The sequence below is a fragment of the Ranitomeya imitator genome, chromosome 8 (genome assembly GCF_032444005.1).
Source record: "Ranitomeya imitator isolate aRanImi1 chromosome 8, aRanImi1.pri, whole genome shotgun sequence".
Classification (NCBI taxonomy): Eukaryota; Metazoa; Chordata; class Amphibia; order Anura; family Dendrobatidae; genus Ranitomeya; species Ranitomeya imitator.
In genome coordinates this window covers 205,859,172-205,929,902 of record NC_091289.1, presented here as the reverse complement: position 1 = coordinate 205,929,902, position 70,731 = coordinate 205,859,172, and the positions used below count along the sequence as shown (strand labels likewise).

The following is a 70,731-nucleotide window of genomic DNA, read 5'->3' as shown; positions in this document are numbered from 1 at the left end:
GATTCCACGCGGATGGCGAGTGCAGATGATGCACTAGTCAGCATGACTATCCCCCTTATCTGCCTGCTTGAAAAAGCACTGCAAGCGCTAAGGGATGAGGTTGCGGAAGAGGTTGAGGATGAGGAGTCAGAAATGCCATCGGCTTCTGGACAGTCAGCGCCACGTGGTTCCTCACAAAGGCCTAGGCAGGGGACACTTTGTGAGGAGGAGTCAATGGAGGAGGAAGACCTCCGTCCAGAGGAGGGAGTTACACAATTGTCCAGTAGTCAGTGTGTACAGTGAGGGTGGGGTGATGCAGAGCAGGCAGAGATCACGCCTCAAGCAAGCAGGGGACAGCGTTTCTTGGCCAGTTGTCAGTCTGCAACACATGGTTGATTTCATGCTGCAGTGCCTGAGAAACGACCGCCGCATCGCCCACATTCTCAACACAGCTGATTATTGGGTGTACACCCTCCTAGATCCTCGCTACCGGGACAACGTACAAAACCTCATAACACCGTTGAACCAGGAGCGTAAAATGTGGGAGTACCAAGACACACTTGTGCATTCCATCATGTTCTCCAGTCCAACTGAGAGGAGTGCTGCTAGTGCTTTACAAAGCAGCTCAGTGCGTCGAGGCAGTGGAGGAGGCTCTGCACAAAGAGGGAGCAGAAGCAGTGCCTCAGCACAAGGCAAGACCAGTATGGCCCAAATGTGGCAAAGTTTTGTGTCCTTGCCACAAATGTCTACACCATCACAGACGGCTCCAGTCAGCAGGAGGCCACGTTTCCGTCAGATGGTGACAGACTACATGTCTTGCCCTCTCAGTGTACTCCCACACGGCTCTTCCCCCAAGTTTTGGGTCTCTAAGCTGGATACATGGCCAGGGCATAGCCAGTATGCATTGGAGGTGCTGGCTTGCCCTGCTGTTAGTGTATTATCGGAATGCGTCTTTAGTGCCGCAGGTGGTGTACTAACAGATCGTCGCATACGACTATCCTCCGATAACCTTGACCGGCTTACTTTTTTGAAAATGAACAAGGCCTGGATCTCGCAGGATTTTGCCAGTCCTCTTCCAAATTAAATAAATGGTTGGCAACAGTATCCAGGTCTCCTGTTGTGTTCATGTTTCTTCCACCTGAACTGTAATCCCTGGGCTCCAACACCGCCAGTTGCTGCTCATAAGTGCCATCTGCACAGTCAACACATGGCCCAATGTTATTGGGTTTCAGTAACGTCAGCTGATCCCCAGCTGTGTATCCGGCAATTTCTCCTGCTCCGTCCACACTCACACTACAACAGATATGAAACTTGCTCCAATTAGGCCTCTGCCTACACTCTGTTTCTATCATTGACCCTGGGCTCCAACATCGCCGGTTGCTGCTCAGAAGTGCCATCTGCACAGTCAACACTTGCTGCTGGCTTATTGGGGTTCAGTAACGTCAGCTGATCCCCTGCTGTGTGTGCGGCGATTTCTCCTGCTCCCTCCACATTCACACTACTACAGATATTAAACTTGCTCCAATTAGGCCTCAGCCTACACTCTCTTTCTCCTGGATTCCCTGGGCTCCAACACTGCCAGTTGCTTCTCAGAAGTGCAGTCTGCACAGTCAACACATGCTCCAGTGTTATTGGGGTTCAGTAACATCAGCTGATCCCCTGCTGTGTGTGCGGCAATTTCTCCTGCTCCCTCCACATTCACACTACTACAGATTTTAAACTTGCTACAATTACGCCTCTGCCTCCACTCTGTTTCTAGTATTTACCCTGGGCTCCAACATCACCAGTTGCTGCTCAGAAGTGTCTTTGGCACGGGTACTCCCTCCTGCCCAGCCTGGTTCCAGCACACCAGCTGTTTCCGGGTAGTGTCAAGGTCACTTTGCCTCCAATACGTTGTCCTGTCGGGTTGCGGTCGGGTTAGCCGACTCTATGGTGCCTGCAGTTTAGTTGCTTCCTGTGTGGGCTGCGGGATCTGGCAATCAAGGCTGGTTTCGTAGTGCCAATAGGACAAGCTCCCCCTGTAGGACTTTGGGTTTTCGGTAACTCCGGCCGGCTCGCAACCTTGCAATTTTTTTTTCATGTGGACCTTCTCCTGCCTATCTGAGTTTCAGCACCATTAGCTGGTTCTTTGGAAGTCAATCTTGAATTGGTCCCCCTGGGTTCCAGTACCATCAGCTGGTTCCAGGCAGAGCCTTTGGCTTAGGTGCATCCTTCTCGGTATCCGAGTTCCACTAACGTCTGGTGGTCCTTGGTAGTGCATTCTGGCACGGGCACCTCCTGCCTAGTAACCGGGTTCCAGTACCATCAGCTGGTCCTCGGTAGTTCCATTGGCTCTTGTACCTTCTGCTACCCATCCTGGTTCCAGTACCATCAGCTGGTTCCAGGCAGAGCCTTTGGCTTAGGTGCCTCCTTCTCGGTATCCGAGTTCCACCAAAGTCTGGTGGTCCTTGGTAGTGCTTTCTGGCACGAGTACCTCCTGCTTAGTAACTGGGTTCCAGTACCATCAGCTGGTCCTCGGTAGTTCCATTGGCTCTTGTACCTTCGGCTACCCATCCGGGTTCCAGTACCGTCAGCTGGTTCTCAACAGTTTCTCAGCCTTCTTGTACCTTCTGCTACATTTCCAAGTTCAAGCTTTTTGAAATGGTTTTTGTTAATCACTCTGGATCTCTCTGACGACGACCCTGAAGACAACCCCGAAGAAGACAACGACCCTGGAGACCACCCCGAAGACGACGAACCTGGAGACGACGACCCTGAAGACCACTCCGAAGAAGACCAAGAAGATGACCCTGAAGAAGATGACCAAAAGGACAAAGAACAAGAAGACAACCACCAAGATACAGAAGAACAAGAGACAGAAGACCAAGAAGCAGAAGAACAAGAAGCTGCAGAACAAAAAGCAGAAGAACATTAAGCATAAGACTAAAAATCAGAGCAAAAGATATTATCTAAATTATAAGCAGAAGAAGACTAAGCAGTGTATGGGGGTGAGTCCGTTCCTCCTCGTGGTGCCCCTGGAAAAAACCTGCTGCTTCAGGCAAAACTGAATGCGGACAAATCCTGTTGTAAATCTTTTGTGACTGGCAGAACAGAAGGTGTAATCTTCAAACTTTTATAGATAACAACTACAGGAATGCCTGTCACAAATTAGAATATGATGAAGAATAAGAATATGAAGAATATGAAGAAGTAAAATATGAAGAAGAATATTAGTTGAATTAGAAGAATATGAAGAATGTAAAAAAAAAAAGAATAATAGGAAGAAGGTGAAAAAGAAGAAGAATAAAGTGAAGAAGAAGTTGATGAAAAAGATGCTGCTGCTGAGGATGATGGAGAAAGTGTGGGAGAAGTAAAAAAAGAAGGTGAAGAGCATGGAAGTAGTGAAACATAAATATCTGACAAAATATAAAAAAGCTTAACATAGTCAATATCTTTGTAACTCCGAACGTCTTTAAAAAAAATTAATTCCTGCTATTCCATTTGATTGGGCTAAACCTCTATGCCTTTAATTTATCCTCCACCTCCTCCGATACATTCTACATTATTCTTAGTTGTTTTCCTTCATGTACAATTAACCTACAAGGAAAGAAAGGGTTTATTTTAATTCTGATATTTGTGTCCCATTGACTTGCATTGGTTTCCGGTATCGGAATAGGCGATACCCGATATTTTTTGGGTATCGGTCCGATCCAATCCGATATTTCCCGATATTGGAAGGTATCGCTCAACACTACTTGTCACTACTATCCTAACTCTCACTTCCTGAACTTGGCAATAACTCAGTTCCCCCCTCTCTAATCTGGGCTGGCTGTTAACCCTCACGCTGCCTCTATGCCTGCTTTGTTACTGGGCAAATTTCACCTTTCACCTACATTCTAGACAGTTACACTTTGTGGCCGTTAGTTATTACTGCAGCCGACAGGGGAATTACAATTGTTATAGCAAGAAAACATATCAGGCACAAAACATTAGTCACATTCTACACCACAGTAGCATTGATGCCTTAAGGGGGAACATGGCAGCTGGTCCATCTCCCTACAATTGAATCCAAGACAAAAGTGAGACTCATCGCTGAAGAGGAGAAACCTCCAGTCCAGCATCCATTGTTCCATTCTGATTGCTATCTGAGACCTTCATGAAGGAATGTCTTAAGGTACCGTCACACTCAGCAACTTTGCAAAGAGAACGACAACGATCCGTGACGTTGCAGCGTCCTGGATAGCGATCTCGTTGTGTTTGACACGCAGCAGCGATCTGGATCCCGCTGTGCCATCGCTGGTCGGAGCTAGAAGGCCAGCACTTTATTTCGTCGTCAGGTCGGTGTGTATCGTCATGTTTGACATCAAAAGCAACGATGCCAGCAACGAGCATAGGGCCCCTAGATGTGTGTCGGATCGGTACCCTCCGGCTGTTTGACATGGAGCTAACAACCAGCGAGAACGATAAGTGAGTCGCCGTTACGTCACTGGATCGCTCCTGCATCGTTCTGCTGTTGCCGTGTTTGACGTCTCTACAGCGACCTAAATAGTGACGCTCCAGCGATCGGCTCATTGTCTATATCGCTGCAGCGTCGCTGAGTGTGATGGTACCTTTACACCCAGGAATGTGGTGAGGGGTGGCATAATGTACAGTAGCTGAGAACGAACACCTAAGCTTCCCTCCACCAAAGAAACAGACAGTAAGGAGAAGTACAGCAGAATGCAATCTGTTCTGCTCCATAGGTTACACTCCACAGCTTCTGGCTCTCTGTATGGCCTCTACCTCGCTCTACAAGTTCTGCCCCACTTTACAGGTCCCACCTCGATCTACAAGTTCTGCCCCACTTTACAGGTCCCACCTCGCTCTACAACTTCTGCCCCACTTTACAGGTCCCAAAAGTTCTGTCCAGCTCTGCAGTTCCGCCTCAATCTACAGGTTCTACCTCCCTCTTCAAGTTCCCCTGCCCCTGCTCTATGGGTTCTGCCCCCACTCTGCAGGTTCTTCCCACGCTCTACAGCAGAGGTCCCCAACATTTCTGACCTTGAGAGCCACATTCAGTTCTGAGAGAGAGTCGGGAGCCACATTCAGTTCCCACCCCCCTCACAATAGTGGCAACCAAAGCCCCCATTACAGGCATAATGGTAACCAAAGCCTTTCCACAAAAATCACCCCAAAGCAGTATACTAAGATCCATGGATTCCCACAATACCCCCATTCAGTATTCTCTATAAAGCACTCCCAAGACACTGTCACATCCAGCTTCCAACATCTCCTCTGACAGGTGGTATCATCTTGTCTCCAGCGTACCATACTTAAATCATCTCAAAACCCCATAAGACCCCTAAGTATATGTGCATCCAGATCTGCTCTTCTGCGCAGGGCTGCTCACAAAATTCACCATTTTCAGATTTGCTCTTCATACCTGTTTGCTAGAACTGGAGCTAATTCACCAAGCTGACAGACAGCCGCGAGCCACAATTCATGGGACCGCGAGTCACATGTGGCTCCCGAGCTACAGGTTGGGGACCCCTGCTCTACAGGTTCTGCCCATGCTCTAAGGATCCACCCCCACTCTACAGGTCTCGCCCCCACTCTACAGGTTCTGCCCCTGCTCTACAGGTTCCGCCCCCACTTTACAGGCTCCGCCCCTGCTCTACAGGTATTGCTCCCGCTCCAATGCTCCGCCCCACTCTACAGGTCTTGCCCCCACTCTACAGGTCTTGCCCCCGCTCTATGGCTCCGCCCCACTCTACATGTCTTGCCCCCACTCAACAGGTTCCACCCCTGCTCCAAGGCTCCGCCCCTGCTCTACAGGTTCTGCCACTGCTCCAAGGCTCCGCCCCCACTCTACAGGTCTCGCCCCCACTCTACAGGTTTCGCTCCTGCTCTACAGGTTCTGCCCCGGCTCTACAGGTTCTGCCCCCACTCTACAGGTTTTGCTCCTGCTCTACAGGTTCTGCCACTGCTCCAAGGCTCTGCCCCGGCTCTACAGGTTCTGCCCCCACTCTACAGGTTCCGCCCCTGCTCCAAGGCTCCGCCCCCACTCTACAGGTCTCGCCCCCACTCTACAGGTTTCGCTCCTGCTCTACAGGTTCTGCCACTGCTCCAAGGCTCTGCCCTGGCTCTACAGGTTCTGCCCCCACTCTACAGGTTCCGCCCCTGCTCTAAGGCTCTGCCCCTGCTCTACAGGTTCTGCCCCCACTCTACAGGTTCCGCCCCTGCTCTAAGGCTCTGCCCCTGCTCTACAGGTTCTGCCCCCACTCTACAGGTTCCGCCCCTGCTCTAAGGCTCTGCCCCTGCTCTACAGGTTCTGCCCCTATTCTACAGGTTCCGCCCCTGCTCTAAGGCTCTGCCCTGCTCTACAGGTTCTGCCCCCACTCTACAGGTTCTGCCTCTATTCTACAGGTTCCGCCCCTGCTCCAAGGCTCTGCCCCTGCTCTACAGGTTCTGCCCCCACTCTACAGGTTCCGCCCCTGCTCTAAGGCTCTGCCCCTGCTCTACAGGTTCTGCCCCTATTCTACAGGTTCCGCCCCTGCTCTAAGGCTCTGCCCTGCTCTACAGGTTCTGCCCCTATTCTACAGGTTTTGCCCCCGCTCTAAGGCTCTGCCCCTACTCTACAGGTCTCGCCCCCACTCTACAGGTTCTGCCCCCGCTCTACAGGTTCTGCCTCTATTCTACAGGTTCTGCCCCCACTCTACAGGTTCTGCCCCCGCTCTACAGGCTCCACCCCTGCTCTACAGGTCTCGTCCCGCCTTCATCCCACTCTGAATAAATCCTGGATGCATCACATTGTCATTTACATTCTGCGGAGGTCACCCCTAAGTGTGGTGGAATATTCATGCACCTGGTTACTGTGGGGTAACTTTCTCGCCCATGTCTGGGTGGGCCATGGGTGATGAACCATTACAGCATTAGTGTGGAATGTTTAACCCCCTGTGGGCTGAGCAGTGCAGCTATGTAAAGCCGTTTCTTGTCACCTAATTGCAGCCATCCTCCGGGCGCCACGAATACCAGCGTGTCAGCCGTTATTATCAGGGATCGGCGCCAGATCTCTAGGAGCTGCTTCTCCGCACAGTCCCAGCAGATTACAGGGTAACTCTCATCATCCTGCCTCCCACAGTCACATTTCTTCCCGGGGTCTGTACAGTCTTCACATTGTTCTCAGGGGCGGAGGAGGATGAAATGACGTTCTATATGGGTCACTGGGGTCTCCCACATCACAGGCCATGGGGCGTGGGTCTCCCCATAATTAATGGCTCATCACCCATATCCCTGCTGTAATCAGAGGCGTAGCTCGGGGTTTTGGTTCAGGGTGGGCAAAACATCAGCTTGGCCCCTAACCAGGTAACCTTGATTTCAGCCATGGTGGCGCACCCTAGCAATGGATGTAGGAGAACCTCAGCAGATGACCGCACTGTTACTGAAACAACGACCAACACTGATAGTACCGCCATATGGTGACAATAACAGAAAAAATACCAGTAACATTTTCAATGCAAAGGTGGTATCACTAATAGTAAACCACCATTGAAAGGCAATTTAAACTCCAAAATACTATGGCATAGATAGGAGAAAGAACGGAGGATCCTATCATTATAGTAAAAAGGTACAAATTTTACAAATTTTATTAGAATATCGTCATGAAACAAATTGTGAAATAAAATGACATAACAGAAGACCGACACGTAGAACAAGGTCACGTGCAAGGCATATATTATATAGTAACGCTACCTAAGTGTTTAAATAGTGAAACGCTGGGAGTAAGGCTGCCGTCACACTAGCAGTATTGGGTCAGTATTTTACATCAGTATTTGTAGCCACAACCAGGAGTGGGTGATAAATGCAGAAGTGGTGACATGTTTCTATTATACTTTTCCTCTAATTGTTCCACTCCAGGTTTTGGCTCCAAATACTGATGTAAAATACTGACCAAATACTGAGCGTGTGACGGCAGCCTAAAGAGTAAAATGTACACTGGCAGCATAGGTCCAAAGGTTGAAATAAGCACTATCGACGTGAGAAGAGTTCTAAGTTAGCCATCAAATAGATGTGCAGGGGCAAAGCTTACCAGATAACAAAAGCGCGGACCCTGAGCCGGATGGCAGGAACCCTGACGCGCGTTTCACGTACTTTCCAAATTGCTTTATCAAGGGGATGCAGTGGGATTGTGTGGCAAGGACCTTAAAAAAGCCATAGTAATTGGTCATGTGTCCAATGACATGGTCGCGGTGGACAAGTGAAAGCGGTACTCGCGGCGCATGTGCAGTGCCCCCGGCGGGTCCCAGCAAACAGAGCACAGGACATCAAGCATCACTGCGCACACACGGAGAGAAAAACATCCCCAGGTGTGCACAGGAGGCATAAAGACGCCTGGCCCTGTGTGGGACACAGAGGGCAGCAATGTGCATGCGCAGGGAGGAAAACATCCCCAGGTGTGCACAGGAGGCATAAAGATGCCCGGCCCTGTGTGGGATGCAGAGGGCAGCAATGCACATGCGCAGGCAGGAAAACATCCCCAGGCGTGCACAGGAGGCATAAAGACGCCTGGCACTGTGTGAGACGCAGAGGGCAGCAATGTGCATGTGGGGGAAGGAAAACATCCCCAGGTGTGCACAGGAGGCATAAAGACGCCTGGCACTGTGTGAGACGCAGAGGGCAGCAATGTGCATGTGGGGGAAGGAAAACATCCCCAGGTGTGCACAGGAGGCATAAATACGCCTGGCACTGTGTGAGACGCAGAGGGCAGCAATGTGCATGTGGGGGAAGGAAAACATCCCCAGGTGTGCACAGGAGGCATAAATACGCCTGACCCTGTGTGAGACGCAGAGGGCAGCAATGCGCATGCGCGGGGAGGAAAACATCCCCAGGTGTGCGCAGGAGGCATAAAGCCGCCTGACCCTGTGTGGGACACAAAGGGCAGCAATGCGCATGCACAGAGGAAAACATCCCCAGGTGTGCACAGGAGGCATAAAGACGCCTGGCCCTGTGTGGGACACAGAGGGCAGCAATGCGCATGCGTGGGGAGGAAAACATCCCCAGGTGTGCACAGGAGGCATAAAGACGCCTGGCCCTGTGTGAGACGCAGAGGGCAGTAATGTGCATGTGGGGGAAGGAAAACATCCCCAGGTGTGCATAGGAGGCATAAAGCCGCCTGGCCCTGTGTGGGATGCAGAGGGCAGCAATGCGCATGCGCAGAGAGGAAAACATCCCCAGGTGTGCACAGGAGGCATAAAGACGCCTGGCCCTGTGTGAGACGCAGAGGGCAGCAATGTGCATGTGGGGGAAGGAAAACATCCCCAGGTGTGCACAGGAGGCTTAAAGACGCCTGGCCCTGTGTGGGACGCAAAGGGCAGCAATGCGCATGCGCGGGGAGGAAAACATCCCCAGGTGTGCACAGGAGGCATAAATACGCCTGACCCTGTGTGAGACGCAGAGGGCAGCAATGCGCATGCGCGGGGAGGAAAACATCCCCAGGTGTGCGCAGGAGGCATAAAGCCGCCTGACCCTGTGTGGGACACAAAGGGCAGCAATGCGCATGCACAGAGGAAAACATCCCCAGGTGTGCACAGGAGGCATAAAGACGCCTGGCCCTGTGTGGGACACAGAGGGCAGCAATGCGCATGCGTGGGGAGGAAAACATCCCCAGGTGTGCACAGGAGGCATAAAGACGCCTGGCCCTGTGTGAGACGCAGAGGGCAGTAATGTGCATGTGGGGGAAGGAAAACATCCCCAGGTGTGCATAGGAGGCATAAAGCCGCCTGGCCCTGTGTGGGATGCAGAGGGCAGCAATGCGCATGCGCAGAGAGGAAAACATCCCCAGGTGTGCACAGGAGGCATAAAGACGCCTGGCCCTGTGTGAGACGCAGAGGGCAGCAATGTGCATGTGGGGGAAGGAAAACATCCCCAGGTGTGCACAGGAGGCTTAAAGACGCCTGGCCCTGTGTGGGACGCAAAGGGCAGCAATGCGCATGCGCGGGGAGGAAAACATCCCCAGGTGTGCACAGGAGGCATAAATACGCCTGACCCTGTGTGAGACGCAGAGGGCAGCAATGCGCATGCGCGGGGAGGAAAACATCCCCAGGTGTGCGCAGGAGGCATAAAGCCGCCTGACCCTGTGTGGGACACAAAGGGCAGCAATGCGCATGCACAGAGGAAAACATCCCCAGGTGTGCACAGGAGGCATAAAGACGCCTGGCCCTGTGTGGGACACAGAGGGCAGCAATGCGCATGCGTGGGGAGGAAAACATCCCCAGGTGTGCACAGGAGGCATAAAGACGCCTGGCCCTGTGTGAGACGCAGAGGGCAGCAATGTGCAAGTGGGGGAAGGAAAACATCCCCAGGTGTGCACAGGAGGCTTAAAGACGCCTGGCCCTGTGTGGGACGCAGAGGGCAGCAATGTGCATGCGCGGGGAGGAAAACATCCCCAGGTGTGCACAGGAAGCATAAAGACCCTGGGAAGTGTGGGACGCAGAGGGCAGCAATGCGCATGCGTGGGGAGGAAAACATCCCCAGGTGTGCACAGGAGGCATAAAGACCCTGGGAAGTGTGGGACGCAGAGGGCAGCAATGGGCATGCGCTCTACCGTAAGGACAACCAGGTGAATGGTTATGTGGGCAAAGCCAGGAGAAAGGAATATAGATGGATAGTCATGTATACCTACCAGAAATATCAAACATCAATATAATGCAATATATCCGATCACATCAAAAAGTAACAGCCTTATTATACAAAGGCAAGTGGCACAGACAATGTGGAAAAGGAGAAAGAAGAAATCGCTGCCACTGATGGTAGATGAAAGGAGAAGGCGAGAAGGAACTTGTCAACTCCATGGGTCACAAATGGCTCTAGATAATGAACAACAAAGTAACACAATAAAAACAGGGATTAAAAATAAGAATAAAAAGCATCTGAAATGGGGGCTTCTGATGCCGGTACATAAGAACAAAAGAGCACAAAATGAAAATGTAACAATTTTTATAGAAATGAGGCAAAACTTAGGGACACATTTAAGCCCTTCCAGGTTTGATATCATTAATATGGGGATCAGAGGGGGCAACTGCAAGAGACTTCTCGCTCAAAGAGAAACTAAATGGATTATAGCCGTGGACACTATGGTCCCTAAGTTTTGCCTCATTTCTATAAAAATTGTTTAATTTTCATTTTGTGATCTATTGTCCTTAATATTAATCACTGTTTTTATTGTATACGGAGGGGCTGGTGGAGAGTTTCCGGTATATATACGGAGGGGCTGGTGGAGAGTTTCCGGTATATATACGGAGGGGCTGGTGGAGAGTTTCCGGTATGTATACGGAGGGGCTGGTGGAGAGTTTCCGGTATATATACAGAGGGGCTGGTGGAGAGTTTCCGGTATGTATACGGAGGGGCTGGTGGAGAGTTTCCGGTATATATACGGAGGGGCTGGTGGAGAGTTTCCGGTATGTATACGGTGGGGCTGGTGGAGAGTTTCCGGTATGTATACGGAGGGGCTGGTGGAGAGTTTCCGGTATGTATACGGTGGGGCTGGTGGAGAGTTTCCGGTATGTATACGGAGGGGATGGTGGAGTTTCCGGTATGTATACGGTGGGGCTGGTGGAGAGTTTCCGGTATGTATACGGAGGGGCTGGTGGAGAGTTTCCGGTATGTATACGGAGGGGCTGGTGGAGTTTCCGGTATGTATACGGAGGGGCTGGTGGAGTTTCCGGTATGTATACGGAGGGGCTGGTGGAGAGTTTCCGGTATGTATACGGAGGGGCTGGTGGAGAGTTTCCGGTATATATACGGAGGGGCTGGTGGAGAGTTTCCGGTATGTATACGGTGGGGCTGGTGGAGTTTCCGGTATGTATACGGAGGGGCTGGTGGAGTTTCCGGTATGTATACGGAGGGGCTGGTGGAGAGTTTCCGGTATGTATACGGAGGGGCTGGTGGAGTTTCCGGTATGTATACGGAGGGGCTGGTGGAGAGTTTCCGGTATATATACGGAGGGGCTGGTGGAGTTTCCGGTATGTATACGGAGGGGCTGGTGGAGTTTCCGGTATGTATACGGAGGGGCTGGTGGAGTTTCCGGTATGTATACGGAGGGGCTGGTGGAGAGTTTCCGGTATGTATACGGAGGAGCTGGTGGAGAGTTTCCGGTATGTATACGGGGGGGCTGGTGGAGAGTTTCCGGTATGTATACGGAGGAGCTGGTGGAGAGTTTCCGGTATATATACGGGGGGGCTGGTGGAGAGTTTCCGGTATGTATACGGAGGAGCTGGTGGAGAGTTTCCGGTATGTATACGGAGGGGCTGGTGGAGTTTCCGGTATATATACGGAGGTGGCTGGTGGAGAGTTTCCGGTATATATACAGAGGGGCTGGTGGAGAGTTTCCGGTATATATACGGAGGTGGCTGGTGGAGAGTTTCCGGTATATATACGGAGGGGCTGGTGGAGAGTGTCCGGTATGTATACGGAGGGGCTGGTGGAGAGTTTCCGGTATATATACGGAGGGGCTGGTGGAGAGTTTCCGGTATATATACGGAGGGGCTGGTGGAGAGTGTCCGGTATGTATACGGAGGGGCTGGTGGAGAGTTTCCGGTATATATACGGAGGGGCTGGTGGAGTTTCCGGTATGTATACGGAGGTGGTTGGTGGAGAGTTTCCGGTATGTATACGGAGGGGCTGGTGGAGAGTTTCCGGTATGTATACGGCGGGGCTGGTGGAGAGTTTCCGGTATGTATACGGAGGGGCTGGTGGAGTTTCCGGTATGTATACGGTGGGGCTGGTGGAGAGTTTCCGGTATGTATACGGTGGGGCTGGTGGAGAGTTTCCGGTATGTATACGGCGGGGCTGGTGGAGTTTCCGGTATGTATACGGAGGGGCTGGTGGAGAGTTTCCGGTATGTATACGGAGGGGCTGGTGGAGAGTTTCCGGTATGTATACGGCGGGGCTGGTGGAGAGTTTCCGGTATGTATACGGCGGGGCTGGTGGAGTTTCCGGTATGTATACGGAGGGGCTGGTGGAGTTTCCGGTATGTATACGGAGGGGCTGGTGGAGAGTTTCCGGTATGTATACGGAGGGGCTGGTGGAGTTTCCGGTATGTATACGGAGGGGCTGGTGGAGTTTCCGGTATGTATACGGAGGGGCTGGTGGAGAGTTTCCGGTATATATACGGGGGGGCTGGTGGAGAGTTTCCGGTATGTATACGGAGGGGCTGGTGGAGAGTTTCCGGTATGTATACGGTGGGGCTGGTGGAGTTTCCGGTATGTATACGGAGGGGCTGGTGGAGTTTCCGGTATGTATACGGAGGGGCTGGTGGAGTTTCCGGTATATATACGGAGGGGCTGGTGGAGAGTTTCCGGTATATATACGGAGGGGCTGGTGGAGAGTTTCCGGTATGTATACGGAGGGGCTGGTGGAGAGTTTCCGGTATATATACGGAGGGGCTGGTGGAGAGTTTCCGGTATGTATACGGAGGGGCTGGTGGAGAGTTTCCGGTATGTATACGGAGGGGCTGGTGGAGTTTCCGGTATATATACGGTGGGGCTGGTGGAGTTTCCGGTATATATACGGAGGGGCTGGTGGAGTTTCCGGTATGTATACGGAGGGGCTGGTGGAGAGTTTCCGGTATGTATACGGAGGGGCTGGTGGAGAGTTTCCGGTATGTATACGGTGGGGCTGGTGGAGTTTCCGGTATGTATACGGAGGGGCTGGTGGAGAGTTTCCGGTATGTATACGGAGGGGCTGGTGGAGAGTTTCCGGTATGTATACGGAGGGGCTGGTGGAGAGTTTCCGGTATGTATACAGAGGGGCTCGTGGAGTTTCCGGTATATATACGGAGGGGCTGGTGGAGAGTTACCGGTATATATACGGAGGGGCTGGTGGAGTTTCCGGTATGTATACAGAGGGGCTGGTGGAGTTTCCGGTATATATACGGAGGGGCTGGTGGAGAGTTACCGGTATATATACGGAGGGGCTGGTGGAGTTTCCGGTATATATACGGAGGGGCTGGTGGAGAGTTACCGGTATGTATACGGAGGGGCTGGTGGAGAGTTTCCGGTATGTATACGGAGGGGCTGGTGGAGTTTCCGGTATGTATACGGCGGGGCTGGTGGAGTTTCCGGTATGTATACGGAGGAGCTGGTGGAGAGTTTCCGGTATGTATACGGTGGGGCTGGTGGAGTTTCCGGTATGTATACGGCGGGGCTGGTGGAGTTTCCGGTATGTATACGGAGGAGCTGGTGGAGAGTTTCCGGTATGTATACGGAGGGGCTGGTGGAGAGTTTCCGGTATGTATACGGCGGGGCTGGTGGAGAGTTTCCGGTATGTATACGGCGGGGCTGGTGGAGTTTCCGGTATGTATACGGAGGGGCTGGTGGAGTTTCCGGTATGTATACGGAGGGGCTGGTGGAGAGTTTCCGGTATGTATACGGAGGGGCTGGTGGAGTTTCCGGTATGTATACGGAGGGGCTGGTGGAGTTTCCGGTATGTATACGGAGGGGCTGGTGGAGAGTTTCCGGTATATATACGGGGGGGCTGGTGGAGAGTTTCCGGTATGTATACGGAGGGGCTGGTGGAGAGTTTCCGGTATATATACGGTGGGGCTGGTGGAGTTTCCGGTATGTATACGGAGGGGCTGGTGGAGTTTCCGGTATGTATACGGAGGGGCTGGTGGAGTTTCCGGTATATATACGGAGGGGCTGGTGGAGAGTTTCCGGTATATATACGGAGGGGCTGGTGGAGAGTTTCCGGTATGTATACGGAGGGGCTGGTGGAGAGTTTCCGGTATATATACGGAGGGGCTGGTGGAGAGTTTCCGGTATGTATACGGAGGGGCTGGTGGAGAGTTTCCGGTATGTATACGGAGGGGCTGGTGGAGAGTTTCCGGTATATATACGGAGGGGCTGGTGGAGAGTTTCCGGTATGTATACGGAGGAGCTGGTGGAGTTTCCGGTATATATACGGAGGGGCTGGTGGAGTTTCCGGTATGTATACGGAGGGGCTGGTGGAGAGTTTCCGGTATGTATACGGAGGGGCTGGTGGAGAGTTTCCGGTATGTATACGGTGGGGCTGGTGGAGTTTCCGGTATGTATACGGAGGGGCTGGTGGAGAGTTTCCGGTATGTATACGGAGGGGCTGGTGGAGAGTTTCCGGTATGTATACGGAGGGGCTGGTGGAGAGTTTCCGGTATGTATACAGAGGGGCTCGTGGAGTTTCCGGTATATATACGGAGGGGCTGGTGGAGAGTTACCGGTATATATACGGAGGGGCTGGTGGAGTTTCCGGTATATATACGGAGGGGCTGGTGGAGAGTTACCGGTATATATACGGAGGGGCTGGTGGAGAGTTACCGGTATATATACGGAGGGGCTGGTGGAGTTTCCGGTATGTATACGGTGGGGCTGGTGGAGAGTTTCCGGTATGTATACGGAGGGGCTGGTGGAGTTTCCGGTATGTATACGGAGGGGCTGGTGGAGAGTTTCCGGTATGTATACGGAGGAGCTGGTGGAGAGTTTCCGGTATATATACGGAGGGGCTGGTGGAGTTTCCGGTATATATACGGTGGGGCTGGTGGAGAGTTTCCGGTATGTATACGGAGGGGCTGGTGGAGTTTCCGGTATGTATACGGAGGGGCTGGTGGAGTTTCCGGTATGTATACGGAGGGGCTGGTGGAGAGTTTCCGGTATATATACGGAGGGGCTGGTGGAGTTTCCGGTATATATACGGTGGGGCTGGTGGAGAGTTTCCGGTATGTATACGGAGGGGCTGGTGGAGTTTCCGGTATGTATACGGAGGGGCTGGTGGAGAGTTTCCGGTATATATACGGAGGGGCTGGTGGAGTTTCCGGTATGTATACGGAGGGGCTGGTGGAGAGTTTCCGGTATGTATACGGTGGGGCTGGTGGAGTTTCCGGTATATATACGGAGGGGCTGGTGGAGAGTTTCCGGTATGTATACGGAGGGGCTGGTGGAGTTTCCGGTATGTATACGGAGGGGCTGGTGGAGAGTTTCCGGTATGTATACGGAGGAGCTGGTGGAGAGTTTCCGGTATATATACGGAGGGGCTGGTGGAGTTTCCGGTATATATACGGTGGGGCTGGTGGAGAGTTTCCGGTATGTATACGGAGGGGCTGGTGGAGTTTCCGGTATGTATACGGAGGGGCTGGTGGAGTTTCCGGTATGTATACGGTGGGGCTGGTGGAGAGTTTCCGATATGTATACGGAGGAGCTGGTGGAGAGTTTCCGGTATATATGCGGAGGGGCTGGTGGAGTTTCCGGTATATATACGGAGGGGCTGGTGGAGAGTTTCCGGTATGTATACGGAGGGGCTGGTGGAGTTTCCGGTATATATACGGCGGGGCTGGTGGAGAGTTTCCGGTATGTATACGGCGGGGCTGGTGGAGAGTTTCCGGTATGTATACGGAGGGGCTGGTGGAGAGTTTCCGGTATGTATACGGAGGGGCTGTTGGAGAGTTTCCGGTATGTATACGGAGGAGCTGGTGGAGAGTTTCCGGTATGTATACGGAGGGGCTGGTGGAGTTTCCGGTATGTATACGGAGGGGCTGGTGGAGAGTTTCCGGTATATATACGGAGGGGCTGGTGGAGTTTCCGGTATGTATACGGAGGGGCTGGTGGAGAGTTTCCGGTATGTATACGGTGGGGCTGGTGGAGAGTTTCCGGTATGTATACGGCGGGGCTGGTGGAGTTTCCGGTATGTATACGGAGGGGCTGGTGGAGAGTTTCCGGTATGTATACGGAGGGGCTGGTGGAGAGTTTCCGGTATGTATACGGTGGGGCTGGTGGAGAGTTTCCGGTATGTATACGGCGGGGCTGGTGGAGTTTCCGGTATGTATACGGAGGAGCTGGTGGAGAGTTTCCGGTATGTATACGGTGGGGCTGGTGGAGTTTCCGGTATGTATACGGAGGGGCTGGTGGAGAGTTTCCGGTATGTATACGGCGGGGCTGGTGGAGTTTCCGGTATGTATACGGTGGGGCTGGTGGAGTTTCCGGTATGTATACGGAGGGGCTGGTGGAGTTTCCGGTATGTATACGGAGGGGCTGGTGGAGAGTTTCCGGTATGTATACGGAGGGGCTGTTGGAGAGTTTCCGGTATGTATACGGTGGGGCTGGTGGAGTTTCCGGTATGTATACGGAGGGGCTGGTGGAGTTTCCGGTATGTATACGGAGGGGCTGGTGGAGAGTTTCCGGTATGTATACGGAGGAGCTGGTGGAGTTTCCGGTATGTATACGGAGGAGCTGGTGGAGTTTCCGGTATGTATACGGTGGGGCTGGTGGAGAGTTTCCGGTATGTATACGGAGGGGATGGTGGAGTTTCCGGTATATATACGGCGGGGCTGGTGGAGAGTTTCCGGTATGTATACGGGGGGGCTGGTGGAGAGTTTCCGGTATGTATACGGAGGGGCTGGTGGAGTTTCCGGTATGTATACGGTGGGGCTGGTGGAGAGTTTCCGGTATATATACGGAGGAGCTGGTGGAGTTTCCGGTATGTATACGGAGGAGCTGGTGGAGTTTCTGGTATGTATACGGTGGGGCTGGTGGAGAGTTTCCGGTATGTATACGGAGGGGCTGGTGGAGTTTCCGGTATGTATACGGAGGGGCTGGTGGAGTTTCCGGTATGTATACGGTGGGGCTGGTGGAGAGTTTCCGGTATATATACGGAGGAGCTGGTGGAGTTTCCGGTATGTATACGGAGGAGCTGGTGGAGTTTCTGGTATGTATACGGTGGGGCTGGTGGAGAGTTTCCGGTATGTATACGGAGGGGCTGGTGGAGAGTTTCCGGTATGTATACGGAGAGGCTGGTGGAGTTTCCGGTATGTATACGGAGGAGCTGGTGGAGTTTCCGGTATGTATACGGTGGGGCTGGTGGAGAGTTTCCGGTATATATACGGAGGGGCTGGTGGAGTTTCCGGTATGTATACGGTGGGGCTGGTGGAGAGTTTCCGGTATATATACGGAGGGGCTGGTGGAGTTTCCGGTATGTATACGGAGGGGCTGGTGGAGAGTTTCCGGTATATATACGGTGGGGCTGGTGGAGTTTCCGGTATGTATACGGAGGGGCTGGTGGAGAGTTTCCGGTATGTATACGGAGGGGCTGGTGGAGTTTCCGGTATGTATACGGAGGGGCTGGTGGAGTTTCCGGTATATATACGGAGGGGCTGGTGGAGTTTCCGGTATGTATACGGCGGGGCTGGTGGAGTTTCCGGTATGTATACGGAGGGGCTGGTGGAGTTTCCGGTATATATACGGAGGGGCTGGTGGAGAGTTTCCGGTATGTATAAGGAGGGGCTGGTGGAGTTTCCGGTATGTATACGGAGGGGCTGGTGGAGAGTTTCCGGTATGTATAAGGAGGGGCTGGTGGAGTTTCCGGTATGTATACGGTGGGGCTGGTGGAGTTTCCGGTATGTATACGGTGGGGCTGGTGGAGTTTCCGGTATATATACGGAGGGGCTGGTGGATTTTCCGGTATATATACGGCGGGGCTGGTGGAGTTTCCGGTATGTATACGGCGGGGCTGGTGGAGTTTCCGGTATGTATACGGCGGGGCTGGTGGAGAGTTTCCGGTATGTATACGGAGGGGCTGGTGGAGTTTCCGGTATGTATACGGTGGGGCTGGTGGAGTTTCCGGTATGTATACGGAGGAGCTGGTGGAGTTTCCGGTATGTATACGGAGGGGCTGGTGGAGTTTCCGGTATGTATACGGAGGGGCTGGTGGAGTTTCCGGTATGTATACGGTGGGGCTGGTGGAGTTTCCGGTATATATACAGTGGGGCTGGTGGAGTTTCCGGTATATATACGGAGGGGCTGGTGGAGTTTCCGGTATATATACGGAGGGGCTGGTGGAGTTTCCGGTATATATACGGAGGGGCTGGTGGAGTTTCCGGTATATATACGGAGGGGCTGGTGGAGTTTCCGGTATGTATATGGTGGAGCTGGTGGAGTTTCCGGTATATATACGGCGGGGCTGGTGGAGAGTTTCCGGTATGTATACGGAGGGGCTGGTGGAGAGTTTCCGGTATGTATACGGAGGGGCTGGTGGAGTTTCCGGTATATATACGGAGGGGCTGGTGGAGTTTCCGGTATATATACGGAGGGGCTGGTGGAGTTTCCGGTATGTATACGGAGGGGCTGGTGGAGTTTCCGGTATGTATACGGAGGGGCTGGTGGAGAGTTTCCGGTATGTATACGGCGGGGCTGGTGGAGAGTTTCCGGTATGTATACGGAGGGGCTGGTGGAGAGTTTCCGGTATGTATACGGAGGGGCTGGTGGAGAGTTTCCGGTATGTATATGGTGGAGCTGGTGGAGTTTCCGGTATATATACGGAGGAGCTGGTGGAGAGTTTCCGGTATATATACGGAGGGGCTGGTGGAGTTTCCGGTATATATACGGAGGGGCTGGTGGAGTTTCCGGTATATATACGGAGGGGCTGGTGGAGAGTTTCCGGTATGTATACGGGGGGGCTGGTGGAGAGTTTCCGGTATGTATACGGAGGGGCTGGTGGAGTTTCCGGTATGTATACGGAGGGGCTGGTGGAGAGTTTCCGGTATATATGCGGAGGGGCTGGTGGAGTTTCCGGTATGTATACGGAGGGGCTGGTGGAGAGTTTCCGGTATATATGCGGAGGGGCTGGTGGAGTTTCCGGTATGTATACGGAGGGGCTGGTGGAGAGTTTCCGGTATGTATACGGAGGGGCTGGTGGAGTTTCCGGTATATATACGGAGGGGCTGGTGGAGTTTCCGGTATGTATACGGAGGGGCTGGTGGAGTTTCCGGTATGTATACGGAGGGGCTGGTGGAGAGTTTCCGGTATGTATACGGAGGGGCTGGTGGAGAGTTTCCGGTATGTATACGGAGGGGCTGGTGGAGAGTTTCCGGTATGTATACGGAGGGGCTGGTGGAGTTTCCGGTATGTATACGGAGGGGCTGGTGGAGAGTTTCCGGTATGTATACGGAGGGGCTGGTGGAGTTTCCGGTATGTATACGGAGGAGCTGGTGGAGTTTCCGGTATGTATACGGAGGGGCTGGTGGAGAGTTTCCGGTATGTATACGGAGGGGCTGGTGGAGTTTCCGGTATATATACGGAGGGGCTGGTGGAGTTTCCGGTATGTATACGGAGGGGCTGGTGGAGAGTTTCCGGTATGTATACGGAGGGGCTGGTGGAGTTTCCGGTATGTATACGGAGGGGCTGGTGGAGAGTTTCCGGTATGTATACGGCGGGGCTGGTGGAGTTTCCGGTATGTATACGGAGGAGCTGGTGGAGTTTCCGGTATGTATACGGAGGGGCTGGTGGAGAGTTTCCGGTATGTATACGGAGGGGCTGGTGGAGAGTTTCCGGTATGTATACGGCGGGGCTGGTGGAGTTTCCGGTATATATACGGAGGGGCTGGTGGAGTTTCCGGTATATATACGGAGGGGCTGGTGGAGAGTTTCCGGTATGTATACGGTGGGGCTGGTGGAGTTTCCGGTATGTATACGGTGGGGCTGGTGGAGTTTCCGGTATATATACGGAGGGGCTGGTGGAGTTTCCGGTATGTATACGGCGGGGCTGGTGGAGTTTCCAGTATATATACGGCGGGGCTGGTGGAGTTTCCGGTATGTATACGGTGGGGCTGGTGGAGTTTCCGGTATATATACGGAGGGGCTGGTGGAGTTTCCGGTATGTATACGGAGGGGCTGGTGGAGTTTCCGGTATATATACGGCGGGGCTGGTGGAGTTTCCGGTATATATACGGCGGGGCTGGTGGAGAGTTTCCGGTATGTATACGGAGGGGCTGGTGGAGTTTCCGGTATGTATACGGTGGGGCTGGTGGAGTTTCCGGTATGTATACGGTGGGGCTGGTGGAGTTTCCGGTATGTATACGGTGGGGCTGGTGGAGTTTCCGGTATGTATACGGCGGGGCTGGTGGAGAGTTTCCGGTATGTATACGGAGGGGCTGGTGGAGTTTCCGGTATGTATACGGAGGGGCTGGTGGAGTTTCCGGTATGTATACGGTGGGGCTGGTGGAGAGTTTCCGGTATGTATACGGAGGGGCTGGTGGAGTTTCCGGTATGTATACGGAGGGGCTGGTGGAGAGTTTCCGGTATGTATACGGAGGGGCTGGTGGAGAGTTTCCGGTATGTATACGGAGGGGCTGGTGGAGTTTCCGGTATGTATACGGAGGGGCTGGTGGAGTTTCCGGTATGTATACGGTGGGGCTGGTGGAGAGTTTCCGGTATGTATACGGAGGGGCTGGTGGAGTTTCCGGTATGTATACGGAGGGGCTGGTGGAGAGTTTCCGGTATGTATACGGAGGGGCTGGTGGAGTTTCCGGTATGTATACGGAGGGGATGGTGGAGTTTCCGGTATGTATACGGAGGAGCTGGTGGAGAGTTTCCGGTATGTATACGGAGGGGCTGGTGGAGTTTCCGGTATGTATACGGTGGGGCTGGTGGAGTTTCCGGTATGTATACGGTGGGGCTGGTGGAGTTTCCGGTATGTATACGGTGGGGCTGGTGGAGTTTCCGGTATGTATACGGTGGGGCTGGTGGAGTTTCCGGTATGTATACGGCGGGGCTGGTGGAGAGTTTCCGGTATGTATACGGAGGGGCTGGTGGAGTTTCCGGTATGTATACGGAGGGGCTGGTGGAGTTTCCGGTATGTATACGGTGGGGCTGGTGGAGAGTTTCCGGTATGTATACGGAGGGGCTGGTGGAGTTTCCGGTATGTATACGGAGGGGCTGGTGGAGAGTTTCCGGTATGTATACGGAGGGGCTGGTGGAGAGTTTCCGGTATGTATACGGAGGGGCTGGTGGAGTTTCCGGTATGTATACGGTGGGGCTGGTGGAGTTTCCGGTATATATACGGCGGGGCTGGTGGAGAGTTTCCGGTATGTATACGGCGGGGCTGGTGGAGTTTCCGGTATGTATACGGAGGAGCTGGTGGAGTTTCCGGTATATATACGGCGGGGCTGGTGGAGAGTTTCCGGTATGTATACGGCGGGGCTGGTGGAGTTTCCGGTATGTATACGGTGGGGCTGGTGGAGTTTCCGGTATGTATACGGTGGGGCTGGTGGAGTTTCCGGTATGTATACGGTGGGGCTGGTGGAGTTTCCGGTATGTATACGGCGTGTCTTCTCCGGGTCGAGGCCTCAATGACTCAGTCCCAGCAGGGGGTCGTGATATTTTGGTAGCTGGGGGCACATTAGTAGGACATCGCAGGATCACGTGGGGACATGGCAGTCTGATCCCGGGAGGCGTGGGCGGCCTCGGGAGACACTTGTGTGGAGGAAACGCTGATATCTTTTCCCACGACCTTGAAGTCTGAGTGCAGTTTTGTCTCCTGGCAGATTAGTCTGTGACTGCGACCTGTTCCCAGATCTGACCCTGGTTCATGAGCGGCCATTATGGAACATGCTGCGGTCACAGGAAGAATCTGCAAGAAGCACAAATTCCCCTCTGAATCCCGACTCCTTGTTCCTTCCGCCACATGTGAACACTCCCTAAAAAAGGACACGAGCTGATGGCGGCTGAAACGGGGTCCTAGGGGGGATGGTCGTCGCCTCCATGCTCAATCTCATGTTCTCCGGCCCCTGTGCCCTCGTGTTCTGCTTTCACCCCTCGTTCTCCGGCCCCTGTGCCCTCGTGTTCTGCTTTCACCCCTCGTTCTCCGGCCCCTGTGCCCTCGTGTTCTGCTTTCACCCCTCGTTCTCCGGCCCCTGTGCCCTCGTGTTCTGCTTTCACCCCTCGTTCTCCGGCCCCTGTGCCCTCGTGTTCTGCTTTCACCCCTCGTTCTCCGGCCCCTGTGCCCTCGTGTTCTGCTTTCCCCCCTCGTTCTCCGGCCCCTGTGCCCTCGTGTTCTGCTTTCCCCCCTCGTTTTCCGGCCCCTGTGCCCTCGTGTTCTGCTTTCCCCCCTCGTTCTCCGGCCCCTGTGCCCTCGTGTTCTGCTTTCCCCCCTCGTTCTCCGGCCCCTGTGCCCTCGTGTTCTGCTTTCACCCCTCGTTCTCCGGCCCCTGTGCCCTCGTGTTCTGCTTTCACCCCTCGTTCTCCGGCCCCTGTGCCCTCGTGTTCTGCTTTCACCCCTCGTTCTCCGGCCCCTGTGCCCTCGTGTTCTGCTTTCACCCCTCGTTCTCCGGCCCCTGTGCCCTCGTGTTCTGCTTTCACCCCTCGTTCTCCGGCCCCTGTTCCCTCGTGTTCTGCTTTCACCCCTCGTTCTCCGGACACTGTGCACTCGTGTTCTGCTTTCACCCCTCGTTCTCCGGCCCCTGTGCCCTCGTGTTCTGCTTTCACCCCTCGTTCTCCGGCCCCAGTGCCCTCGTGTTCTGCTTTCACCCCTCGTTCTCCGGCCCCTGTGCCCTCGTGTTCTGCTTTCACTCCTCGTTCTCCGGACACTGTGCACTCGTGTTCTGCTTTCACCCCTCGTTCTCCGGCCCCTGTGCCCTCGTGTTCTGCTTTCATCCCTCGTTCTCCGGCCCCTGTGCCCTCGTGTTCTGCTTTCACTCCTCGTTCTCCGGCCCCTGTGCCCTCGTGTTCTGCTTTCACCCCTCGTTCTCCGGACACTGTGCCCTCGTGTTCTGCTTTCACCCCTCGTTCTGCGGCCCCTGTGCCCTCGTGTTCTTTCACCCCTCGTTCTCCGGCCCCTGTGCCCTCGTGTTCTGCTTTCACCCCTCGTTCTCCGGACCCTGTGCCCTCGTGTTCTGTTTTCACCCCTCGTTCTCCGGCCCCTGTGCCCTCGTGTTCTGCTTTCACCCCTCGTTCTCCGGCCCCTGTGCCCTCGTGTTCTGCTTTCACCCCTCGTTCTCCGGCCCCTGTGCCCTCGTGTTCTGCTTTCACCCCTCGTTCTCCGGCCCCTATGCCCTCGTGTTCTGCTTTCACCCCTCGTTCTCCGGCCCCTGTTCCCTCGTGTTCTGCTTTCACCCCTCGTTCTCCGGCCCCTGTTCCCTCGTGTTCTGCTTTCACCCCTCGTTCTCCGGCCCCTGTGCCCTCGTGTTCTGCTTTCACCCCTCGTTCTCCGGCCCCTGTGCCCTCGTGTTCTGCTTTCACCCCTCGTTCTCCGGCCCCTGTGCCCTCGTGTTCTGTTTTCCCCCCTCGTTCTCCGGCCCCTGTGCCCTCGTGTTCTGCTTTCACCCCTCGTTCTCCGGCCCCTGTGCCCTCGTGTTCTGCTTTCACCCCTCGTTCTCCGGCCCCTGTGCCCTCGTGTTCTGTTTTCACCCCTCGTTCTCCGGCCCCTGTGCCCTCGTGTTCTGCTTTCCCCCCTCGTTCTCCGGCCCCTGTGCCCTCGTGTTCTGCTTTCACCCCTCGTTCTCCGGCCCCTGTTCCCTCGTGTTCTGCTTTCACCCCTCGTTCTCCGGCCCCTGTGCCCTCGTGTTCTGCTTTCATCCCTCGTTCTCCGGCCCCTGTGCCCTCGTGTTCTGCTTTCATCCCTCGTTCTCCGGCCCCTGTGCCCTCGTGTTCTGCTTTCCCCCCTCGTTCTCCGGCCCCTGTGCCCTCGTGTTCTGCTTTCACCCCTCGTTCTCCGGCCCCTGTTCCCTCGTGTTCTGCTTTCACCCCTCGTTCTCCGGCCCCTGTGCCCTCGTGTTCTGCTTTCACCCCTCGTTCTCCGGCCCCTGTGCCCTCGTGTTCTGCTTTCACCCCTCGTTCTCCGGCCCCTGTGCCCTCGTGTTCTGCTTTCACCCCTCGTTCTCCGGCCCCTGTGCCCTCGTGTTCTGCTTTCACCCCTCGTTCTCCGGCCCCTGTGCCCTCGTGTTCTGCTTTCACCCCTCGTTCTCCGGCCCCTGTGCCCTCGTGTTCTGCTTTCACCCCTCGTTCTCAGGCCCCTGTGCCCTCGTGTTCTGCTTTCACCCCTCGTTCTCTGGCCCCTGTGCCCTCGTGTTCTGCTTTCACCCCTCGTTCTCCGGCCCCTGTGCCCTCGTGTTCTGCTTTCACCCCTCGTTCTCCGGCCCCTGTGCCCTCGTGTTCTGCTTTCCCCCCTCGTTCTCCGGCCCCTGTGCCCTCGTGTTCTGCTTTCACCCCTCGTTCTCCGGCCCCTGTGCCCTCGTGTTCTGCTTTCCCCCCTCGTTCTCCGGCCCCTGTGCCCTCGTGTTCTGCTTTCACCCCTCGTTCTCCGGCCCCTGTGCCCTCGTGTTCTGCTTTCACCCCTCGTTCTCCGGCCCCTGTGCCCTCGTGTTCTGCTTTCACCCCTCGTTCTCCGGCCCCTGTGCCCTCGTGTTCTGCTTTCACCCCTCGTTCTCCGGCCCCTGTGCCCTCGTGTTCTGCTTTCACCCCTCGTTCTCCGGACACTGTGCCCTCGTGTTCTGCTTTCCCCCCTCGTTCTCCGGCCCCTGTGCCCTCGTGTTCTGCTTTCACCCCTCGTTCTCCGGACACTGTGCCCTCGTGTTCTGCTTTCACCCCTCGTTCTCCGGCCCCTGTGCCCTCGTGTTCTGCTTTCACCCCTCGTTCTCCGGCCCCAGTGCCCTCGTGTTTTGCTTTCACCCCTCGTTCTCCGGCTCCTGTGCCCTCGTGTTCTGCTTTCACCCCTCGTTCTCCGGCCCCTGTGCCCTCGTGTTCTGTTTTCACCCCTCGTTCTCCGGCCCCAGTGCCCTCGTGTTTTGCTTTCACCCCTCGTTCTCCGGACACTGTGCCCTCATGTTCTGCTTTCACTCCTCGTTCTCCGGCCCCTGTGCCCTCGTGTTCTGCTTTCACCCCTCGTTCTCCGGCCCCTGTGCCCTCGTGTTCTGCTTTCCCCCCTCGTTCTCCGGCCCCTGTGCCCTCGTGTTCTGCTTTCACCCCTCGTTCTCCGGCCCCTGTGCCCTCGTGTTCTGCTTTCACCCCTCGTTCTCCGGCCCCTGTGCCCTCGTGTTCTGCTTTCACCCCTCGTTCTCCGGACCCTGTGCCCTCGTGTTCTGCTTTCCCCCCTCGTTCTCCGGCCCCAGTGCCCTCGTGCTCTGCTTTCACCCCTCGTTCTCCGGCCCCTGTGCCCTCGTGTTCTGCTTTCACCCCTCGTTCTCCGGCCCCTGTGCCCTCGTGTTCTGCTTTCACCCCTCGTTCTCCGGCCCCTGTGCCCTCGTGTTCTGCTTTCCCCCCTCGTTCTCCGGCCCCTGTGCCCTCGTGTTCTGCTTTCACCCCTCGTTCTCCGGCCCCTGTGCCCTCGTGTTCTGCTTTCACCCCTCGTTCTCCGGCCCCTGTGCCCTCGTGTTCTGCTTTCACCCCTCGTTCTCCGGCCCCTGTGCCCTCGTGTTCTGCTTTCACCCCTCGTTCTCCGGACCCTGTGCCCTCGTGTTCTGCTTTCCCCCCTCGTTCTCCGGACCCTGTGCCCTCGTGTTCTGCTTTCACCCCTCGTTCTCCGGCCCCTGTGCCCTCGTGTTCTGCTTTCACCCCTCGTTCTCCGGCCCCTGTGCCCTCGTGTTCTGCTTTCACCCCTCGTTCTCCGGCCCCTGTGCCCTCGTGTTCTGCTTTCACCCCTCGTTCTCCGGCCCCTGTGCCCTCGTGTTCTGCTTTCACCCCTCGTTCTCCGGCCCCTGTGCCCTCGTGTTCTGCTTTCACCCCTCGTTCTCCGGCCCCTGTTCCCTCGTGTTCTGCTTTCACCCCTCGTTCTCCGGACACTGTGCACTCGTGTTCTGCTTTCACCCCTCGTTCTCCGGCCCCTGTGCCCTCGTGTTCTGCTTTCACCCCTCGTTCTCCGGCCCCAGTGCCCTCGTGTTCTGCTTTCACCCCTCGTTCTCCGGCCCCTGTGCCCTCGTGTTCTGCTTTCACTCCTCGTTCTCCGGACACTGTGCACTCGTGTTCTGCTTTCACCCCTCGTTCTCCGGCCCCTGTGCCCTCGTGTTCTGCTTTCATCCCTCGTTCTCCGGCCCCTGTGCCCTCGTGTTCTGCTTTCACTCCTCGTTCTCCGGCCCCTGTGCCCTCGTGTTCTGCTTTCACCCCTCGTTCTCCGGACACTGTGCCCTCGTGTTCTGCTTTCACCCCTCGTTCTGCGGCCCCTGTGCCCTCGTGTTCTTTCACCCCTCGTTCTCCGGCCCCTGTGCCCTCGTGTTCTGCTTTCACCCCTCGTTCTCCGGACCCTGTGCCCTCGTGTTCTGTTTTCACCCCTCGTTCTCCGGCCCCTGTGCCCTCGTGTTCTGCTTTCACCCCTCGTTCTCCGGCCCCTGTGCCCTCGTGTTCTGCTTTCACCCCTCGTTCTCCGGCCCCTGTGCCCTCGTGTTCTGCTTTCACCCCTCGTTCTCCGGCCCCTATGCCCTCGTGTTCTGCTTTCACCCCTCGTTCTCCGGCCCCTGTTCCCTCGTGTTCTGCTTTCACCCCTCGTTCTCCGGCCCCTGTTCCCTCGTGTTCTGCTTTCACCCCTCGTTCTCCGGCCCCTGTGCCCTCGTGTTCTGCTTTCACCCCTCGTTCTCCGGCCTCTGTGCCCTCGTGTTCTGCTTTCACCCCTCGTTCTCCGGCCCCTGTGCCCTCGTGTTCTGTTTTCCCCCCTCGTTCTCCGGCCCCTGTGCCCTCGTGTTCTGCTTTCACCCCTCGTTCTCCGGCCCCTGTGCCCTCGTGTTCTGCTTTCACCCCTCGTTCTCCGGCCCCTGTGCCCTCGTGTTCTGTTTTCACCCCTCGTTCTCCGGCCCCTGTGCCCTCGTGTTCTGCTTTCCCCCCTCGTTCTCCGGCCCCTGTGCCCTCGTGTTCTGCTTTCACCCCTCGTTCTCCGGCCCCTGTTCCCTCGTGTTCTGCTTTCACCCCTCGTTCTCCGGCCCCTGTGCCCTCGTGTTCTGCTTTCATCCCTCGTTCTCCGGCCCCTGTGCCCTCGTGTTCTGCTTTCATCCCTCGTTCTCCGGCCCCTGTGCCCTCGTGTTCTGCTTTCCCCCCTCGTTCTCCGGCCCCTGTGCCCTCGTGTTCTGCTTTCACCCCTCGTTCTCCGGCCCCTGTTCCCTCGTGTTCTGCTTTCACCCCTCGTTCTCCGGCCCCTGTGCCCTCGTGTTCTGCTTTCACCCCTCGTTCTCCGGCCCCTGTGCCCTCGTGTTCTGCTTTCACCCCTCGTTCTCCGGCCCCTGTGCCCTCGTGTTCTGCTTTCACCCCTCGTTCTCCGGCCCCTGTGCCCTCGTGTTCTGCTTTCACCCCTCGTTCTCCGGCCCCTGTGCCCTCGTGTTCTGCTTTCACCCCTCGTTCTCCGGCCCCTGTGCCCTCGTGTTCTGCTTTCACCCCTCGTTCTCAGGCCCCTGTGCCCTCGTGTTCTGCTTTCACCCCTCGTTCTCTGGCCCCTGTGCCCTCGTGTTCTGCTTTCACCCCTCGTTCTCCGGCCCCTGTGCCCTCGTGTTCTGCTTTCACCCCTCGTTCTCCGGCCCCTGTGCCCTCGTGTTCTGCTTTCCCCCCTCGTTCTCCGGCCCCTGTGCCCTCGTGTTCTGCTTTCACCCCTCGTTCTCCGGCCCCTGTGCCCTCGTGTTCTGCTTTCCCCCCTCGTTCTCCGGCCCCTGTGCCCTCGTGTTCTGCTTTCACCCCTCGTTCTCCGGCCCCTGTGCCCTCGTGTTCTGCTTTCACCCCTCGTTCTCCGGCCCCTGTGCCCTCGTGTTCTGCTTTCACCCCTCGTTCTCCGGCCCCTGTGCCCTCGTGTTCTGCTTTCACCCCTCGTTCTCCGGCCCCTGTGCCCTCGTGTTCTGCTTTCACCCCTCGTTCTCCGGACACTGTGCCCTCGTGTTCTGCTTTCCCCCCTCGTTCTCCGGCCCCTGTGCCCTCGTGTTCTGCTTTCACCCCTCGTTCTCCGGACACTGTGCCCTCGTGTTCTGCTTTCACCCCTCGTTCTCCGGCCCCTGTGCCCTCGTGTTCTGCTTTCACCCCTCGTTCTCCGGCCCCAGTGCCCTCGTGTTTTGCTTTCACCCCTCGTTCTCCGGCTCCTGTGCCCTCGTGTTCTGCTTTCACCCCTCGTTCTCCGGCCCCTGTGCCCTCGTGTTCTGTTTTCACCCCTCGTTCTCCGGCCCCAGTGCCCTCGTGTTTTGCTTTCACCCCTCGTTCTCCGGACACTGTGCCCTCATGTTCTGCTTTCACTCCTCGTTCTCCGGCCCCTGTGCCCTCGTGTTCTGCTTTCACCCCTCGTTCTCCGGCCCCTGTGCCCTCGTGTTCTGCTTTCACCCCTCGTTCTCCGGCCCCTGTGCCCTCGTGTTTTGCTTTCACCCCCCGTTCTCCTGCCCCTGTTCCCTCGTGTTCTGCTTTCACCCCTCGTTCTCTGGCCCCTGTGCCCTCGTGTTCTGCTTTCACCCCTCGTTCTCCGGCCCCTGTTCCCTCGTGTTCTGCTTTCACCCCTCGTTCTCCGGCCCCTGTGCCCTCGTGTTCTGCTTTCACCCCTCGTTCTCCGGCCCCTGTGCCCTCGTGTTCTGCTTTCACCCCTCGTTCTCCGGCCCCTGTTCCCTCGTGTTCTGCTTTCACCCCTCGTTCTCCGGCCCCTGTGCCCTCGTGTTCTGCTTTCACCCCTCGTTCTCCGGCCCCTGTGCCCTCGTGTTCTGCTTTCACCCCTCGTTCTCCGGCCCCTGTGCCCTCGTGTTCTGCTTTCACCCCTCGTTCTCCGGCCCCTGTGCCCTCGTGTTCTGCTTTCACCCCTCGTTCTCCGGCCCCTGTGCCCTCGTGTTCTGCTTTCACCCCTCGTTCTCCGGCCCCTGTTCCCTCGTGTTCTGCTTTCACCCCTCGTTCTCCGGCCCCTGTGCCCTCGTGTTCTGCTTTCACCCCTCGTTCTCCGGCCCCTGTGCCCTCGTGTTCTGCTTTCACCCCTCGTTCTCCGGCCCCTGTGCCCTCGTGTTCTCCTTAACCCTTCGTTCTCCGGCCCCTGTTCCGCTAACCCCTCAGATAATGGCTTTCTGGCATCTTACCTATGAGACATGTGGTGACAGGACGCAACCGCAGAGCATTCTACACATTCCTCAGCAGAAAGAGGCCATTCATGGAGATGAGCAGATCATCACCCACCACCACCGCTCACACCGTCACCACCACCATACCCACAGCTCTGAGTATCTGCAGAAATAAAGTCTAGTCCTGTGCTGTCAGCATCCACGACTGGCAAGAGGGTGCAGAGGACAAAACACTGCAGGATAAAACCAGACACAGAGCGGGGCCCCCAGGACAGCGGCCATACACGGGGAGAGGAGCCGCAGCCATACACGGGGAGAGGGGCCGCGGCCATACACGGGAGAGGGGCCGCAGCCATACACGGGGAGAGGGGCCGCAGCCATACACGGGGAGAGGGGCCGCGGCAATACACGGGGAGAGGGGCCGCAGCCATACACGGGGAGAGGGGCCGCAGCCATACACGGGGAGAGGAGCCGCAGCCATACACGGGGAGAGGGGTCGCGGCCATACACGGGGAGAGGGGCCGCGGCCATACACGGGGAGAGGGGCCGCGGCCATACACGGGGAGAGGGGCCGCGGCCATACACGGGGAGAGGGGTCGCGGCCATACACAGGAGAAGGGCCGCGGCCATACACGGGGAGAGGGGCCGCGGCCATACACGGGGAGAGGGGCCGCGGCCATACACGGGGAGAGGGGCCGCGGCCATACACGGGAGAGGGGCCGCGGCCATACACGGGGAGAGGGGCCGCGGCCATACACGGGGAGAGGGGCCGCGGCCATACACGGGGAGAGGAGCCGCGGCCATACACGGGGAGAGGGGTCGCGGCCATACACGGGGAGAGGGGCCGCGGCCATACACGGGAGAGGGGCCGCGGCCATACACGGGGAGAGGGGCCGCGGCCATACACGGGGAGAGGGGCCGCGGCCATACACGGGGAGAGGGGCCGCGGCCATACACGGGAGAGGGGCCGCGGCCATACACGGGGAGAGGGGCCGCGGCCATACACGGGGAGAGGGGCCGCAGCCATACACGGGGAGAGGGGCCGCAGCCATACACGGGGAGAGGGGCCGCGGCCATACACGGGGAGAGGGGCCGCGGCCATACACGGGGAGAGGGGCCGCGGCCATACACGGGGAGAGGGGCCGCGGCCATACACGGGGAGAGGGGCCGCGGCCATACACGGGGAGAGGGGCCGCGGCCATACACGGGAGAGGGGCCGCGGCCATACACGGGGAGAGGGGCCGCGGCCATACACGGGGAGAGGGGCCGCGGCCATACACGGGGAGAGGGGCCGCGGCCATACACGGGAGAGGGGCCGCGGCCATACACGGGGAGAGGGGCCGCGGCCATACACGGGGAGAGGGGCCGCAGCCATACACGGGGAGAGGGGCCGCAGCCATACACGGGGAGAGGGGCCGCAGCCATACACGGGGAGAGGGGCCGCAGCCATACACGGGGAGAGGGGCCGCGGCCATACACGGGGAGAGGGGCCGCGGCCATACACGGGGAGAGGGGCCGCGGCCATACACGGGAGAGGGGCCGCGGCCATACACGGGGAGAGGGGCCGCGGCCATACACGGGGAGAGGGGCCGCAGCCATACACGGGGAGAGGGGCCGCAGCCATACACGGGGAGAGGGGCCGCGGCCATACACGGGGAGAGGGGCCGCGGCCATACACGGGGAGAGGGGCCGCGGCCATACACGGGGAGAGGGGCCGCAGCCATACACGGGGAGAGGGGCCGCGGCCATACACGGGGAGAGGGGCCGCGGCCATACACGGGGAGAGGGGCCGCGGCCATACACGGGGAGAGGGGCCGCGGCCATACACGGGGAGAGGGGCCGCAGCCATACACGGGGAGAGGGGCCGCGGCCATACACGGGGAGAGGGGCCGCGGCCATACACGGGGAGAGGGGCCGCAGCCATACACGGGGAGAGGGGCCGCAGCCATACACAGGGAGAGGGGCTCTTGGGGCCACGTCTGTTCCTCACGAGTCTCACACTGCGGGTGTCGGCTCCTGGGGTCAGGGATGACGGGGTGGTCCCTTGCGCACACTATATCTGTAAGGCCGGCGTCACACTAGCAAGTTTTACGGACGTATGAGAGGCGTAAAAACTACGCATTGCACACGGACCAATGATTCTCTATGGGGCAGCTCCTATCTGCCGTATATTTCTCTGCCGTATTTTACGGGCATAGAAAATCTCAGCATGCTGCGTTTGTCAGCGTATTGCGCACAAAATCGAAAAAGTGAGAAAAATACGGATGACACACGGAGGATGACATGAGTACACGCTGCCACGCCCTGCCGCCTACGGATGACATACGGATCACTGTTTGGGATCATTTCTGTGTATTACGCCTGTAGAATACGGACCGTATTTCCCTACGCTGAGCGTGACGCCGGCCTAAATGTCGCGGCTTCCGGACTATATTATTACCAGGTGACGGAACAAACAAACTTTAGTCTCCAGAGAAGCGACGAAACCAGATCCGGGTCAGAACCAGAACATCAGCTCTTGGATCCAGAGCGTCGTCTGCGGGGGTCCACGCTGCCTCATCATACATACGCAGGCCGTGTACCGTATGGCCTATACGTCTGCAGCCACGAGGGACAACCCCACGTGGAGGCATCGTATGATCCACAGGTAAAGATGGACACACATAGATCAGCAGAGGAGCTGCGTACACATCATTACCATGGAAGAAACACGAGCGCGACAACGTGACTGCAGTGACGGATTTACCAGAGGCCACAAAACCTCACGGGACAAGTGGAAGGTGCGGACATGATCGTGGCTGGGGAGCAGCGGAGGCAGCGGGGGAGCAGAGGAGGCAGCGGGGGAGCAGAGGAGGCAGCGGGGGAGCAGAGGAGGCAGCGGGGGAGAGGAGGCAGCGGGGGAGCAGAGGAGGCAGCGGGGGAGCAGAGGAGGCAGCGGGGGAGCAGAGGAGGCAGCGGGGTAGAGGGGGTGGCGGAGGCAGCGGGGGAGAGGAGGCAGCGGGGGAGCAGAGGAGGCAGCGGGGGAGAGGGGGCGGCGGAGGCAGCGGGGGAGCGACGGAGGCAGCGGGGGAGCAGAGGAGGCAGCGGGGGGAGCAGAGGAGGCAGCGGAGGAGCAGAGGAGGCAGCGGGGGAGCAGGGGAGGCAGCGGGGGAGCAGAGGAGGCAGCGGGGGAGCAGAGGAGGCAGCGGGGGGAGCAGAGGAGGCAGCGGGGGGAGCAGAGGAGGCAGCGGGGGAGCAGAGGAGGCAGCGGGGGAGCAGAGGAGGCAGCGGGGGAGCAGAGGAGGCAGCAGGGGAGCAGAGGAGGCAGCGGGGGAGAGGGGGCGGCGGAGGCAGCGGGGGAGAGGGGGCGGCGGAGGCAGCGGGGGAGAGGAGGCAGCGGGGGAGCAGAGGAGGCAGCGGGGGAGCGACGGAGGCAGCGGGGGAGCAGAGGAGGCAGCGGGGGAGCAGAGGAGGCAGCGGGGGAGCAGAGGAGGCAGCAGGGGGGAGCAGAGGAGGCAGCGGGGGAGCAGCGGAGGCAGCGGGGGAGCAGGGGAGGCAGCGGGGGAGCAGGGGAGGCAGCGGGGGAGCGACGGAGGCAGCGGGGGAGCAGAGGAGGCAGCGGGGGGTGGGGGAGCAGAGGAGGCAGCGGGGGGTGGGGGAGCAGAGGAGGCAGCGGGGGGTGGGGGAGCAGAGGAGGCAGCGGGGGAGCAGAGGAGGCAGCGGGGGAGCAGAGGAGGCAGCGGGGGAGCAGAGGAGGCAGCGGGGGAGCAGAGGAGGCAGCGGGGGAGCAGAGGAGGCAGCGGGGGAGCGACGGAGGCAGCGGGGGAGCAGAGGAGGCAGCGGGGGAGCAGAGGAGGCAGCGGGGGAGCAGAGGAGGCAGCAGGGGGGAGCAGAGGAGGCAGCGGGGGAGGCAGCGGGGGAGCAGGGGAGGCAGCGGGGGAGCGACGGAGGCAGCGGGGGAGCAGAGGAGGCAGCGGGGGGTGGGGGAGCAGAGGAGGCAGCGGGGGGTGGGGGAGCAGAGGAGGCAGCGGGGGGTGGGGGAGCAGAGGAGGCAGCGGGGGAGCAGAGGAGGCAGCGGGGGAGCAGAGGAGGCAGCGGGGGAGCGACGGAGGCAGCGGGGGAGCAGAGGAGGCAGCGGGGGAGCAGAGGAGGCAGCGGGGGAGCAGGGGAGGCAGCGGGGGAGCGACGGAGGCAGCGGGGGAGCAGAGGAGGCAGCGGGGGGTGGGGGAGCAGCGGAGGCAGCGGGGGGTGGGGGAGCAGAGGAGGCAGCGGGGGAGCAGAGGAGGCAGCGGGGGAGGCAGTGGGGGAGCAGAGGAGGCAGCGGGGGGTGGGGGAGCAGCGGAGGCAGCGGGGGGTGGGGGAGCAGAGGAGGCAGCGGGGGAGCAGAGGAGGCAGCGGGGGAGCGGGGGAGGCAGCGGGGGAGCGGGGGAGCAGAGGAGGCAGCGGGGGGTGGGGGAGCAGCGGGGGAGCAGTGGAGGCAGCGGGGGAGCAGAGGAGACAGCGGGGGAGCAGGGGAGGCAGCGGGGGAGGCAGCGGGGGAGCGGGGGAGGCAGCGGGGGAGCAGAGGAGGCAGCGGGGGAGCAGGGGAGGCAGCGGGGGAGCAGGGGAGACAGCGGGGGAGGCAGCGGGAGAGCGGGGGAGCGGGGGAGGCAGCGGGGGAGCAGAGGAGGCAGCGGGGGAGCAGAGGAGGCAGCGGGGGAGCGGGGGAGCAGAGGAGGCAGCGGGGGGTGGGGGAGTAGAGGAGGCAGTGGGGGAGCAGAGGAGGCAGCGGGGGAGCGACGGAGGCAGCGGGGGAGCAGAGGAGGCAGCGGGGGGTGGGGGAGCAGAGGAGGCAGTGGGGGAGCAGGGGAGGCAGCGGGGGAGCGACGGAGGCAGCGGGGGAGCAGAGGAGGCAGCGGGGGGTGGGGGAGCAGAGGAGGCAGCGGGGGAGCAGAGGAGGCAGCGGGGGAGCAGAGGAGGCAGCGGGGGAGCGACGGAGGCAGCGGGGGAGCGACAGAGGCAGCGGGGGAGCGACGGAGGCAGCGGGGGAGCAGGGGAGGCAGCGGGGGAGCAGAGGAGGCAGCGGGGGAGCAGAGGAGGCAGCGGGGGGTGGGGGAGCAGAGGAGGCAGCGGGGGGTGGGGGAGCAGCGGAGGCAGCGGGGGAGGCAGCAGGGGAGCAGAGGAGGCAGCGGGGGGTGGGGGAGCAGAGGAGGCAGCGGGGGAGCAGTGGAGGCAGCGGGGGAGCAGACGAGACAGCGGGGGAGCAGGGGAGGCAGCGGGGGAGGCAGCGGGGGAGCAGAGGAGGCAGCGGGGGAGCAGGGGAGACAGCGGGGGAGCAGGGGAGGCAGCGGGAGAGCAGAGGAGGCAGCGGGGGAGCAGGGGAGGCAGCGGGGGAGCGGGGGAGGCAGAGGAGGCAGCGGGGGAGCAGTGGAGGCAGCGGGGGGTGGGGGAGCAGAGGAGGCAGTGGGGGAGCAGAGGAGGCAGCGGGAGAGCAGAGGAGGCAGCGGGGGAGCAGGGGAGGCAGCGGGGGAGCGGGGGAGGCAGAGGAGGCAGCGGGGGAGCAGAGGAGGCAGCGGGGGGTGGGGGAGCAGAGGAGGCAGTGGGGGAGCAGAGGAGACAGCGGGGGAGCGGGGGAGGCAGCGGGGGAGCGGGGGAGGCAGCGGGGGAGCAGAGGAGGCAGCGGGGGAGCAGGGGAGGCAGCGGGGGAGCAGAGGAGGCAGCGGGGGAGCAGGGGAGGCAGCGGGGGAGCAGGGGAGGCAGCGGGGGAGCAGGGGAGGCAGCGGGGGAGCAGGGGAGGCAGCGGGGGGTGGGGGAGCAGAGGAGGCAGCGGGGGGTGGGGGAGCAGAGGAGGCAGCGGGGGAGCAGAGGAGGCAGCGGGGGAGCAGGGGAGGCAGTGGGGGGTGGGGGAGCAGAGGAGGCAGCGGGGGGTGGGGGAGCAGGGGAGGCAGCGGGGGAGCAGAGGAGGCAGCGGGGGAGCAGAGGAGGCAGCGGGGGGTGGGGGAGCAGAGGAGGCAGCGGGGGAGCAGAGGAGGCAGCGGGGGAGCAGAGGAGGCAGCGGGGGAGCAGAGGAGGCAGTGGGGGGTGGGGGAGCAGAGGAGGCAGCGGGGGAGCAGAGGAGGCAGCGGGGGAGGGGCAGCTCTGATGTCATAAGGGAATATCTGCAGAAAGGAATCCCAAGGTGACTGAGGAGGGCGCGGCGGCCCCTTATCTCCAGGCCCCAGTACAGCGGTCAGCAGCCGGCGGCTTGGTCAAGTGTTTGTTTGGCGTCTCAGCTTTTATCCGGCGCATCGTCTGTAGCCGCGGCCCTGACAGCGAGTGGGGACGGCTGCAGGCGAGGACCGAAAGATGGCGGGACCCCAGCAGTGCACAAGTCACCCATACACCCCATACACCCACCCCTGTGCCCCCCGGACTTCCATACACACACGCACTGTGCAGGGTATATATGTACATACAGTTGTGCTCAAAAGTTTCCACACCCCGGCAGATTATTTGCTTTCTTGGCCTTTTTTCACGTTTCCTCCTCTCCTGGTCAGTGGTTGGGTGAAGCCATTTATTGTGTCTTCTCTTTATAAATCCTACTGACCCTGATCAGAAGTCCTCACCCCGGTGATCGTGGCCGGATGACACGCACAGACGTGGACACAAGCGGGTGTGAATGGCTGCTAGAGGTAATAAATGCTGGAAACCAGCGTGTGGCCGCCTCTAGACGCACAGTTAGGGCTCATACCCGCATAGGAATACATGTAGCCGCACGCTCCGCTCCTGAGTGCCCTAATAATAATAATTTTATTTATATAGCGCCAACATATTCCGCGATAAGGAGGCACTTGAAGAAAAATGGACTGCATGGTTGAGTCACCAGAAGAAAGCTATTACTGTGCGAATGCCACAAAGTATCTCACCTACAATACACAAAACAGCACAGAGACAAATCTCAGAGCTTCTGGAACAAGGTAATTTGCAGTGATGAGACCAAAACTGAACTTTTTGGCCACAACCATAAACGTTATGCAAGGCCTATGATGAAAGGAACACCATTCCTACTGTAAAGCATGGAGGAGGATCGCTGATGTTTTGGGGATGTGTGAGCTACAAGGGCACAGGAAACTTGGTCAAAGTTAAAGGAAACATGACAACAATCCAAAACACAAAGCCAAGTCAACCTGTCATTGGCTACAGCAGGACAAAGTGAAGGTTCTGGAGTGGCCATCTGAGTCTCCTGACCTCAATATCATTGAGCCATTCTGGGGAGATCTCAAGCGCACAGTTCATGCTAGACAGCCCAGTAATTTACAGGAACTGGAGGCTTTTTGCCAAGAAGAGTGGGCAGCTTTACCATCTGAGAAAATAAAGAACCTCATCCACAACGACCACAAAAGACGTCAAGCTGTCATTGATGTTAGAGGGGGAATACACGGTATTAAGATGTGAACTTTTGATCAGGGTTATTCGGATGTTTTAGGTTGTCATTATGATTTATTAAGATGTCTCGGTTCATGGGGAGGATACCTTTATCATCCCCACTACTCACACCAATTTGTCATGAACCGGGGTTGTTTGGTTGCCCCTGGTTCTTTCTGGAGGGGATTTATCTATATCCCACTTCCCAGTTCCGCTTTGGACCTTGCAGCTCCCTGGCGCCCCCTTTACCATCAGGTCAGACAGGTACTGCACCTAGGATAATTAGCCACCAGAAAGGCTGCCTTACGTTGTACTGGCTAATGGGCACACTGCAGTGAGCATGATATAACTACTCCCACTCAGGCAGGAACAATAATTATCAACGCCACAGTCGCTACAAAGCCTCCAGCCTCCCAAATGCACAGGACATATCCGCTGCCACCAGCTCCAATTTCCTACATAGTAACAGGTCCGGAGCCAACCCAGATTAGTAGCGTAATTCACTTCAGAGGACACGACCGTACGTTATAGAGCAAGGAGAGACAAAGCTAGTGATTTTATATTTTACTCCAAAAAAGGGTAGGCAGTGTCTACAGAGGTATAAAAAGATATTATAAAGAAGACAAGTATATGTACAATACAATTACAAATAAAATGGAATTAACGGTGAAAAATCACTTACATTTCGTTATGTCATCATATCTTATGGCTGACTGTGTGCTGTGGGGAAGACCAAGCATATATCCAGATGCATCACCCCTGTATAGCAGCTAGACCCCACACATGAAGACTGCTTGCTTCCCTCACTTATTTCCTAGCCTAAACCCAGGCACTCCCCCTGTGGTGACCTCACTTAGAGGCTGAAACCTCCCCTTTTACTTAGTGTTATGGCAACCATTTTTCTACCTATCTTGCTGTATGAATCTTGTATACGAAAGACACCAGGATCAGGAGGTGCACCACGTCGGGGCGATTCTTTTAAGTGTAAACACAGCGTACTTACATAACCGGCTTACAGAGAAGCCCGCACTCTGCACTCGGGTTTAGCTTCTAGCAATTACAGGGAGTTATAGATCCATCGATGGACATCAGGAATAAAAAATTCTTATATCTCTAGCCCTGATCGATGCCAATATACATAACCTTGAAAGAACAATAGAAGCTCATGCTTTCTGTACCAGTTTTAACCAGTACCAGGTGGGAGGGGGGAATAAGTAGGGAAGGGAGACTTGTCTGCCCGCAGCATAGAGCCAAATAAATTCTTGAGGGAGAAGAGAAATGAGGAGTTCTGGGTTACACACAGGCACAGTGGGAAGAGGGGGGTCGGAAAGGCCCACAGCACGTGTCTGAAGGCCATGGCACTTTTCCGTAGATACTCAAACATAGCATATTCCCATTATTGAGACAAGAGAAAACACAGTAGTGACAATAAATGGCTTCACCCAGCCACTAACCAGGAGAGGAGGAAACGCTTTGGTGTTATCATTCATATTCTCTGAAAAAAGGCTAAGAAAGCAAAAATTCTGCCGGGGTATGTAAACTTTTGAGCACAACTGTATACACATATATACACAGTAATCAAAAATGGCCACAATATATAATCAAAAAATAGTTTTTATTAAATAATCAAACTTACAAGTATATAGTAATCAAAAAAAGAACTATAAAGTGCATAGCAACTAAATCTGAGGGTACATCCAAGTCACCCATTAATCCAGGACAGGGCCCTAATGAGTATAGAACAATAATATATTCGATAATAAATATCAACCTACAAGTGCTGCTCACATAAGGGCTGTATGGCCTAAAGCCTGTGGTGATCCCAATAGAAAAGAGTATATTCACAGTGGCCACATTCACATTACATGGAACACCACATGCTTCAAGCGTACAAATAGTCACACAAAAGAATCAAATAGTTAAGTTACCCAGCGCAGCTAGGTCCTCATACCCGGCCTGCACGCCAAGGTCACGTGAGCGAGCAGACATCACGCCCACAACACGCGACCCAGGACGGCCACCAGGGAGAAGCCAGAGCGCAGCTAGATCCAAGTACCTGCGTACATATATATATGAATAAAATGACAGTTTTGACTCGTGTGTCTCCTAATTTTTGATTATTGGATTTTTGAGTCGCCATGTGCGTATTGTATTCTGCACTGACGCTTTTCCTATACATATATACACAGGATGGGAGAAAAGTACTGTGCAGTGTACACATATTGATACACACACAAGATACTCACATACCGTGCCGTTCTCTCCCCCGCGCTCACATACCGCGCTGCTCTCTCCCCCGCGCTCACATACTGCTCCGCCCTCTTCCTGGCACTCACATACCGCGCCGCTCTCTCCCCCGCGCTCACATACTGCGCCGCCCTTTCCCCGGCGCTCACATACCGCGCCGCTCTCTCCCCAGCACTCACATAGCGCGCCGCCCTCTCCCCCGCGCTCACATACCGCGCAATTCTCCCCGGTGCTCACATACCACTCCGCCCTTTCCCCCGCACTCACATACCACACCGCTCTCTTCCTGGCGCTCACATACCACTTCGCTCTCTTCCTGGCGCTCACATACCACTTCGATCTCTCCCCGGTGCTCACATACTGCGCCGCTCTCTTCCTGGCACTCACATACCACTCCGCTCTCTTCCTGGCGCTCACATACCACTCCGCTTTCTCCCCGGTGCTCACGCACTGCGCCGCTCTCTTCCTGGCGCTCACATACCGCGACGCTCTCCCCCGAGCTCACATAACGCGCCGCTCTCTCCCCACACTCGCATACCGCGCCGCCCTCTCCCCCGTGGACACATACCGCTCCGCCCTTTACCCCGTACTCACATACCGCACCCCCCTCTTCCTGGCGCTCATATACCACTCCGCTCTCTTCCTGGCGCTCACATACTGCTCCGCTCTCTCCCCCGCGCTCACATACTGCGCCGCTCTCTCCCCGGCGCTCTCATACTGTGCCGCTCTCTCCCCGGAGCTCTCATACTGCTCCGCTCTCTCCCCGTCGCTCTCATACTGCTCCGCTCTCTCCCTGGCGCTCTCATACTGCTCTGCTCTCTCCCCGGCGCTCTCATACCACTCCGCTCTCTTCCTGGCGCTCACATACTGCTCCGCTCTCTCCCCCGCGCTCACATACTGCGCCGCTCTCTCCCCGGAGCTCTCATACTGCTCCGCTCTCTCCCCGTCGCTCTCATACTGCTCCGCTCTCTCCCTGGCGCTCTCATACTGCTCTGCTCTCTCCCCGGCGCTCTCATACCGCGCCGCTCTCTCCCCGGAGCTCTCATACTGCTCCGCTCTCTCCCCGTCGCTCTCATACCGCGCCGCTCTCTCCCCGGAGCTCTCATACTGCTCCGCTCTCTCCCCGGCGCTCTCATACCGCGCCGCTCTCTCCCCGGAGCTCTCATACTGCTCCGCTCTCTCCCCGTCGCTCTCATACTGCTTCGCTCTCTCCCCGTCGCTCTCATACTGCTCCGCTCTCTCCCCGGAGCTCTCATACCGCGCCGCTCTCTCCCCGGCGCTCTCATACCGCGCCGCTCTCTCCCCGTCGCTCTCATACTGCTCCGCTCTCTCCCCGGAGCTCTCATACTGCTCCGCTCTCTCCCCGTCGCTCTCATACCGCGCCGCTCTCTCCCCCGCGCTCTCTACTGCTCCGCTCTCTCCCTGGCGCTGTGATACTGCGCCGCTCTCTACTGCGCCGCTCTCTCCCTGGTGCTCTCATACTGCTCCGCTCTCTCCCCCGCGCTCTCATACTGCTCCGCTCTCTCCCCGGCGCTCTCATACTGCTCCGCTCTCTCCCTGCCGCTCTCATACTGCTCCGCTCTCTCCCCCGCGCTCTCATACTACTCCGCTCTCTCCCCCGCGCTCTCATACTGCTCCACTCTCTCCCCCGCGCTCTCATACTGCTCCGCTCTCATACTGCTCCGCTCTCTCCCCGTCGCTCTCATACTGCTCCGCTCTCTCCCTGGCGCTCTCATACTGCTCCGCTCTCTCCCCGCGCTCTCATACTGCTCCGCTCTCTCCCCCGCGCTCTCATACTGCTCCGCTCTCTCCCCGGCGCTCTCATACTGCTCCGCTCTCTCCCTGGCGCTCTCATACTGCTCCGCTCTCTCCCTGGCGCTCTCATACTGCTCCGCTCTCTCCCCGGCGCTCTGATACTGCGCCGCTCTTTCCCCGGCGCTCTCATACTGCTCCGCTCTCTCCCCGTCGCTCTCATACCGCTCCGCTCTCTCCCCGGCACTCTCATACCGCACCGCTCTCTCCCCGGAGCTCTCATACTGCTCCGCTCTCTCCCCGTCGCTCTCATACCGCGCCGCTCTCTCCCCGGAGCTCTCATACCGCTCCGCTCTCTCCCCGGCGCTCTCATACCACGCCGCTCTCTCCCCGGAGCTCTCATACTGCTCCGCTCTCTCCCCGTCGCTCTCATACTGCTCCGCTCTCTCCCCGTCGCTCTCATACTGCTCCGCTCTCTCCCCGGAGCTCTCATACCGCGCCGCTCTCTCCCCGGCGCTCTCATACCGCGCCGCTCTCTCCCCGTCGCTCTCATACTGCTCCGCTCTCTCCCCGGAGCTCTCATACAGCTCCGCTCTCTCCCCGTCGCTCTCATACCGCGCCGCTCTCTCCCTGGCGCTCTCATACTGCTCCGCTCTCTCCCCCGCGCTCTCATACTGCTCCGCTCTCTCCCCGGCGCTCTCATACTGCTCCGCTCTCCCTGCCGCTCTCATACTGCTCCGCTCTCTCCCCCGCGCTCTCATACTGCTCCGCTCTCTCCCCCGCGCTCTCATACTGCTCCGCTCTCTCCCCCGCGCTCTCATACTGCTCCGCTCTCATACTGCTCCGCTCTCTCCCGCGCGCTCTCATACTGCTCTGCTCTCATACTGCTCCGCTCTCATACTGCGCCGCTCTCTCCCCGGCGCTCTCATACCGCGCCGCTCTCTCCCCGTCGCTCTCATACTGCTCCGCTCTCTCCCCGGAGCTCTCATACAGCTCCGCTCTCTCCCCGTCGCTCTCATACCGCGCCGCTCTCTCCCTGGCGCTCTCATACTGCTCCGCTCTCTCCCCCGCGCTCTCATACTGCTCCGCTCTCTCCCCGGCGCTCTCATACTGCTCCGCTCTCTCCCTGCCGCTCTCATACTGCTCCGCTCTCTCCCCCGCGCTCTCATACTGCTCCGCTCTCTCCCCCGCGCTCTCATACTGCTCCGCTCTCATACTGCTCCGCTCTCTCCCCCGCGCTCTCATACTGCTCCGCTCTCTCCCCCGCGCTCTCATACTGCTCTGCTCTCATACTGCTCTGCTCTCATACTGCTCTGCTCTCATACTGCTCCGCTCTCATACTGCTCCGCTCTCTCCCCGTCGCTCTCATACTGCTCCGCTCTCTCCCCGCGCTCTCATACTGCTCCGCTCTCTCCCTCGCGCTCTCATACTGCTCCGCTCTCTCCCTGGCGCTCTCATACTGCTCCGCTCTCTCCCCGCGCTCTCATACTGCTCCGCTCTCTCCCCCGCGCTCTCATACTGCTCCGCTCTCTCCCCGGAGCTCTCATACTGCTCCGCTCTCTCCCCGGAGCTCACATACTGCTCCGCTCTCTCCCCGTCGCTCTCATACTGCTCCGCTCTCTCCCCGGAGCTCTCATACCGCGCCGCTCTCTCCCCGGTGCTCTCATACCGCGCCGCTCTCTCCCCGTCGCTCTCATACTGCTCCGCTCTCTCCCCGGAGCTCTCATACTGCTCCGCTCTCTCCCCGTCGCTCTCATACCACGCCGCTCTCTCCCCCGCGCTCTCTACTGCTCCGCTCTCTCCCTGGCGCTGTCATACTGCGCCGCTCTCTACTGCGCCGCTCTCTCCCTGGCGCTCTCATACTGCTCCGCTCTCTCCCCCGCGCTCTCATACTGCTCCGCTCTCTCCCTGGCGCTCTCATACTGCTCCGCTCTCTCCCCCGCGCTCTCATACTGCTCCGCTCTCATACTGCTCCGCTCTCATACTGCTCCGCTCTCTCCCCGTCGCTCTCATACTGCTCCGCTCTCTCCCTGGCGCTCTCATACTGCTTCGCTCTCTCCCCCGCGCTCTCATACTGCTCCGCTCTCTCCCCGGCGCTCTCATACTGCTCCGCTCTCTCCCCGCGCTCTCATACTGCTCCGCTCTCATACTGCTCCGCTCTCATACTGCTCCGCTCTCTCCCCGTCGCTCTCATACTGCTCCGCTCTCTCCCCGGAGCTCTCATACTGCTCTGCTCTCTCCCCGGAGCTCTCATACCGCGCCGCTCTCTCCCCCGCGCTCTCTACTGCTCCGCTCTCTCCCTGGCGCTGTCATACTGCGCCGCTCTCTACTGCGCCGCTCTCTCCCTGGCGCTCTCATACTGCTCCGCTCTCTCCCCCGCGCTCTCATACTGCTCCGCTCTCTCCCCGGCGCTCTCATACTGCTCCGCTCTCTCCCTGCCGCTCTCATACTGCTCCGCTCTCTCCCCGCGCTCTCATACTGCTCCGCTCTCATACTGCTTCGCTCTCATACTGCTCTGCTCTCTCCCCCGCGCTCTCATACTGCTCCGCTCTCTCCCCCACGCTCTCATACTGCTCCGCTCTCATACTGCTCCGCTCTCATACTGCTCCGCTCTCCCCGTCGCTCTCATACTGCTCCGCTCTCTCCCTGGCGCTCTCATACTGCTCCGCTCTCTCCCCCGCGCTCTCATACTGCTCCGCTCTCTCCCCGGCGCTCTCATACTGCTCCGCTCTCTCCCCGCGCTCTCATACTGCTCCGCTCTCATACTGCTCCGCTCTCATACTGCTCCGCTCTCTCCCCGTCGCTCTCATACTGCTCCGCTCTCTCCCCGGCGCTCTCATGCTGCTCCGCTCTCTCCCTGGCGCTCTCATACTGCTCCGCTCTCTCCCCCGCGCTCTCATACTGCTCCGCTCTCATACTGCTCCGCTCTCATACTGCTCCGCTCTCTCCCTGGCGCTCTCATACTGCTCCGCTCTCTCCCCGGCGCTCTCATACTGCTCCGCTCTCTCCCCGCGCTCTCATACTGCTCCGCTCTCTCCCCGCGCTCTCATACTGCTCCGCTCTCATACTGCTCCGCTCTCATACTGCTCCGCTCTCTCCCCGTCGCTCTCATACTGCTCCGCTCTCTCCCCGGCGCTCTCATGCTGCTCCGCTCTCTCCCTGGCGCTCTCATACTGCTCCGCTCTCTCCCCCGCGCTCTCATACTGCTCCGCTCTCATACTGCTCCGCTCTCATACTGCTCCGCTCTCTCCCTGGCGCTCTCATACTGCTCCGCTCTCTCCCCGTCGCTCTCATACTGCTCCGCTCTCTCCCTGGCGCTCTCATACTGCTCCGCTCTCTCCCCCGCGCTCTCATACTGCTCCGCTCTCTCCCTGGCGCTCTCATACTGCTCCGCTCTCTCCCCCGCGCTCTCCTACTGCTCCGCTCTCTCCCCCGCGCTCTCATACTGCTCCGCTCTCATACTGCTCCGCTCTCTCCCTGGCGCTGTCATACTGCTCCGCTCTCTCCCCGTCGCTCTCATACTGCTCCGCTCTCTCCCTGGCGCTCTCATACTGCTCCGCTCTCTCCCCCGCGCTCTCATACTGCTCCGCTCTCTCCCTGGCGCTCTCATACTGCTCCGCTCTCTCCCCCGTGCTCTCATACTGCTCCGCTCTCTTCCCCGCGCTCTCATACTGCTCCGCTCTCTCCCCCGCGCTCTCATACTGCTCCGCTCTCTCCCCCGTGCTCTCATACTGCTCCGCTCTCTCCCCCGCGCTCTCATACTGCTCCGCTCTCTCCCTGGCGCTCTCATACTGCTCCGCTCTCTCCCCCGTGCTCTCATACTGCTCCGCTCTCTCCCCCGCGCTCTCATACTGCTCCGCTCTCTCCCCCGTGCTCTCATACTGCTCCGCTCTCTCCCGGCGCTCTCATACTGCTCCGCTCTCTCCCCCGCGCTCTCATACTGCTCCGCTCTCTCCCCCGCGCTCTCATATTGCTCCGCTCTCTCCCCCGCGCTCTCATACTGCTCCGCTCTCTCCCCTGCGCTCTCATACTGCTCCGCTCTCTCCCCGGCGCTCTCATACTGCTCCGCTCTCTCCCCCGTGCTCTCATACTGCTCCGCTCTCTCCCCGGCGCTCTCATACTGTTCCGCTCTCTCCCCCGTGCTCTCATACTGCTCCGCTCTCTCCCGGCGCTCTCATACTGCTCCGCTCTCTCCCCCGCGCTCTCATACTGCTCCGCTCTCTCCCCCGCGCTCTCATATTGCTCCGCTCTCTCCCCCGCGCTCTCATACTGCTCCGCTCTCTCCCCCGTGCTCTCATACTGCTCCGCTCTCTCCCCCGCGCTCTCATACTGCCCCGCTCTCTCCCCCGGAGCTCTCATACTGCTCCGCTCACATACTGCTCCGCTCTCTCCCCCGTGCTCTCATACTGCTCCGCTCTCTCCCCCGCGCTCTCATACTGCTCCGCTCTCTCCCCCGTGCTCTCATACTGCTCCGCTCTCTCCCCGGTGCTCTCATACTGCTCCGCTCTCTCCCCCGCGCTCTCATACTGCTCCGGTCTCTCCCCCGCGCTCTCATACTGTTCCGCTCTCTCCCCCGCGCTCTCATACTGCTCCGCTCTCTCCCCCGTGCTCTCATACTGCTCCGCTCTCTCCCCCGCGCTCTCATACTGCTCCGCTCTCTCCCCCGCGCTCTCATACTGCTCCGCTCTCTCCCCCGCGCTCTCATACTGCTCCGCTCTCTCCCCCGCGCTCTCATACTGCTCCGCTCTCTCCCCCGCGCTCTCATACTGCTCCGCTCTCTCCCTGGCGCTCTCATACTGCTCCGCTCTCTCCCCGTGCTCTCATACTGCTCCGCTCTCTCCCCCGCGCTCTCATACTGCTCCGCTCTCTCCCCGGTGCTCTCATACTGCTCCGCTCTCTCCCCCGCGCTCTCATACTGTTCCGCTCTCTCCCCCGTGCTCTCATACTGCTCCGCTCTCTCCCCTGCGCTCTCATACTGCTCCGCTCTCTCCCCCGTGCTCTCATACTGCTCCGCTCTCCCCCGCGCTCTCATACTGCTCCGCTCTCTCCCCGGTGCTCTCATACTGCTCCGCTCTCTCCCCCGTGCTCTCATACTGCTCCGCTCTCTCCCCGGCGCTCTCATACCGCTCCGCTCTCTCCCCGGCGCTCTCATACTGCTCCGCTCTCTCCCCGGCGCTCTCATACTGCTCCGCTCTCTCCCCGGTGCTCTCATACCGCTCCGTTCTCTCCCCCGTGCTCTCATACTGCTCCGCTCTCTCCCCGGCGCTCTCATACCGCTCCGCTCTCTCCCCGGCGCTCTCATACTGCTCCGCTCTCTCCCCGGCGCTCTCATACTGCTCCGCTCTCTCCCCGGTGCTCTCATACTGCTCCGCTCTCTCCCCCGCGCTCTCATACTGCTCCGCTCTCATACTGCCCCGCTCTCTCCCCGGCGCTCTCATACTGCTCCGCTCTCTCCCCGGTGCTCTCATACTGCTCCGCTCTCTCCCCGGTGCTCTCATACTGCTCTGCTCTCTCCCCGGCGCTCTCATACCGCTCCGCTCTCTCCCCGGCGCTCTCATACTGCTCCGCTCTCATACTGCTCCGCTCTCTCCCCGGCGCTCTCATACTTCTCCGCTCTCTCCCCGGTGCTCTCATACTGCTCCGCTCTCTCCCCGGTGCTCTCATACTGCTCCGCTCTCTCCCCCGCGCTCTCATACTGCTCCGCTCTCATACTGCTGCGCTCTCTCCCCGGCGCTCTCATACTGCTCCGCTCTCTCCCCGGTGCTCTCATACTGCTCCGCTCTCTCCCCGGCGCTCTCATACTGCTCCGCTCTCTCCCCGGTGCTCTCATACCGCTCCGCTCTCTCCCCGGCGCTCTCATACCGCTCCGCTCTCTCCCCGGCGCTCTCTCCCCGGTGCTCTCATACTGCTCCGCTCTCATACTGCTCCGCTCTCTCCCCGGTGCTCTCATACCGCTCCGCTCTCTCCCCGGCGCTCTCTCCCCGGTGCTCTCATACTGCTCCGCTCTCTCCCCGGTGCTCTCATACTGCTCCGCTCTCTCCCCCGCGCTCTCATACTGCTCCGCTCTCTCCCCCGCGCTCTCATACTGCTCCGCTCTCTCCCCCGCGCTCTCATACTGCTCCGCTCTCTCCCCCGCGCTCTCATACTGCTCCGCTCTCTCCCCCGCGCTCTCATACTGCTCCGCTCTCTCCCCCGCGCTCTCATACTGCTCCGCTCTCTCCCCCGCGCTCTCATACTGCTCCGCTCTCTCCCCCGCGCTCTCATACTGCTCCGCTCTCATACTGCTCCGCTCTCTCCCCGGTGCTCTCATACCGCTCCGCTCTCTCCTTGGCGCTCTCTCCCCGGTGCTCTCATACTGCTCCGCTCTCTCCCCGGTGCTCTCATACTGCTCCGCTCTCTCCCCGGCGCTCTCATACTGCTCCGCTCTCTCCCCGGTGCTCTCATACTGCTCCGCTCTCTCCCCCGCGCTCTCATACTGCTCCGCTCTCTCCCCCGCGCTCTCATACTGCTCCGCTCTCATACTGCTCCGCTCTCTCCCCGGTGCTCTCATACCGCTCCGCTCTCTCCCCGGCGCTCTCATACCGCTCCGCTCTCTCCCCGGCGCTCTCATACCGCTCCGCTCTCTCCCCGGCGCTCTCTCCCCGGTGCTCTCATACTGCTCCGCTCTCTCCCCGGTGCTCTCATACTGCTTTGCTCTCTCCCCGGTGCTCTCATACTGCTCCGCTCTCTCCCCCGCGCTCTCATACTGCTCCGCTCTCTCCCCCGCGCTCTCATACTGCTCCGCTCTCTCCCCGGCGCTCTCATACTGCTCCGCTCTCTCCCCCGCGCTCTCATACTGCTCCGCTCTCTCCCCCGCGCTCTCATACTGCTCTGCTCTCTCCCCCGCGCTCTCATACTGCTCCGCTCTCTCCCCCGCGCTCTCATACTGCTCTGCTCTCTCCCCCGCGCTCTCATACTGCTCCGCTCTCTCCCCCGCGCTCTCATACTGCTCCGCTCTCTCCCCCGCGCTCTCATACTGCTCCGCTCTCTCCCCCGCGCTCTCATACTGCTCCGCTCTCTCCCCCGCGCTCTCATACTGCTCCGCTCTCATACTGCTCCGCTCTCTCCCCGGTGCTCTCATACCGCTCCGCTCTCTCCCCGGCGCTCTCTCCCCGGTGCTCTCATACCGCTCCGCTCTCTCCCCGGCGCTCTCTCCCCCGCGCTCTCATACTGCTCCGCTCTCTCCCCCGCGCTCTCATACTGCTCCGCTCTCATACTGCTCCGCTCTCTCCCCGGTGCTCTCATACCGCTCCGCTCTTATACCGCTCCGCTCTCTCCCACGCGCTCTCATACTGCTCCGCTCTTATACCGCTCCGCTCTCTCCCCCGTGCTCTCATACTGCTCCGCTCTCTCCCCGGTGCTCTCATACCGCTCCGCTCTTATACCGCTCCGCTCTCTCCCCCGCGCTCTCATACTGCTCCGCTCTTATACCGCTCCGCTCTCTCCCCCGTGCTCTCATACTGCTCCGCTCTCTCCCCCGCGCTCTCATACTGCTCCGCTCTTATACCGCTCCGCTCTCTCCCCCGTGCTCTCATACTGCTCCGCTCTCTCCCCGGTGCTCTCATACCGCTCCGCTCTTATACCGCTCCGCTCTCTCCCCCGCGCTCTCATACTGCTCCGCTCTTATACCGCTCCGCTCTCTCCCCCGTGCTCTCATACTGCTCCGCTCTCTCCCCGGTGCTCTCATACCGCTCCGCTCTTATACCGCTCCGCTCTCTCCCCCGTGCTCTCATACTGCTCCGCTCTCTCCCCGGTGCTCTCATACCGCTCCGCTCTTATACCGCTCCGCTCTCTCCCCCGCGCTCTCATACTGCTCCGCTCTTATACCGCTCCGCTCTCTCCCCCGTGCTCTCATACTGCTCCGCTCTCTCCCCGGTGCTCTCATACCGCTCCGCTCTCTCCCCCGCGCTCTCATACTGCTCCGCTCTTATACCGCTCCGCTCTCTCCCCCGTGCTCTCATACTGCTCCGCTCTCTCCCCCGCGCTCTCATACTGCTCCGCTCTCATACTGCTCCGCTCTCTCCCCGGTGCTCTCATACTGCTCCGCTCTCATACTGCTCCGCTCTCTCCCTGGCGCTCTCATACTGCTCCGCTCTCTCCCCGGTGCTCTCATACTGCTCCGCTCTCTCCCCGGCGCTCTCATACTGCTCCACTCTCTCCCCGGCGCTCTCATACTGCTCCGCTCTCTCCCCCGTGCTCTCATACTGCTCCGCTCTCTCCCCGGCGCTCTCATACTGCTCCGCTCTCTCCCCCGTGCTCTCATACTGCTCCACTCTCTCCCCGGCGCTCTCATACTGCTCCGCTCTCTCCCCCGTGCTCTCATACTGCTCCGCTCTCTCCCCGGCGCTCTCATACTGCTCCGCTCTCTCCCCCGTGCTCTCATACTGCTCCACTCTCTCCCCGGCGCTCTCATACTGCTCCACTCTCTCCCCCGTGCTCTCATACTGCTCCACTCTCTCCCCGGCGCTCTCATACTGCTCCGCTCTCTCCCCCGTGCTCTCATACTGCTCCGCTCTCTCCCCCGTGCTCTCATACTGCTCCACTCTCTCCCCGGCGCTCTCATACTGCTCCACTCTCTCCCCCGTGCTCTCATACTGCTCCACTCTCTCCCCGGCGCTCTCATACTGCTCCGCTCTCTCCCCCGTGCTCTCATACTGCTCCGCTCTCTCCCCCGTGCTCTCATACTGCTCCACTCTCTCCCCGGCGCTCTCATACTGCTCCGCTCTCTCCCCCGTGCTCTCATACTGCTCCGCTCTCTCCCCCGTGCTCTCATACTGCTCCGCTCTCTCCCCCGTGCTCTCATACTGCTCCACTCTCTCCCCGGCGCTCTCATATTGCTCCACTCTCTCCCCGGCGCTCTCATACTGCTCCACTCTCTCCCCCGTGCTCTCATACTGCTCCACTCTCTCCCCGGCGCTCTCATACTGCTCCGCTCTCTCCCCCGTGCTCTCATACTGCTCCGCTCTCTCCCCCGTGCTCTCATACTGCTCCACTCTCTCCCCGGCGCTCTCATACCGCTCCGCTCTCTCCCTGGCGCTCTCATACTGCTCCGCTCTCATACTGCTCCGCTCTCTCCCCGGTGCTCTCATACCGCTCCGCTCTTATACCGCTCCGCTCTCTCCCACGCGCTCTCATACTGCTCCGCTCTTATACCGCTCCGCTCTCTCCCCCGTGCTCTCATACTGCTCCGCTCTCTCCCCGGTGCTCTCATACCGCTCCGCTCTTATACCGCTCCGCTCTCTCCCCCGCGCTCTCATACTGCTCCGCTCTTATACCGCTCCGCTCTCTCCCCCGTGCTCTCATACTGCTCCGCTCTCTCCCCCGCGCTCTCATACTGCTCCGCTCTTATACCGCTCCGCTCTCTCCCCCGTGCTCTCATACTGCTCCGCTCTCTCCCCGGTGCTCTCATACCGCTCCGCTCTTATACCGCTCCGCTCTCTCCCCCGCGCTCTCATACTGCTCCGCTCTTATACCGCTCCGCTCTCTCCCCCGTGCTCTCATACTGCTCCGCTCTCTCCCCGGTGCTCTCATACCGCTCCGCTCTTATACCGCTCCGCTCTCTCCCCCGTGCTCTCATACTGCTCCGCTCTCTCCCCGGTGCTCTCATACCGCTCCGCTCTTATACCGCTCCGCTCTCTCCCCCGCGCTCTCATACTGCTCCGCTCTTATACCGCTCCGCTCTCTCCCCCGTGCTCTCATACTGCTCCGCTCTCTCCCCGGTGCTCTCATACCGCTCCGCTCTCTCCCCCGCGCTCTCATACTGCTCCGCTCTTATACCGCTCCGCTCTCTCCCCCGTGCTCTCATACTGCTCCGCTCTCTCCCCCGCGCTCTCATACTGCTCCGCTCTCATACTGCTCCGCTCTCTCCCCGGTGCTCTCATACTGCTCCGCTCTCATACTGCTCCGCTCTCTCCCTGGCGCTCTCATACTGCTCCGCTCTCTCCCCGGTGCTCTCATACTGCTCCGCTCTCTCCCCGGCGCTCTCATACTGCTCCACTCTCTCCCCGGCGCTCTCATACTGCTCCGCTCTCTCCCCCGTGCTCTCATACTGCTCCGCTCTCTCCCCGGCGCTCTCATACTGCTCCGCTCTCTCCCCCGTGCTCTCATACTGCTCCACTCTCTCCCCGGCGCTCTCATACTGCTCCGCTCTCTCCCCCGTGCTCTCATACTGCTCCGCTCTCTCCCCGGCGCTCTCATACTGCTCCGCTCTCTCCCCCGTGCTCTCATACTGCTCCACTCTCTCCCCGGCGCTCTCATACTGCTCCACTCTCTCCCCCGTGCTCTCATACTGCTCCACTCTCTCCCCGGCGCTCTCATACTGCTCCGCTCTCTCCCCCGTGCTCTCATACTGCTCCGCTCTCTCCCCCGTGCTCTCATACTGCTCCACTCTCTCCCCGGCGCTCTCATACTGCTCCACTCTCTCCCCCGTGCTCTCATACTGCTCCACTCTCTCCCCGGCGCTCTCATACTGCTCCGCTCTCTCCCCCGTGCTCTCATACTGCTCCGCTCTCTCCCCCGTGCTCTCATACTGCTCCACTCTCTCCCCGGCGCTCTCATACTGCTCCGCTCTCTCCCCCGTGCTCTCATACTGCTCCGCTCTCTCCCCCGTGCTCTCATACTGCCCCGCTCTCTCCCCCGTGCTCTCATACTGCTCCACTCTCTCCCCCGTGCTCTCATACTGCTCCACTCTCTCCCCGGCGCTCTCATATTGCTCCACTCTCTCCCCGGCGCTCTCATACTGCTCCACTCTCTCCCCCGTGCTCTCATACTGCTCCACTCTCTCCCCGGCGCTCTCATACTGCTCCGCTCTCTCCCCCGTGCTCTCATACTGCTCCGCTCTCTCCCCCGTGCTCTCATACTGCTCCGCTCTCTCCCCCGTGCTCTCATACTGCTCCGCTCTCTCCCTGGCGCTCTCATACTGCTCCACTCTCTCCCCGGCGCTCTCATACTGCTCCGCTCTCTCCCTGGCGCTCTCATACTGCTCCACTCTCTCCCTGGCGCTCTCATACTGCTCCGCTCTCTCCCCCGTGCTCTCATACTGCTCCGCTCTCTCCCCCGTGCTCTCATACTGCTCCGCTCTCTCCCCCGTGCTCTCATACTGCTCCGCTCTCTCCCCCGTGCTCTCATACTGCTCCGCTCTCTCCCTGGCGCTCTCATACTGCTCCGCTCTCTCCCCGGCGCTCTCATGCTGCTCCGCTCTCTCCCTGGCGCTCTCATACTGCTCCACTCTCTCCCCGGCGCTCTCATACTGCTCCGCTCTCTCCCCCGTGCTCTCATACTGCTCCGCTCTCTCCCCCGTGCTCTCATACTGCTCCGCTCTCTCCCCCGTGCTCTCATACCGCTCCGCTCTCTCCCCGGCGCTCTCTCCCCGGCGCTCTCATACTGCTCCGCTCTCATACTGCTCCGCTCTCTACTGCGCCGCTCTCTTTTTCCCCGGCGCTCTCTTCTTCTCCCAGCAGGATAATATACGTTTTCTCTTCCTCCTTCATGGTGCTGAGATTCGGGAGGCGGTCGGAGTCTCCTGAGGTGAGCGTCCTCACTGCTGGGTGTTCGGTGCAGTGTAGCAGGCGGCCCTCTAGGGCACAGTGTGGGGCAGATACGGGTCACACAGCTGTGGGCGGGGCCTCCGGGGGGCGGAGCCTCGGGCTGTGCAGCGTTTGCTCCCTGGTGTCTGCCCGCGGGGCTTCAGGAGAGCAGCGTTAACCCTTCCGGCACCGGAGGCCTCTGTGCCGCTGAGTCTGTGCCGCCCGTCACTATTGGAGGCGGCTGCAGCCAATCAGCGGCGGCTTCTCTGGCCGCGCAGGGGGCGGGGCGGCTGTGTGGCTTCTTGCAGGACGAGCGCTGAGGCCGCGGCTCCGGTGTGGAGGCTGCTCCCGGGAGCGAGGATGGCAGGTACCGGGACCACCGGACACCGCGACCCCCGGACACTGGGAGACCACCGGACACCGCGACCCCCGGACACTGGGAGACCACCGGACACCGCGACCCCCGGAGACTGCGAGACCACCGGACACCGCGACCCCCGGACACTGGGAGACCCCCGGAGACTGCGCGACCCCCGGGAGACTGCGCGACCACCGGACACCGCGACCCCCGGACACTGGGAGACCCCCGGAGACTGCGACCACCGGACACTGGGAGACCACCGGACACCGCGACCCCCGGAGACTGCGACCACCGGACACTGGGAGACCACCGGAGACTGCGCGACCCCCGGAGACTGGGAGACCACCGGAGACTGCGACCCCCGGACACTGGGAGACCACCGGAGACTGCGCGATCCCCGGGAGACTGCGACCACCGGACACTGGGAGACCACCGGAGACTGCGACCCCCGGACACTGGGAGACCACCGGAGACTGCGCGACCCCCGGGAGACTGCGCGACCCCCAGACATGGGGTGTCACACTGCATTCCTCGATGGCTGCAGACAGGTGATGTTTTCCGGATTTCCTTGTACTGCACAGGTGATAATTTAATCACCTACACAGAATGATTCCAGCACCTTGTGCAATGCTAAGGAAATCCTGAAAACACGCACGGTCTGCGGCCCTCGAGGAATGCAGTGTGACACCCCTGCCTCAGACACTGCGCGACCTCCGTCACTGCGACCCCCTTAGCGCACAGTGCCTCAGGGGCATATAATACGTTGTACCCCCACACCCTGCGCTGTGCCCCCATATAATACGTTGTACCCACACACCCTGCGCTGTGCCCCTATATAATACGTTGTACCCCCACACCCTGCGCTGTGCCCCCATGTAATACGTTGTACCCCACACCCTGCGCTGTGCCCCCATATAATACGTTGTACCCCACACCCTGCGCTGTGCCCCCATATAATACGTTGTACCCCACACCCTGCGCTGTGCCCCCATATAATACGTTGTACCCCACACCCTGCACTGTGCCCCCATGTAATACGTTGTACCCCCACACCCTGCGCTGTGCCCCCATATAATACGTTGTACCCCACACCCTGCGCTGTGCCCCCATATAATACGTTGTACCCCACACCCTGCACTGTGCCCCCATGTAATACGTTGTACCCCCACACCCTGCGCTGTGCCCCCATATAATACGTTGTACCCCCACACCCTGCGCTGTGCCCCCATATAATACGTTGTACCCCACACCCTGCGCTGTGCCCCCATATAATACGTTGTACCCCACACCCTGCGCTGTGCCCCTATATAATACGTTGTACCCCACACCCTGCGCTGTGCCCCTATATAATACGTTGTACCCCCACACCCTGCGCTGTGCCCCCATATAATACGTTGTACCCCCACACCCTGCGCTGTGCCCCCATATAATACGTTGTACCCCCACACCCTGCGCTGTGCCCCCATATAATACGTTGTACCCCACACCCTGCGCTGTGCCCCCATATAATACGTTGTACCCCCACACCCTGCGCTGTGCCCCTATATAATACGTTGTACCCCCACACCCTGCACTGTGCCCCCATATAATACGTTGTACCCCACACCCTGCGCTGTGCCCCCATATAATACGTTGTACCCACACACCCTGCGCTGTGCCCCCATATAATACGTTGTACCCCCACACCCTGCGCTGTGCCCCCATATAATACGTTGTACCCACACACCCTGCGCTGTGCCCCCATATAATACGTTGTACCCCCACACCCTGCGCTGTGCCCCCATATAATACGTTGTACCCCCACACCCTGCGCTGTGCCCCCATATAATACGTTGTACCCCACACCCTGCGCTGTGCCCCCATATAATACGTTGTACCCCCACACCCTGCGCTGTGCCCCTATATAATACGTTGTACCCCCACACCCTGCACTGTGCCCCCATATAATACGTTGTACCCCCACACCCTGCGCTGTGCCCCCATATAATAAGTTGTACCCCACACCCTGCGCTGTGCCCCCATATAATACGTTGTACCCCACACCCTGCGCTGTGCCCCCATATAATACGTTGTACCCCACACCCTGCGCTGTGCCCCCATATAATACGTTGTACCCCCACACCCTGCGCTGTGCCCCCATATAATACGTTGTACCCCACACCCTGCGCTGTGCCCCCATATAATACGTTGTACCCCACACCCTGCGCTGTGCCCCCATATAATACGTTGTACCCCCACACCCTGCGCTGTGCCCCCATGTAATACGTTGTACCCCCACACCCTGCGCTGTGCCCCCATATAATACGTTGTACCCCACACCCTGCGCTGTGCCCCCATATAATACGTTGTACCCCCACACCCTGCGCTGTGCCCCTATATAATACGTTGTACCCCCACACCCTGCGCTGTGCCCCTATATAATACGTTGTACCCCCACACCCTGCGCTGTGCCCCCATATAATACGTTGTACCCCCACACCCTGCGCTGTGCCCCCATATAATACGTTGTACCCCCACACCCTGCGCTGTGCCCCCATATAATACGTTGTACCCCCACACCCTGTACCTGACTGTAACGCGCCATCAGCAGGATCGGGGGTTTCCTTGACCCCTCAGTTTTGGCTTAGATCCTTAGCAGTCACTGGCGGCCATCACTGCCCGTTCCCCACATTGAGGAGATCTTGCAGGACAGCGCAGAGATCTCCAGGTTCTGCTGGAGCTTGTAGTTCTCCATTTGTGAGCTGCATGTGTTGGGGTCTTGTTGCAGCGGAGAACGCTCTGCAGATTCCAACACCATGAAAAATGCTCCCGTCCTGTTTCCATGGGAACAGGAATCCTGTGAGACAATCACTTTGCTCTTAGGGACGGAGGTCATTGGGGTCACCGAATCTACCAAGAGGGTCCCCGACCTGACACATGGTCACACCAGCCCCGGACTGCAGAGGCTGCACATGGATCTGATCCGGATCGTTCACACCAAGATATTTATGTTCAGTCCAGATGAAAAACTTCTTCAAATACTTTTATAATAATCTTCATGTGTGCTAAACCCAGGAGGGGCGACACTGATCTCCACCTCTATGGCTCCCATGGTGCTGGTCTCCACCTCTATGGCTCCCATGGTGCTGGTCTCCACCTCTATGGCTCCCATGGTGCTGGTCTCCACATGTATAGCTCCCATGGTGCTGGTCTCCACATCTATGGCTCCCATGGTGCTGGTCTCCACATCTATGGCTCCCATGGTGCTGGTCTCCACATGTATGGCTCCCATGGTGCTGGTCTCCACATGTATGGCTCCCATGGTGCTGGTCTCCACATCTATGGCTCCCATGGTGCTGGTCTCCACATCTATGGCTCCCATGGTGCTGGTCTCCACCTCTATGGCTCCCATGGTGCTGGTCTCCACCTCTATGGCTCCCATGGTGCTGGTCTCCACCTCTATGGCTCCCATGGTGCTGGTCTCCACCTCTATGGCTCCCATGGTGCTGGTCTCCACCTCTATGGCTCCCATGGTGCTGGTCTCCACATGTATAGCTCCCATGGTGCTGGTCTCCACATGTATAGCTCCCATGGTGCTGGTCTCCACCTCTATGGCTCCCATGGTGCTGGTCTCCACATGTATAGCTCCCATGGTGCTGGTCTCCACATGTATAGCTCCCATGGTGCTGGTCTTCACCTCTATGGCTCCCATGGTGCTGGTCTCCACATCTATGGCTCCCATGGTGCTGGTCTCCACCTCTATGGCTCCCATGGTGCTGGTCTCCACCTCTATGGCTCCCATGGTGCTGGTCTCCACCTCTATGGCTCCCATGGTGCTGGTCTCCACATGTATAGCTCCCATGGTGCTGGTCTCCACATCTATGGCTCCCATGGTGCTGGTCTCCACATCTATGGCTCCCATGGTGCTGGTCTCCACATGTATGGCTCCCATGGTGCTGGTCTCCACATGTATGGCTCCCATGGTGCTGGTCTCCACATCTATAGCTCCCATGGTGCTGGTCTCCACCTCTATGGCTCCCATGGTGCTGGTCTCCACCTCTATGGCTCCCATGGTGCTGGTCTCCACCTCTATGGCTCCCATGGTGCTGGTCTCCACCTCTATGGCTCCCATGGTGCTGGTCTCCACCTCTATGGCTCCCATGGTGCTGGTCTCCACCTCTATGGCTCCCATGGTGCTGGTCTCCACATGTATAGCTCCCATGGTGCTGGTCTCCACATGTATAGCTCCCATGGTGCTGGTCTCCACCTCTATGGCTCCCATGGTGCTGGTCTCCACATGTATAGCTCCCATGGTGCTGGTCTCCACATGTATAGCTCCCATGGTGCTGGTCTTCACCTCTATGGCTCCCATGGTGCTGGTCTCCACATCTATGGCTCCCATGGTGCTGGTCTCCACCTCTATGGCTCCCATGGTGCTGGTCTCCACCTCTATGGCTCCCATGGTGCTGGTCTCCACCTCTATGGCTCCCATGGTGCTGGTCTCCACATCTATGGCTCCCATGGTGCTGGTCTCCACCTCTATGGCTCCCATGGTGCTGGTCTCCACCTCTATGGCTCCCATGGTGCTGGTCTCCACCTCTATGGCTCCCATGGTGCTGGTCTCCACCTCTATGGCTCCCATGGTGCTGGTCTCCACATGTATAGCTCCCATGGTGCTGGTCTCCACATGTATAGCTCCCATGGTGCTGGTCTCCACATGTATAGCTCCCATGGTGCTGGTCTCCACATGTATAGCTCCCATGGTGCTGGTCTTCACCTCTATGGCTCCCATGGTGCTGGTCTCCACATCTATGGCTCCCATGGTGCTGGTCTCCACATCTATGGCTCCCATGGTGCTGGTCTCCACATCTATGGCTCCCATGGTGCTGGTCTCCACCTCTATGGCTCCCATGGTGCTGGTCTCCACATGTATAGCTCCCATGGTGCTGGTCTCCACATGTATAGCTCCCATGGTGCTGGTCTCCACATGTATGGCTCCCATGGTGCTGGTCTCCACCTCTATGGCTCCCATGGTGCTGGTCTCCACATGTATAGCTCCCATGGTGCTGGTCTCCACATGTATGGCTCCCATGGTGCTGGTCTCCACATGTATAGCTCCCATGGTGCTGGTCTCCACATGTATAGCTCCCATGGTGCTGGTCTCCACATGTATAGCTCCCATGGTGCTGGTCTTCACCTCTATGGCTCCCATGGTGCTGGTCTCCACATCTATGGCTCCCATGGTGCTGGTCTCCACATCTATGGCTCCCATGGTGCTGGTCTCCACATCTATGGCTCCCATGGTGCTGGTCTCCACATCTATGGCTCCCATGGTGCTGGTCTCCACATCTATGGCTCCCATGGTGCTGGTCTCCACATCTATGGCTCCCATGGTGCTGGTCTCCACATCTATGGCTCCCCTGGTTCTGGTCTCCACATCTATGGCTCCCATGGTGCTGGTCTTCACATCTATGGCTCCCATGGTGCTGGTCTCCACATCTATGGCTCCCATGGTGCTGGTCTCCACCTCTATGGCTCCCATGGTGCTGGTCTCCACATGTATAGCTCCCATGGTGCTGGTCTCCACATGTATGGCTCCCATGGTGCTGGTCTCCACCTCTATGGCTCCCATGGTGCTGGTCTCCACCTCTATGGCTCCCATGGTGCTGGTCTCCACCTCTATGGCTCCCATGGTGCTGGTCTCCACATCTATGGCTCCCATGGTGCTGGTCTCCACATCTATGGCTCCCATGGTGCTGGTCTCCACATGTATGGCTCCCATGGTGCTGGTCTCCACATGTATAGCTCCCATGGTGCTGGTCTCCACATGTATAGCTCCCATGGTGCTGGTCTCCACATGTATAGCTCCCATGGTGCTGGTCTCCACATCTATGGCTCCCATGGTGCTGGTCTCCACATGTATAGCTCCCATGGTGCTGGTCTCCACATCTATGGCTCCCATGGTGCTGGTCTCCACCTCTATGGCTCCCATGGTGCTGGTCTCCACATGTATAGCTCCCATGGTGCTGGTCTCCACCTCTATGGCTCCCATGGTGCTGGTCTCCACCTCTATGGCTCCCATGGTGCTGGTCTCCACCTCTATGGCTCCCATGGTGCTGGTCTCCACATGTATAGCTCCCATGGTGCTGGTCTCCACATGTATAGCTCCCATGGTGCTGGTCTCCACATGTATAGCTCCCATGGTGCTGGTCTCCACATGTATAGCTCCCATGGTGCTGGTCTCCACATGTATAGCTCCCATGGTGCTGGTCTCCACATGTATAGCTCCCATGGTGCTGGTCTCCACATGTATAGCTCCCATGGTGCTGGTCTCCACATGTATAGCTCCCATGGTGCTGGTCTCCACATGTATAGCTCCCATGGTGCTGGTCTCCACATGTATAGCTCCCATGGTGCTGGTCTCCACATGTATAGCTCCCATGGTGCTGGTCTCCACATGTATAGCTCCCATGGTGCTGGTCTCCACCTCTATGGCTCCCATGGTGCTGGTCTCCACCTCTATGGCTCCCATGGTGCTGGTCTCCACATGTATAGCTCCCATGGTGCTGGTCTCCACATCTATGGCTCCCATGGTGCTGGTCTCCACATGTATAGCTCCCATGGTGCTGGTCTCCATATGTATAGCTCCCATGGTGCTGGTCTCCACATCTATGGCTCCCATGGTGCTGGTCTCCACATGTATGGCTCCCATGGTGCTGGTCTCCACATGTATGGCTCCCATGGTGCTGGTCTCCACATGTATAGCTCCCATGGTGCTGGTCTCCACATGTATAGCTCCCATGGTGCTGGTCTCCACATGTATAGCTCCCATGGTGCTGGTCTCCACATGTATAGCTCCCATGGTGCTGGTCTCCACATGTATAGCTCCCATGGTGCTGGTCTCCACATGTATAGCTCCCATGGTGCTGGTCTCCACATGTATAGCTCCCATGGTGCTGGTCTCCACATCTATGGCTCCCATGGTGCTGGTCTCCACATGTACAGGTCCTTCTCAAAAAATTAGCATATAGTGTTAAATTTCATTATTTACCATAATGTAATGATTACAATTAAACTTTCATATATTATAGATTCATTATCCACCAACTGAAATTTGTCAGGTCTTTTATTGTTTTAATACTGATGATTTTGGCATACAACTCCTGATAACCCAAAAAACCTGTCTCAATAAATTAGCATATTTCACCCATCCAATCAAATAAAAGTGTTTTTTAATAACAAACAAAAAAACCATCAAATAATAATGTTCAGTTATGCACTCAATACTTGGTGGGGAATCCTTTGGCAGAAATGACTGCTTCAATGCGGCGTGGCATGGAGGCAATCAGCCTGTGACACTGCTGAGATGTTATGGAGGCCCAGGATGCTTCAATAGCGGCCTTAAGCTCATCCAGAGTGTTGGGTCTTGCGTCTCTCAACTTTCTCTTCACAATATCCCACAGATTCTCTATGGGGTTCAGGTCAGGAGAGTTGGCAGGCCAATTGAGCACAGTAATACCATGGTCAGTAAACCATTTACCAGTGGTTTTGGCACTGTGAGCAGGTGCCAGGTCGTGCTGAAAAATGAAATCTTCATCTCCATAAAGCATTTCAGCCGATGGAAGCATGAAGTGCTCCAAAATCTCCTGATAGCTAGCTGCATTGACCCTGCCCTTGATGAAACACAGTGGACCAACACCAGCAGCTGACATGGCACCCCACACCATCACTGACTGTGGGTACTTGACACTGGACTTCAGGCATTTTGGCATTTCCTTCTCCCCAGTCTTCCTCCAGACTCTGGCACCTTGATTTCCGAATGACATGCAAAATTTGCTTTCATCAGAAAAAAGTACTTGGGACCACTTAGCAACAGTCCAGTGCTGCTTCTCTGTAGCCCAGGTCAGGCGCCTCTGCCGCTGTTTATGGTTCAAAAGTGGCTTTACCTGGGGAATGCGGCACCTGTAGCCCATTTCCTGCACACGCCTGTGCACGGTGGCTCTGGATGTTTCCACACCAGACTCAGTCCACTGCTTCCTCAGGTTCCCCAAGGTCTGGAATCGGTCCTTCTCCACAATCTTCCTCAGGGTCCGGTCTCCTCTTCTCGTTGTACAGCGTTTTCTGCCACATTGTTTCCTTCCAACAGACTTACCATTGAGGTGCCTTGATACAGCACTCTGGGAACAGCCTATTTGTTGAGAAATTTCTTTCTGGGTCTTACCCTCTTGCTTGAGGGTGTCAATGATGGCCTTCTTGACATCTGTCAGGTCGCTAGTCTTACCCATGATGGGGGTTTTGAGTAATGAACCAGGCAGGGAGTTTATAAAAGCCTCAGGTATCTTTTGCATGTGTTTAGAGTTAATTAGTTGATTCAGAAGATTAGGGTAATAGGTCGTTTAGAGAACCTTTTCTTGATATGCTAATTTATTGAGACAGGTTTTTTGGGTTATCAGGAGTTGTATGCCAAAATCATCAGTATTAAAACAATAAAAGACCTGACAAATTTCAGTTGGTGGATAATGAATCTATAATATATGAAAGTTTAATTGTAATCATTACATTATGGTAAATAATGAAATTTAACACTATATGCTAATTTTTTGAGAAGGACCTGTATAGCTCCCATGGTGCTGGTCTCCACATGTATGGCTCCCATGGTGCTGGTCTCCACATCTATGGCTCCCATGGTGCTGGTCTCAACTTCTATGGCTCCCATGGTGCTGGTCTCCACATCTATGGCTCCCATGGTGCTGGTCTCCACATCTATGGCTCCCATGGTGCTGGTCTCCACATCTATGGCTCCCATGGTGCTGGTCTCCACATCTATGGCTCCCATGGTGCTGGTCTCCACATCTATGGCTCCCATGGTGCTGGTCTCCACATCTATGGCTCCCATGGTGCTGGTCTCCACATCTATGGCTCCCATGGTGCTGGTCTCCACATCTATGGCTCCCATGGTGCTGGTCTCCACATCTATGGCTCCCATGGTGCTGGTCTCCACATGTATAGCTCCCATGGTGCTGGTCTCCACATCTATGGCTCCCATGGTGCTGGTCTCCACATGTATAGATGGAAAGATTCCCAAGCAGAAATTTTCCTATATCTTCTCTGTAACGTTTACTGAAAGTCTCCCAGCACAACGAGTGGGGGGTGCATCATCCCCCAGTGTTACAAGCGGGGGCTCATTATCCCCCAGTATGACAAGCGGGGACACATTATTCACCAGTATGACGATCGGAGGCACATTATCCAGCAGTGTGACAAGCTGGGGTGCATCATCCACCAGTATGATGAGCGGGGGCACATTATCCACCAGTATGATGAGCGGAGGCACATTATCCAGCAGTGTGACAAGCTGGGGTGCATCATCCACCAGTATGACGAGCGGGGGCACATTATCCACCAGTATGACGAGAGGAGGCACATTATCCAGCAGTGTGACAAGCTGGGGTGCATTATCCACCAGTATGATGAGCAGGGGCGCATTATCCACCAGTATGATGAGTAGGGGCGCATTATCCACCAGTGTGGCGAGCGGGGGCGCGTTATCCACCAGTATGATGAGCGGGGGCGCATTATCCAGCAGTACGATAAGGGAGGCACATCAATCCCCAGTATAATGAGCAGGGGCACTTTATCTACCAGTATGACGAGCGGGGGCGCGTTATCCACCAGTATGACGAGCGGGGCGCATTATCCACCAGTATGACGAGCGGGGGCGCATTATCCACCAGTATGACGAGCGGGGGCGCATTTTCCACCAGTATGACGAGCGGGGGCGCATTATCCACCAGTATGACGAGTGGGGGAGCATTATCCACCAGTATGACGAGCGGGGCGCATTATCCACCAGTATGATGAGCAGGGGCGCGTTATCCACCAGTATGATGAGCGGGGGCGCATTATCCAGCAGTACGATAAGGGGGGCACATCAATCCCCAGTATAATGAGCGGGGGTGCATCATCCACCAGTATGACGAGCGGGGGCGCATTATTCACCAGTATGACGAGCGGGGGCACATTATCCACCAGTATGACGAACGGGGGCACATTATCCACTAGTATGACGAACGGGGACGCATTATTCACCAGTATGACGAGCGGGGGCACATTATCCACCAGTATGACGAACGGGGGCGCATTATTCACCAGTATGACGAGCGGGGACGCATTATCCACCAGTATGAAGAGCGGAGGCACATTATCCAGCAGTGTGACAAGCTGGGGTGCATTATCCACCAATATGATGAGCGGGGGCCCATTATCCACCAGTATGACGAGCGGGGGCGCATTATCCACCAGTATGACGAGCAGGGGCGTATTATCCACCAGTATGACGAGCGGGGGCACGTTATCCACCATTATGACGAGCGGGGACACATTTTCCACCATTATGACGAGCGGAGGCGCATTATCCACCAGTATGACGAGCGGGGGCGCATTATCCAGCAGTACGATGGGGGGGGGGGGGGGGGGGGGCGCGCATCAATCCCCACTATGATGAGCGGGGGTGCATCATCACCCAGTATGATGAGCAGGGGCGCATTATCCACCAGTATGACAAGCGTGGGCGCATCATCTCCCACTCTCATATAGAGGTGATGTTGCAGCTCACCTACTGCTCTTTCTGAACAACATCTGAAAAGGTCACAGAGCCTGCCCACAAAGCTCCCATAGATGTGTATGAGTCCTCTCCAGGTGGCATCTTCATGATACTGCTGATAACCGAGTTGTACTCTTACCCTTAGTCCTTTTTACTCCCCTTAGTCCTCATAACTCTCCTTACTCCTCATAACTCTCCTTACTCCTCATAATTCTCCTTACTCCTCATAATTCTCCTTACACCTTTTAACTCTCCTTACTCGTTATAACTATCCTTACTCCTTATAACACTCCTTAGAACGCTCCTTACTACTTTTAACTCTCCTCTTACCCCTTATAACTCTCCTCTTACCCCTTATAACTCTCTCCTCTTGGCCCTTATAACTCTCTCCTCTTGGCCCTTATAACTCTCTCCTCTTGGCCCTTATAACTCTCTCCTCTTGGCCCTTATAACTCTCTCCTCTTGGCCCTTATAACTCTCTCCTCTTGGCCCTTATAACTCTCTCCTCTCGGCCCTTATAACGCTCTCCTCTTGGCCCTTATAACGCTCTCCTCTTGGCCCTTATAACTCTCTCCTCTTGGCCCTTATAACGCTCTCCTCTTGGCCCTTATAACGCTCTCCTCTTGGCCCTTATAACGCTCTCCTCTTGGCCCTTATAACGCTCTCCTCTTGGCCCTTATAACGCTCTCCTCTTGGCCCTTATAACGCTCTCCTCTTGGCCCTTATAACGCTCTCCTCTTGGCCCTTATAACGCTCTCCTCTTGGCCCTTATAACTCTCTCCTCTTGGCCCTTATAACTCTCTCCTCTTGGCCCTTATAACTCTCTCCTCTTGGCCCTTATAACTCTCTCCTCTTGGCCCTTATAACGCTCTCCTCTTGGCCCTTATAACGCTCTCCTCTTGGCCCCTATAACGCTCTCCTCTTGGCCCTTATAACGCTCTCCTCTTGGCCCTTATAACGCTCTCCTCTTGGCCCTTATAACGCTCTCCTCTTGGCCCTTATAACGCTCTCCTCTTGGCCCTTATAACGCTCTCCTCTTGGCCCTTATAACGCTCTCCTCTTGGCCCTTATAACGCTCTCCTCTTGGCCCTTATAACGCTCTCCTCTTGGCCCTTATAACGCTCTCCTCTTGGCCCTTATAACGCTCTCCTCTTGGCCCTTATAACGCTCTCCTCTTGGCCCTTATAACGCTCTCCTCTTGGCCCCTATAACTCTCTCCTCTTGGCCCTTATAACGCTCTCCTCTTGGCCCCTATAACGCTCTCCTCTTGGCCCTTATAACGCTCTCCTCTTGGCCCTTATAACGCTCTCCTCTTGGCCCTTATAACTCTCTCCTCTTGGCCCTTATAACTCTCTCCTCTTGGCCCTTATAACTCTCTCCTCTTGGCCCTTATAACGCTCTCCTCTTGGCCCTTATAACGCTCTCCTCTTGGCCCCTATAACTCTCTCCTCTTGGCCCTTATAACGCTCTCCTCTTGGCCCCTATAACGCTCTCCTCTTGGCCCTTATAACGCTCTCCTCTTGGCCCTTATAACTCTCTCCTCTTGGCCCTTATAACTCTCTCCTCTTGGCCCTTATAACTCTCTCCTCTTGGCCCTTATAACTCTCTCCTCTTGGCCCTTATAACGCTCTCCTCTTGGCCCTTCCCGCTCTCCTCTTGGCCCTTCCCGCTCTCCTCTTGGCCCTTCCCACTCTCCTTAGTCCTTATTCTAGAGATATCGGCACAGAAGTACCAGTTCCCCACTCAGCGTTGTTAATTACTAGACCCAAGGTCTATTGTTCAGTGATCTCCATTTGGCAATTTGTGATTTTTGAGATATTAACACTTTTGTTTTCATCTCGTTGCCTTGGAAACTGTCCACCGCTGCTAGACATCGGAATGTTCTCGCCAGCTCTATCCATTGGGCAGTGTGATGTCTGGTACCTGCTAATCCCCAAAACATTGATTGCAGCGTTTACAAGCTAGATGGCAGCGGAGGTTGGTCTCCTAGGCAACAAGCTGCAAACAAAACAAAAGTGTTGAAGGTGTTATCCAGTTCCAGAGAATCTCCGTCCTCCAACTCTGGATTGTTTGAAAAAATATAAATGATTTTCTCACCCTCCACAGGTCCAGTGCTGGAGTATAATGCAGCATGGTGGGTGATGGTGTTATATAGGTGATGACTGTGTTATGTAGGGGGTGACAGTGTTATATAGGGGTGACTGTTATATAGGTGATGACTGTGTTATGTAGGGGGTGACAGTGTTATATCGGGGGTGACAGTGTTGTATAGGTGATGACTATGTTATATCGGGGTGATGAGTGTTATGTAGGGGTGACTGTGTTATGCACTGTGTTCCAAATTATTATGCAAATGATATTTTTCTTGGATTTTCCAGATTTTCATAAATGGTCGGTGCAAATGACAGTCTAATAAGTCATCACCCGTTAGATTATACATCGAATTTTATTGAAGAAACCTCCCAATGATAACAGTATAATCTCCACAATAAATTAAACCCCACAATGCACTGCTCCAAATTATTAGGCCCAGTAGAATTTCTATACATTTGATATAAAGAGCTGAAAAGTCTCATTTGTGGAATTTGCAGCATTAGGAGGTCACATTCACTGAACAAAGAAGCCATTTACCAGGGCTGTGGAGTCGGAGTTAGTTTTGGTTGGAGTTGGTAGAAATGTACCGACTCTGACTCCAGCTTTAAAAAAATGTATTAATATTTCATAATTGAACTTTTATATGAATTTTATAAATGTTACTCAAATATATATGTTCTATCAAACTCTGAACAACAGTGATAAGCAGTTCTGCTAGAGACAGAGACATTTCTTACTTCTTGTGTGTCACTGTTCTCCACTGCCCTTATCTAATCTTCTACTTGGTTAACCTCATGCTGCCCCAACCCCCCTACTTACAATGTATGAAACTGAAAGTGAAAATGTGTTGCCAATTCTTAGTAGTAAAGCTCCTCCTCTAGACTAGATGTTTGGTGTGCGTCTTCCAAGCATCTCACAGCTGCTACTCAGAAGAGGAAGACTGTAAGAAGTATTATCCTTTCAACAAACTGTGCATCAGTTAACTGTGAGTGCATGAGGAATAACAGTATTACTGACCACTATATCAGTTGTACGACTTGGCAATAATTTTGTACAATTGTTTTTCGGAAAAACAATTGTCATTTGGATTGTGAATGCAGAATTAAAAATCTGAGAATGTCAAAGAAGCGTCACATTAAATCAGCTGTATTTGAACATTTCACCATCACTCAAGATAGAAAACATTATGTCTGTCAGTGTATGACAAATGATCCAAATCATCCGAAAACAAATGCTGTGAAGCCAAGATCAGTGCATATTCAGGCAAAGATAGAAATGCTCCTACCAGAGCTTCTAATCTAAAGAGACATTTACAGCGCTTTCATCCAGAAGTACTGAAAGCAGTAGATGAGAAAGACTGCATCCAAACCAATGAACCAGTGCCCAGCTCTTCCAGCCAAACAAAGGAGCAGAGAACTTTGCAGCCATCAGTTGCAAGATATTTTGTCAGTGACAAAGTTACTGTGACAATGACAATAGATACATTTTAAAAAAACAGATCATAGAGCTTGTTGTAAAGGATAGTGTGCCTATTTCATTATTTTCACGACCAGCTTTTATGTGTCTGAATGGGGAAATGGCCCGCAAACTTGGTGTTTCTCTGGAGAGAGGGTATTAGAAAATTAGTAATCGAAGAAGCTTTTAAACAAAAGGAAGAACTTAAAAAAAACTCTGAAGGGACGCTTTCTGTTTCTTAAAATGGATGCCTGCACACGTCACAGAGGGAACTATTTTGCCATCAATGTCCGATTTGTTTGTGACAAAAATGAAATAGTTCCCAAGACATTGGCAGTAAGACACCAAAGCTCATCACACCAGTGAGTTTCTCCAGGTCTTGGTGGAAAATGTTCTGCAAGACTTTGAACTTAAAAAAGAGCAAGTTATTTCTGTCGTAACTGACAGTGCTGCAAATATGATAAGTTCTATTAAGCTAATGAATGAGAGTAATGATGGTGACCAGCAGCTAGAAGAACATTCTGGGTCCACAGTCACAGAAATGTTTGAAATAGAGGAACACAGTATTGTAACTGAGGAGCAAACTGAAGCTGCTTCAGATGAACAGCAACATGATAGTTTAGGCTACGTTCACATTAGCGTTGCGCCGCCGTGCGTCGGCGCGCGCGTTTTGCGACGCGTGCGTCGTTTTCCGACGAAAATCGGACGCACAGAAAATGCTACATGTAGCGTTTTCTTGCGTCCGACGCTAGCGTCGGAAACGACGCACGTGGCGAAAAACGCCACCAAAACGACGCACGCGTCCCCTATGTTAAACATAGGGGCGCGTAGCCGCTGCGTCGCCGGCGCAACAGCGACGCACATTGGCGGAACGCCAATGTGAACGTAGCCTTAGATGATCTTGTGAAACTGTGTCAATACGTTCTTTCATTCATCACATGCGCTGTGTTGTGCATACGCTACAGCGGCTATAAGAGACAGTCTGCAAGAAGGACATGCTGCTGCACTGATCGGCAAGGTGAGGACATTGTCTACTGTTGCCAGAACCCCTAACGTGGACTCAATTTTGAAGAGAGGTGCCGGAAAAGGGGCAATTATTGATCAAGCCACACGATGGGGCAGTAATTACTTACTGATTCAGCGCTTGGTTGAACTGAAAACCTTTCTTGTAGACATGGCCAACCCTCAACTGACGCTAAATGAAAGTCAGTGGAATCAGGTGACGGAGCTGGAAAAATTGCTACAGCACCCATTTACAGTGACTAAAAAATGACACGCAGAGGACTTAACTCCAGGTATTTTCTTACAGGAGCGGAAGAACCTGATGTTTCGCCTGTCCCAAAGAGGAGGGTTAATTGCAAGTGGCATTGCTACATCAATGAAACGGGAGAGGAGCTACTATTACAAAATAACATTCACTGGCCGCTGTTTATGTAGACCCAATGCATTGGATTCTAGATGATCAACAGCTAACTAAAGGAAAAGAATAGCAGTAAGGATGAAAGGGTTACAGAACAATCAGGAGGAACAAGAAGAAGTTGGTCGTCCTGCCACATCTTCACCCTCATCAACTGATGAAGAATTTAATTTAGACAAATATTTGGATCACAAGAACGGTGCAAAGCGTTCCCGCATAGAAGAGTCATCCCCGTAAAGAACACAGCCAGGACATTTCAGCAGGATTGTTCATGTGCACTAAGAGAAATTGAGAAATTTGACCGTTCATCAAAAATAACAACAAGTGATTCCTCTGTATCCGGACATTGTCAGAGATGTTCCCGAGTGGTCACTGCTTTGCCACCAACCCAAGTTAGTGTAGAGAGGTCGTTCTCTGCTCTCAGAATAATTAGATCAGATTTGAGGGCATCCATGAAGGAGGATCTGACAGAGGCAATACTTTACTGAGGACAAATTTATAGATTTCTTCTTATTAACTGCAGAACAGTGTTTATTGCATATTTACTTATAAGAGTTGAGAAAAGTTTATAAGGCTAAGTGCACACGTTGCAGAATTGCCACGGAAATTTCCGTGGCAATTCTGCGCCTCCTGCCGCGGGTATATCACATGCGGAATTGTCATGCGTATTCCCGCAGAAAACTAGCGTTTTGTAAGCGTAATTAGCTGCAGAATGTTAGCGTTTTCCAAGCGATCTGTAGCATCACTTGGAAAACTGACTGACAGGTTGTTCACACTCGTCAGGCACAGTGTTTGACAAGTGTGACCAACGTTTTACTATTGATGCCGCCTATACCGCATCAATACTAAAAGATAGAATGTTAAAAATAATCATAAAAATAAAAAATGGTCATACTCACCGTGCAGATAGCCGATCTCCTCAGCGGCTTCCGTTCCTATAGATGGTGTGTGTGCAGGACCTTCGTCACGTGACCGCGACGTCATCGCAGGTCCTTCACACACCATCTACAGGAACGAAAGCGGCCGCGTGCAGCGCTGAGGGGCAGGAAGACTCCGGGGCCATCGAAGGTGAGTATATCACGATTTTTTTATTTTAATTTTTTTTTACCAATTATATGGTGCCCAGTCCGTGGAGGAAAGTCTCCTCTGCTCCACCCCGGGTACCAACCACACATGATCCGCTTATTTCCCGCATGGTGGGCACAGCCCTATGCGGGAAGTAAGCAGATCAATCCACTCCCAGGTGTGCGGAGTCACCACGATTCCGCAAATTTAATGAACATGCTGCGTTTTTTTCTGGAATGCGAATATGCTCAGGAAAAAAATGCAGCATGTGCACAAAAAATGTGGATTGCATTCTATTAAATAGGATGCTTAATGTGAGCGTTTTTTTTTGCGGTTTTATAGCAGAAAAACTGCAAAAAAAAACGCGAACAATCTGCTACGTGTGCACATAGCCTAAATAATATAAAAGATTATTATTATTATTATTATAGCCTAAAAGTTATTTGCTATATTCTAATTGTATTCTAATAAATATAGTTTTTGCTCTAAATGGTCTGATTACCGTATATACTCGAGTATAAGCCGACCCCCCTAATTTTGCCACAAAAAACTGGGAAAACTTATTGACTCGAGTATAAGCCTAGGGTGGAAATGCAGCATTTACCGGTGAATTTCAAAAATAAAAATAGATCATTATTTCCCCATAGCTGTGCCATATAGTGCTCTGCACCATTCATATTTCCCCATAGCTGTGCCATATAGTGCTCTGCACCGTTCATTGTGCCCCATAGATGTGCCATATACAGTGCTCTGCACCGTTCACTGTGCCCCATAGATGTGCCCCATATACAGTGCTCTGCACCGTTCACTGTGCCCCATAGATGTGCCATATACAGTGCTCTGCACCGTTCACTGTGCCCCATAGATGTGCCATATACAGTGCTCTGCACCGTTCACTGTGCTCCATAGATGTGCCATATACAGTGCTCTGCACCATTCACTGTGCCCCATAGATGTGCCATATACAGTGCTCTGCACCGTTCACTGTGCCCCATAGATGTGCCATATACAGTGCTCTACACCGTTCACTGTGCCCCATAGATGTGCCATATACAGTGCTCTGCACCGTTCACTGTGCCCCATAGATGTGCCATATACAGTGCTCTGCACCGTT

The 70,731-nt window shown here is 56.9% G+C and overlaps 1 protein-coding gene across 1 annotated transcript; it reads right to left on the bottom strand.

The window, feature by feature from the left end:
* Window positions 1-36,577: 36,577 nt before the first annotated feature.
* Window positions 36,578-52,607, bottom strand: LOC138648163 (ribosome-binding protein 1-like). Its single transcript, XM_069737668.1, has 4 exons — window positions 52,518-52,607; window positions 41,175-41,783; window positions 40,346-40,794; window positions 36,578-36,581 (listed from the first exon to the last, which is right to left on the bottom strand). The coding sequence occupies exons 1-4, from the start codon at window positions 52,605-52,607 to the stop codon at window positions 36,578-36,580; spliced, it is 1,152 nt and encodes a 383-aa protein (XP_069593769.1).
* Between the last annotated feature and the right edge of the window lie 18,124 nt (window positions 52,608-70,731).

Excerpts from the sequence above, each read along its gene's own strand:
- LOC138648163 (XM_069737668.1), bottom strand. The coding sequence starts at position 52,607 with ATGAAGGAGGAAGAGAAAACGTATATTATCCTGCTGGGAGAAGAAGAG. Across the intron at positions 41,784-52,517 it reads GCGCAGTAGAGAGCGGAGCA|TATGAGAGCGCCGGGGAGAG; the intron begins GTATGAGAGCGG and ends AGAGCGGAGCAG. Across the intron at positions 40,795-41,174 it reads GAGCGGAGCAGTATGAGAGC|GGAGAGAGCGGCGCAGTAGA; the intron begins GCCAGGGAGAGA and ends TGAGAGCACCAG.